The sequence below is a fragment of the Mus caroli genome, chromosome 14, assembly GCF_900094665.2.
Source record: "Mus caroli chromosome 14, CAROLI_EIJ_v1.1, whole genome shotgun sequence".
Taxonomy (NCBI): Eukaryota; Metazoa; Chordata; class Mammalia; order Rodentia; family Muridae; genus Mus; species Mus caroli.
Genome location: NC_034583.1, coordinates 22,894,945 through 22,964,995, shown reverse-complemented (window position 1 = coordinate 22,964,995; position 70,051 = coordinate 22,894,945). Strand labels below are relative to the sequence as shown.

Below are 70,051 nucleotides of genomic sequence, written 5' to 3'. Positions count from 1 at the left end.
ATAAAAATAAACCAACCGACCAAACAAACAAACAAAAGCAAAAGCCAGGACTGGTGTCTCATGCCTATAAGCAGAGGCAGGGCAGATCTGAGTTCAAAGCCAGCCTGGTCTACAAAGTGAGTTACAGGACAGCCAGGGAGGCATAGAGAGATCTTGTCTTTAAAAAAAAGAAGAAGAAGAAGACAAAGATGAAGAAGGAAAGAAGGAAGGAAGAAAAGAATAAACCGATGCTCAGAAAAAAAGTCAATTGATTTGAACTTATTTTTGAGACAAGGTCTAAGTATGTAACCCTATCTAGACTGGAGCTCAGATCGGAACTCACAGAGAACTCAACCTCTTGAGTGTTGAAAGACTTGAGCTACTACACCTAACCCAAGTAACTCTTATCTTAAAAGGGGCCACCTAACCTGAATCTAATTCAGCCCGCTTCTCTCTCCTAACCTCTTTGTGCCTCTCTAGGATAAAGGTGAAGGTGGACTCTGGACCATGTGGACGAACTAGCAAGTGTCATCTGCAAAAGAAAAAAAAAATACAAAGCCAAAAAATAGTCGGTCCAAGGACACACAGCAGATGCAGTTTATTAAGTGCACACTAGGATGCCGGTACTGCGCTAAGTGAGCTTATTCAAAAGATCCCAAACAATCAATGCAAATTGCTTTCTGAATTAGATACTATTACACTCATTTTTTGTCAACAAGGAGCTAAAAGCTCAGGGGCTGAAGTGACTTGTCCTAGGTCACTGAACAAGCAATGCCTGAACCCGGATCCCTGTTCTTAGCTACGCCATATGGGCTCTCTAAACTCAATGAGAATCAGAGTTGAAGAACAGTTTTGAGGATCAAGAGTGGAACACTCCAGAAATGAACCCCTTAAAACATCAGATTAAAGTAGCCTCCGTCTACTGTTTGTTGATAGTTGTTTAAACTGTCTCCTCTCACCACACGGAAACACAAGGCTCAGAAAGAAAATGGCTTGTTTGTAGTCACCAGCCAAGACTGGGACCGCAGTCTCCCAACTCCTAGACCCGGCGCCCCTCCCCGCCTCCGTGGTCCCCCGTGGAACCCTGTGCAGTGCGGGGGACCCAGAGCAGCCTCCCCGGGAGGCTTGGCCGCGGCACCACGCGCTGGAGCGGGCGCAGCAGAGTACCTGCAGCAGAAGACCCGAGGAGGCCAACCGGGCCGCCTGGCCTAGCACCTCCTGGCTGCCCATAGCCCCAGACCCACGGCTCCTAGGAGGAAACCGGGCCCGCGCCCGCTTCGTCGCGGAAAAATGGCGTCACGGACAGGCTCGCTCCTGATTGGGTCTTTGACAGCGGGGGGCGGAGCACAAGAAGCTGTGACTCCAAACAACTTGTGAGGCTGTGTTTCAGTCCCTTCTTGCTTTTCTTGGGGTGTCTTGATTTTTGTTGTTGTTTTGAGAGTGTGTTCAGCGCCGATCCCTATAGATCATGTTGGCCTAGAACTCGCAGTCTCTGGAACACTGGGATAACTGGGGCGCACCCCTAGCCCCAACTGATATCTTTTGGCTTGATTTTTTTTTTTTTTTGAGACAGGGTCTCATGTAGCCTTGGCTATCCTAGAACTCGATATGCAAAGCAGACTTGCCTTGAACTCAGTGATCTGCGGGCTTCAGCTTCTGACTCCCAAGTGCTGCAATTCCAGCTGTTATTTTGAAATAAGGTCTTTCTATGTAGCCAGGGCTGGCCTGGAATTCACTTAAGAGATGTCTCCAGCTCCCAAGTGATGAGAATTAAATATTTATTTATTTTTGCACAGTGTAGTTGTGTGTGTATCAGTGAACTCTCAGGAGTCAGTTCTCTCTTTCCACCTTTACATGGGTTCTGCAATCAAACTCAGATTGGCAGGTTTACACGGTAAGCTCTTAACCTGCTGGGCTAATTTGCAGGCCTGCTAATTATCTTCCCTGTACTCCTGTTCCCTGTTCCCCAGCCTCCCAGTACTGGGGATCGAACCTAGAGCTTCATGCATGCAAGGCAAGTGCTCTACCACACAGAGACATTACAGCCCCAGCTCTCTTCTTGCTTTTATTATTATTTTTTTTAATGAAAGTTGTTTTCTGGGGCTGGAGAGATGGCTCATCGGTTAAGAGCACTGACTGCTCTTCCAGAGGTCCTGAGTTCAATTCCCAACAACCACATAGTGGCTCATAACTATCTATAATGGAATGCCCTCTTCTGGTGTGTCTGACTACAGTGATAGTGTACTCATATAAATAAAATAAATAAATTTTAAAAAAAGTTGTTTCCTTTTATGAATATATCTGTCTTGCAAATAAATCAAGTACTGTGGTATTAGACAGTGGGGTCAGAGGTTGGGTAACACTCAAACTCTAGGTTCAGTCCCAGCACTATATACACCTGTGGATGCCTGAAATCCAACACTCAGCGGTGAAGCATGAAGAATCAGAAGTTTAAGGTTATCTTTAGATGCACAGTGAGTTTGAAGCCAGCCTAGGATGCAGAAGGCCCTGTTTCAAAGCAAATGAAAACAAAACAAGCCAGCAGTGGCTCTGCTGCTCAGCAGAGACTAATCAGTGAGATTCTTGCCATTGGCAATCACACGAATGTAGTTACATAACCCTTCCACCAACTGGGCTGGACAGGTCTTCTCCCAATTTTGCAAGGAAGAACTGAGGAGTGAAGGTCAGACACAGAATTTTCATGTATGTAGTTCTCTGTAGAAACCTTCCCAAGGCCCTGATACTTGGCCTGATTGTCAAGACGAGAAAAGTAAGCCTTGGAGGTGTGAGGTGCCTTGTTCAAATCTGCACATCATGGGCCTGGGCAGAACAGATCAGGGTCAAGGGTCAGACATAGGGACAAGGGTCAAGGGTCAAGTTCCCAACATACATGATCACCATTTTCTTTTTTTTTCTTTTTTTTTTTTTTAAAGATTTATTTATTATATGTAAGTATACTGTAGCTGTCTTCAGACACTCCAGAAGAGGGCGCCAGATCTCGTTGTGGATGGTTGTGAGCCACCATGTGGTTGCTGGGATTTGAACTCTGGACCTTCGGAAGAGCAGTCGGGTGCTCTTACCCACTGAGCCATCTCACCAGCCCGATCACCATTTTCAAAGCTCTTCGGCCTTCCTTGCTCTCTGGTAACTGCCTGTCATCTTATACATCATTACCGTCTTTATCAGTACATTTTAGATGCTCACATTTGGATCCCTTCATCCCAGCACTCAGGAGACAGGTGTATCTCTGAGTTTGAGGCTAGCCTGGTCTATATAGCATACATCCAGACCAGCCAGAAATACATAGTGGAATTCCGTCTCAAAACAAACAAACAAAAAACCCGGCCCCCTTAGTGGTCCTCAAAGAGACCCTGTTGGATGTTTCTTTGTCATGTTCTCTGCCCAAATCTCTTCCTTGACAGTACTCTTCACTTTTTCAGGGCCCCCATCCTGACCCCTAACTACCCACAGTCTGTACTTGCTATGGACTAAATGTGTGTTCTCAGAATTCAAACAGTGACAGTCCTGAATGTGATCATATACATATATAATACAAGGAGAGTACTTGGGAAGTAATTAGGATAAAGATGTAGCCTTTATGGTGGGGCCATTGCCCAGTTATTTGAGGAATGGCTACAGTGAGTCAGTGACCATATTAAGAAGATATTTGAGGGCTGCTATGGTGCATCCAGTGGCCCACAAAGAAGACATTTGAGGGACTGGGTATGGTGGATCAGCGGCCATATAAAGATGATGTCTGAGGGCTGGTGATACATCTTAGAGATGCAGTGTTTGCTTATCATAGTTTTGATGCTTAGTACCTCAAAATATTTGGGTGGGATGACTTCTCGTTCACTGTGAGTAGATTATAGCAAGAAGGTGGTTATTTACAAACCATGAAGAGTCCCCTCACAAGACCCAAACTAGCTGTCACCCTGATCTTGGACTTCTAGGATCCAGGGTTGGAGAAACAAATCTGTTGTTTAAGCATCCCAGTCTATGGTGTTTTGTTACAACAGCTCAAGCTGACTACGATAGTTCCTTAAAGCACTTTGTACTCTTGCATCCTATGTACCGACAGAGAACACTCTTAAGCTCTCAGGAATGCCTCCTGGTGTATCACTGTTGCTAGCACTGCTGAACATGGACTGTATGGCTCAAAGCCTCTGTGTCCTCATCTTAGGCAGAATGAGCTTTGTTGAGTGTTGAGACACAGAATGTGAGGTTTAACCATCAGACAGACTTCTCCTGGAACCGTCCTGCTGCAGCTCACCAACTGGAGGACCCCCTGTGTGCTGTTTGTTTGTTTGTATGTTTAAATTCAAAATATTTTATTGATTATTTGGCAACTTCACCTAATGCACCCCAATAACACTTCCTAGTTCTTCCAGGTCCACCCCCCAAACCTTTGTGACCTTGAAGGAGGAGGAGGAGGAAGAGGAGGAGGAGGAGGAGAAGGAGGAGGAGAAGGAGGAGAAGAAGGAGGAGAAGGAGAAGAAGGAGAAGAAGGAGAAGAAGGAGGAGAAGGAGAAGAAGGAGAAGAAGGAGAAGGATAAAAACCAAGTCTAATTTATGTTGTTCATATACTCACTGGGGCATGGTCAGTGCTGATTGTTTTAAAGAGATATTATACTAGCATTGGGTTTATAGCTCAGTAGTACTGTGACGGCCCAGCTTGTGTGAAGGCCTGGGTTTAAGCCACGGTATCTATGATACTGATCTGGATATGAATATAAACATAAATATAGATATTGTCTGTCCTGTTAAGGTGGGTGTGATAATTTTAGCAGACCAGCTTGGCCCACAAGTAGCTTAAATTCTACTAAGAGATTAAAAACTGAAATCTGAAGAAAAATCATAAAATCCCAAATTGGAATCAATTGTGAAAGAATAAAAAAGACTCCTTGAGAATTCAGAACTATAAATGGTGGTCACTAAACAAGCTGTTTTCCTCAGGGTTCCTTCCTGCTGCTTGCTTCTGTGCCAGGTGACCTCCCTGCCAGGGAAAGCTGATCTGGGAGTCGCATTTCATTACTGTACTATTGGGAGGTGCTTGGGCTGGTGCTGAGCCAGTTAGACTTCCAGGGCAATGGGGCAGGATGGGAGGCTGCCAATGGGTGGAAGGCAGAGTAAAAGCTATGGAAAGTGGAGGCCTGGACTTGGGCTGAGCGGAGGCACCAGGACTGGGCATGTTCCCACACAACAGCCACTAGATGGCATGGCTCGTTGGGCAAGGGCCTTCCCAGACCAAGGCTTTTCGCTGTTTGGAAAACCTTCAACAGGGCCTCTCCTTGAACTAGAACATCAACACTTTGTCCCTCACTTGAAAGTCCCAGGGCATGACAAGGCTGCTGTGGTCACAACAGCCCATGTTGTTGAGTCTACAAAGCTATGTGCTGGGTATTTTCATGATCAAACTGAACTCCGTTAGCAGCCCAACAAGACCACTGTCCCCTCTGCTGTACAGGCCAGGGAACAGACTTGGCAAAGTAGCAGCCCAACAAGACCACTGTCCCCTCTGCTGTACAGGCCAGGGAACAGACTTGGCAAAGTTAGGGGACTTGTTTGAGGGATGGTGGTTGGAAACACCAAAGTGTGAACTGGACTATCCCTTTGGAACGCTGTGCTCCCCCCACCCCCAGCAGTTACGATTCAGGAAGGATTTGGGGTATCTGCATTGGTTTTTGTGGTGTTTGCCTGTTTTGCCTTTGACAACAAGTCTTACTTACCCTGTAGCCCAGGCTGGCCTGGAACTTTATATTAGCCTGATTGGTTATGATGCTCTGGACAAAACTCTGAAAAGTACTCCCTGAGGGTACCTTCAGGCACCTTGGGAAATCTATCTGCCTCAGTGGTCTGAAGCCTCTGTCTGCCCAAAGTGGGTAAAGAAGTGCTGAAAGCTGTTCTGGGCTTGTTCAACTCTCCAATAGGACATGCTACCAGTGGAGTGGTCAGGACATCAGGGCTGGAGACAGTGCCTAAATGAGAGCCTTGGGAACACCTGTGTCAGGAACTGTGCATACAGCACTTCCTGGATCATAGGTCTTTCTATGGAGTGGTGTGAGAAGCTTGGTAGGCAGCCACAAGACCCTGGTTTATCTCTGAGCATTGATTTGTGCAGAGTAGCCTGTAATACCAACAATAACAATGTGGTTCATTCCAGATCCAGAGCTCTGAGCTGGGCATTGGAAGGGGCTTAAGAGAGAATGAACCACTATTACTCCACTCTCAGGCCTCAGGGTCTCTCTTGGGAAGAACCCCAAGTGAGAGCAGACAGACCGAGGTACCAAAAACATGCAAGGGGAACATAGAGATGGGGTAGGTGGAGAGATCTTTCTGGCTGAAGCATCAAAGAAGATCCCCTTCAGTCACAGTCAGTGGAGCCCGGAAGAGGGAACTTGCTGAGCCTGTGGGTGAACCTAGTAGTTGGCCGTGGCTACTCTTGGTGCAGAATTCTTGTACCCAGCAGCCTGTAGCCAGTGTTGAGCCGGCAGTCTTGAGAACAGCAAGTCCGTGAACAGGAGCGTGTGAATGAATACAAATTAAGGGCTTGGTGGAACGCATTTGTAATTTCAGCAGTCAGGAGGATAACGAAGGATTCAGTGTGAGTTTGAAGCAGCCTGAGCTGTAGAGTGAGACCCTGGCCCCAAAAACAACACCAGGGCTCAGTGGTTAAGAACACTCATGGCCCCTCCAAAGGTCCTGAGTTCAATTCCCAGCACCCATATAGCAGTTCACAACTGTCTGAGGCCATATTCTGATGTGAGATGTGCCTGCAAAGTACCCACCACATACATAAAATACGTAAGTAAATAAATCTTTGAGCTGGGTATTGTGGTGGCACATGCCTTTAATCCCAGCACTCTGGAGGCAATGACAGCCTGATCTCTGAGTTCGAGGCCAATCTGGTCTACGGAGTGAGTTCCAGAACATCTAGAACATCCAAGGTTACACAGAGGAACCCTGTATGGGGGTGGGGGGAATCAGTCACATGTGTTCACAAGCGGGTCAGTGTGAATTTGCTCGTTCTGCTTGCCAGAATCTGCTTTGAGATAGTATGTGTAGATACATATGTGCACACATATGAAGCTGGAAAGCATGCAGTATGAGGGAGTTCTTAGATGAGCATGTGTGGACGTGGGGTTGGTCGTGTGTGCCTGCAAACCTGTGAAACACTAGTGTACATCTTCAAATCTCAGCATTCGGGAAGCTGAGACAGGATCTGAGATCAAGCCCAGCCTGGGCTATAGATCAAGACAGAAAAAGAAAACGTGTACAAAATGTGTCCTGGTCTTGGTGTCAGTTTCGCTTCTCTGATTCTGGTTCTTTATCTAGGCCCCAGAATCTGCACTTCACCTCAACAATATCCTATCAGTCTTATAAGGTGGGCTAATGACAAAACATAATTATTCACAGTTCACAGATGGAGAAACGGAGACTCTAAGGGGTGGCAGAGATAAAATTGAATCCTAGCTGCAGGGCATCAAAGGTTCCCTTTACCGTTTCCTTCAAGCCACTTCTCAGGAACTCAAAAAGTCCCTGGTGAGGAAATGTCCCTGGCCCACTCATCACTGACCTGGACCTGACACAGGGTTTCTCATGGGGTGGGTGGAAAGGAACTGTCCCTGGGGCTTGGCTCCAAGGCTACACACATAGAAGGGTCACATGAGGCTGCCCTTGTGTATCCATAACCCCAAAGAATTTGGGTCAGAGCCAGTTGAGGGTTTAGGCCACCCCTCGTCTAAACACATGCTACATTTCCTGTCCCTTAAAACCACAGTCTGGCTGGAAAGTAGCCCCACATGCTCCCAGACCAGCCTTCTAAAAGCTCCTCCCAGGTGCCCAGCGCTCCTGATTCATGCCACGCTGAGCACTGGACCTGTCCCTTCTGTATCCTGGTCAAGCTCTCCACCAACTTAGGTGTATCCTTGGAGACAACTCCAAAACAGACAGCCATAGCAGCAACTTTCATTCCTGTCTTTTGGCTCTTATTGTGGGTGTGAAGGCTACCAGGTCTCATAGAACCATTCTTGTGAAAAGAGACTGATCCAAACTGACCCAAGCGCCAATGCTCCTGGGGCGTCTTTCCGCCTCTCTGTCACTGTTTCATGGTCTATAAAATGGAAGTGATCATGAAACCTTCCATGAGGGTTACTGTAAGAATTACATAAGATAACTTGTATGGAAATGTCTATTTTACCAGGCACATAGAATGAACATGCACTACAAACACGAGCAATTACCATCATTTTGTCACATTTACATCAATAGGGTGGACACTATTTCCTTCCTTGGATGTTGAAAAATATTTAATATTTTTGGACCTCTGTGTTCCATTCCTGTAAAAAAAATTTTTGAGACAGGATCTTAGTATGTAGCCCTGGATGGTGTGGAACTCACTAGGTAAATCAGGCTGGCCTCAGACTCAGAGATCCCCTGCCTCTGCCTTCCAAGTTCCAGGATTAAAGGGGTGTGCCATCAAGCAGAGCCCATAATAATTCTCTTTCATTTTTTCTATCTTTCCTTCATTATTATTCACTTTACATCCCATTCACTGGCCCCCTCCCAGTCACCCCTTCCTACAACCCCTCCCCCATCTAACCTCCCCTTCTCCTCTGAGTGTGTGGGGGTCCCTGGGTATCCGCCCACCCTGGCACATCAAATCTCCATGAGGCTAGGCACATCCTCTCCCACTGAGGCCAGACAAGGCAGCCTAGCTAGAAGAACATATCCCATGTACAGACAACAGCTTCTGGGATAGTCCCACTCCAGTTGTTCGGGACCCGCATGAAGGCCAAGCTGCACATCTGCTACATCTATGCAGGGAGGCCTAGGTTCTGCCTGTGTAGTTGTTTGTTTGGTGGTTTAGTCTCTGAGAGCCCCAAGGTTCCAGGTTAATTGACTCTGTTGGTCTTCCTGTGGAGTTCCTATCCCCTTAGGGACCACAATCCTTCCTCCTTTTCTTCCATAAGAGTTCCCAAGTGTGCCGGGCGGTGGTGGCGCACGCCTTTAATCCCAGCACTCAGGAGGCAGAGGCAGGTGGATTTCTGAGTTCGAGGCCAGCCTGGTCTACAGAGTGAGTTCCAGGACAGCCAGGATACATTTTTGGTAGAAAATTTTGTGGGTGGATTGGTGTCCCTATCTCTCCACTGGGGTCCCTGCCTGGCCACAAGAGGCAGCTTCCCCAGGCTCCATATCCCCAATGCTGTGAGGCACAGCTAATGACATTCCTGTTGATTCTCAGGCTCCTTCCCGATCCCAGATCTCTTAGGGAACTTCTCCATAAAAATTCCTTTAACTAACCTTTGTCTCCTCCCTCCCTCCCTCCCTCCCTCCCTCCCTCTCCCCCTCCCTCCTTCCCCCTTCCTTCTCTTCCTGCCTCTCATTCTTTCTCAAGCTCATTTTGCCGGCATGTGATTGTTGTGTGGCTGTCCCGCATCATAGTTGATGGACAGGTGGGCTGTTTCCACTCTTTTACTGTGATGAATAAAGTTGTGTTATGAATTTCTGTGTATAGGTTTTTTTATGTGGATGTCTGTGTTCACCTCTCTAGAAGTGGGATAGCTGGGTCTTCTGGCAATTCGTGTTAGCATTGAGGTCTGCTGGGCTGTTTGCCACAGTGGCTATCCAGTTCTGAATTGCTAGTCACAATGCACAAGGTCTCCAGTTTTTCTGTAGCCTTGCCAATACTCTGTCTCTGTCTCTGTCCCTGTCCCTGTCCCTGTCCCTGTCTCTGTCTCTGTCTCTGTCTCTGTCTCTGTCTCTGTCTCTGTCTCTCTCTCTCTCTCTCTGTATGTGTGTGTGTGTAGTCATGTGTGTGGATGCACATACAAGTGTTTGAGTGCATGTGGAGGCCTATGGTGGGTTTTTTTCCCTCCTTCCATTGCTCTTCACCTTATGTATTGAGGCGATGTCCCCCATTTCAGACACTGCGACCAGCCCACTTGTTCTGGTGCTTTGCATGTGTGTGTGTGTGTGTGTGTGTGTGTTTAGGGATCCAAATTCTTGAGTGGCAAGTGATTTCCCTGCTGAGTTCTCCCCAGTCCCCTACTTTCCATCTTTGGGTCACAGACATCCTCGTGGGTGTGAAATGGTATTTTATTACGGTTTTGATTTGCATTTCTCTAGTGATGTTGGATAACTTCTTAGGTCCTTAAGGTCATTTGAATATCTTGTTTGGATACATGTATATTTAAATCTTTAGTCCACATTTAAATTCTTCTGATTTTTGTCAACATTTACCCAGTGGATGACTACATCCTAACATGCCAGGCAGGGGGAAGGAAGGAACACACAAAGCCAGGACCCTGTTTGCTGCATGAATGCTTGCCCTGCTCTGCTTTCCTGGGCTCTCACATGGGAAAGGACATTTCTTCAATAGGGAATGATATGCAGGCTGCACAAGGAGCTCAAGTTTCAGAGGCTCTGTCTATGCAATCCACCCTCCCTGAGGTTGGCCGCTCCACACCCAACACTGCTGTGATCAATATCTGGCGTCCAGAAGCTGATCAGGTACAGCAGCTACCCAGGAAAGCAACAGAGCAGGAATCGTCCATTCATTCACCCTTTAGACAGTTTAAATCCACCATCACCAACACAGCCCTTAGCCATCTCCAGGCAGCTATGCGGGGTGAGGACTGGAGACATCATCCATCGTGCTGGAGACTGAGAATAAAAAGACAGAAGGACCCCATACTTCCCTGGCTGGTGCATGTCCCTTGATCTCTCTGAGCCTCAATCTGGGAAACTGGAGAATACTGGTAGGATATATAACCAGCCCATTGGTTATGAGGCTGAAAGGAGAAGGTCCTCATGTATGTTAGGGCAAAGGAAGTGATCATGAAATAGAAAAATAGAACTTGTATTTTAACCCTTTAAAATTTTAGAGGGACCGGAAGATCTACCATGTCTTTTTTTTTTTAAAGATTTTATTTTTATTTATTATATGTAAGTACACTGTAGCTATCTTCAGACACTCCAGAAGAGGGAGTCAGATCTCATTACGGATGGTTGTGAGCCACCATGTGGTTGCTGGGATTTGAACTCCGGACCTTCGGAAGAGCGGTCGGGTGCTCTTACCCACTGAGCCATCTCACCAGCCCAAGATCTACCATGTCTTATTAAAAACAAATAAACAAAAAACAAAAACGGGAACAACCCAGGTCGCATGGAAGCAGCAAAGAGGGAGGGCTATCTCCTTCAGCTATAGTTGCTTCTGTGAGGATGACCTGAGAAGTCATCAGAGGCAGCAGCGCCAGCTGAGGCTGCCAGACCACCCCAGGGAGCCGTCCTGACTTTGGTTCCCTCCTAGCCCACAACATGGCAACTAGGTCTCTCCTCACTGATCTGCCAAGCTCATAGCCAAGGGGAAATATGTTTCCAGATAGGGTGAAAATAGATCCCTCTCCAAATATGCTCATCGTAGCTAAGAAAAACAAAGAGAACCCTGAGGGAAAATCGAGCAGGGGCAAGCTGCCCGTGGGAGGGGCTTGGGCCAAGGCAGTAGCAGAGGACATGCATGTGTGAGAGTGTCTGAGTGTACAATTGTACGTTATGTGCATGTGACTGAGTGAGTTTGTGTGTTTCTGGATGCCTGAGCATATGTGATAATAACTGTGTGTAGGGGTGTATGTGCTTGTGCGTGAAGGTGTATATGTGCCTGCATGACTGCATGAGTAGTATTGTGGGTGTATACGAGCACACGAGTGAACATGTGTGTGGAAGGTGAAAGTGTAGGCATATGCAAGAGTATAAAAGCACTGTACACATATGTGTAGGCATAACTATATGTATAGTGGTCTAGCTGGTGTATGATCACATAGGCATGAAAATGTGTGTGATTATACATGAGAGCACATATGTGGGGTTTTGTGCGTAAGGATATACATGAGTATATGCATGCAGGTATAAGAGCATGTTTTCAGGGTGAGTTTGTGTGTTTGCTCCTGAGTTGGTATGACAATGTGGGCTGTTGGTATCTACGAACATAATGGTCCAAAGGAGTGGAAACATGTGAAAACATGTGTGATTGCATTTCTGTGCTCTTGAGTGTGAACATGTGTGAGGATGCATGAGTGAGCTTTGCATATGGGGAAAATGTATGAGTATCTTTCTGTGAGTGTTCACTTGAGTTGTACGGTATGGATAGATGAACATATGCAAGCAAGTGTACACCAGGACTATAGGAATAACTGTGAATTTGTATGAGCATGTATATGCCTCTGTGTGTGTGTGTGTGTGTGTGTGTGTGTGCATTCCAAGTCATATGCTATAGGAGGCTGCCCCAAGGGAAGAAAGAATTCTCTGGGCTTAGTCATTCATGGCCCAGACACAAACATTCTGAGAAAATAGTTTTAAATAAATATGTTTGTATTTGTCATGGCAACTTCCTGCTTCACAGTGGCCCACAAGGCTTCCTAGAGTTACAGTCTGGCACAGTCTGCCTCCTCAGAGGCACAGAATATTGGGGTCTGGAAGGTCTTGAAACCCATATCCCCAAAGACCTAATGATATCATCGGAGAGGCTAAGACCCCAGGTCCCACAGCTATTGAAGGCAGAGCTGGGCTTGGAATCCTGCTGTCTGCATTCCTACCTGCTCTTCTTGTTTCTCCCTCCAATGTGAACCTTTGCCCCCCCTGTTTATCACGTGTTCATTCAGCAAGCATTTGTTGGTACCCATTAGTGATAAGCACCAAGCCGACTGCTCTAAGATACACCCAAGGACACGGAAGCAAGGGGCTTTCTCCAGGGGCTGGAAGTCAGACAATTAACCAATAACTATAACAAGCCAATACGCTAATTACAGGTTCAGATAAGTGCCCTGAAGTCAAGGGACCCTGTGATGGGATCCGGAGGCCTACTTCAGCTGGGGGCTCAGAGACAGTCTCTGCAGATTGGCAATGGGGCTAAGAAAAGGCAGGAGCCAAAACCACACCACTGGGTGTCCTGACCCATATCCTGATTAACCTAGTGAAGAAAGTGGAACCAGTTGAAAAGGCCAGAGGTCAGGGGGCCCTGGCCACACCCCTAATCCTATTCAGTGATGGAGGAGTTCTCTTCCCTGTGGGCACTGAGGGATTCTTCTTCAGGAAAGCACAAGAGTTGAGGAATAAGGTGCATGAGCTTGCTGGGAGCCAGGAATCACACCAGGGGTTGGTCTCTGGACCAGCCCTCACAAATACCATGGTGACCACAGGAGTTAAATAGGCATACTCCCTATACTCCCTGGCATTTGGTTAGCTTGTCTCGGGTACATACTGGATACTCTGAAAGGTGATTACATTTAATCTCCTCAACACACCTTGCATAGAAGATAGCCATGTGTGCCTGGTCACACTCTTAAGAAGGGGCAGTGTAGTCAGTCACATACACCCCTGAGCCAGTCCTCCAGTCACTACGGCCTGGTCTTCATGTCTCCCTGACACACGTATTCATGGCTGCTGTAGCCCCTTGGAGTCACCCTTCTTGTCCTCCCACCAACTTGGGCTTCAGGACCTGCCAGGAAGTCTTGAGTCATGACTCAATTTTTATGGGCCATGGTCATTACCATTGCCCTTGTGTACCTATGATGCTCCAGGACTATCTAGACTTTTATATGCCAGTCACGGTCCACACCAGAGTCCTTCAAGGTCTGGCTTGGGATCTCCTCTTACAGCTTAAGAGGTAAAACAGTTACTTAAAGTTATGCGACTATAGAAAGGGATCAAGTGGCCTGACCCCAGAGCTTGACTGTCCCCTATGACTCCCAAATGGCCAAGAGCTCACTCAGCCCAGTTCTCTTCATTTAAGCTTCAAAATGTATCACATTTCCATCGCCAGCCTTGACTTGGGCAGGACTCAAATTCTGCTTCAGTGAGGCTAAAACCGAAAATGCCTGATCGTTGAGGTCATTCTTAAACACTTGAAATCATAGATGTTGATATAGGTAATACCAAGGACTCTCTCCATGCCTGTGCCTTAGAGCTATGAGAGAAGAAATATAAAGTTGCTCAGCTCCATCCTATTGTAACTGGACTGTATAGGTAGTGCCTCAAAGTTTCCTATGTACAAAATGGAGTTATTTATATAATAGTATTCACCATATTACAGGATTGGAGTCAAGTAACACTAAGGTAAGAATGCAGTGTCTGGCACTGTAGAGTCTTAGTAAAGACCTGTGGGTCCGTTGGATGGCTGAAGGTTGACCTCAGGACTGCGTGGAGTGGGTTTGGTGGTGCACACTGATGATCCTGTTCTGGAAAGTTGAAGAAGAAGAGCGGTGAGTTCAAAACCAGCCGGGTTATACAGCAGGACCCCCAAAGAAAACAAACAAACAAATAAACACTGAATGGCTGGTGTTGGACTTGAGACATAGGGTAGAGATTTCAATTTCCTGGGATTCGGGGACGGATTTCTTGTCTTCAGCCATACCCTTGAGTTCCTGGTGCTGGAGTTGATCAGACCCTGCTCTCTCCTTGGGCATAACAGGGCAGAGGGGCAGTGACACAGGCCCTAGTTTCTCCAGCAACCCTGCAGGGGAAGCAGTGGGCTTTCCAGCCAGTTGCACCTGCAGAACTGCAGCCAAGGAACGGAAGTGAGCCCTCAATGTGGGAAGTTCCTGCCAAAACTGCTGTTGAGAAACAAGGCAAAAAAAAAAAAAAAAAGAAAAAGAAAAAGAAAAAAAATCCCCTAGGTTGCTATTGCAGGCCTCCAGTGTAACTCCACGCAGTGCCTGCTCCTCCTCTGTTCCTGTCAGCCTGGGTGGCAGTGTCCTTCTGGGCCTTTCCATTTTCTAGAGCATCTCCATTCTTCTGCTGTTTGGACCCTAGGCTCCCTTCCTTCAACAACTCTGTCTGAGATGAATGGCTTCTGTTCTGCTGGCACACGGGTGTAGAGGCTGGGTGCCTCCACCATAAACAAAGCTCAAAGCAGGGGGAGGAGAAGAAAGAGTTGAGGCAAACAGGCTTGGGGTGGGTACATTCCCCTTCTTGGTACCATGCTGGGGAACAGGGCCAGATGATTGCGGTGGGGTCTTCTAACTACAAATCCGTAGATCAAGGACAGTTAGAGCTAGGGGAAAATTCACATGATTTCTGGTCCCAATTCTATCTACATGGCCTTATGATCCCTCTGGTCTCTGGCCTTAGCATTCTCAGTGGAGACACTGATGAGATGGTCCAAGAATGCCCTGGGGGGAAAAATCCCTGGCGTGTGAGCCGACTCCTTGTCTACATCCAGAACAGGAAGCTACTTTCAAGAATCTGCAGACCTCATCATCTCTGCACTCTTCTGCATCCTGCCATCCTATGCTGGATCATATGAGCATCCTATGCTCAAATCTTGGGCTCAGTTTACCCCTGGTCTCATAAGCCTGTGAGCCAAGAGCCTGGGTCCCCACTTCCTGCAATCTTCTATTTCAGGTGTGCCAAACTCCACCATTGCCTGGATTGAAAAGCCCTCTCCTCTCAGAGAACTAAGAGGCACCTCCTGACCTGTGCTGCCCTTTGTACCCTTAGATTCCTGTCTTTCCCTAGTGTACCATGGCTGAGGGCTACTGGTATGTTAGAAGAGCTTAGGATTATCTGAGGGCATGGCCTACTGGTCCAGTGGAATACCACCCCCTCTCCCTCTCATGAGTGACCTGTCGAATGACTTCATGAATAACTCAGGTAAATTGTTTGCTAAGAATCTGATTCTGGGTCCACAGCATCCCTAGGAAAAGCCAGATGCAATTGTAACCCCAGTGTTGGAGGATAGGGGACTTACATGGATCCTGGGATCTCATTGGCTAGATAGTAGAGCCAATAAGATTCAGTGAGCCATTCTGTCTTAAAAACTAAGATGGAAAGCAACTAAGGAAGACACTTAACATCAGTCTCTGACACACACACACACACACACACACACACACACACCCCAAAACAAAACAAAAAAATTACCACACAATTGTTAGCCCTATTTTTACCATGAAGAGAGGTGTCCATCAGGCTGTCTAGGACCACGTGGCCAGGAGGTGCTGGGGTCCCATTCTAGCTTTGCCCTAGAACAGGCTTCTTCCCACAGCCGGACCTTTCTCTGTGTTTACTTTGCACTCTTAGATTCCTGGCTTTCCCTGGAGTCCCTTGGGTGGGGACTTTTGATATGCTGGTACAGAGGTGCTCCCTCTGCCAGTGCCCTGGGTCCCCTCCCATGGGTGAACTGCAGGGCTCACCGCTTACCTGCCAGGAGCCCAAAGGGAGGAAAGCAAACACCATAAATGATCAGGAAGCCATGTAAATATTTTATAGCCAGGGCAGTAAATAATGCAGCTGGCTGGCTACGCCCGACCCAGTTTGTCTGTCCCACATCCAGGACAGTCTGTCTGGGTTCCTGCTTTAGATTGTTTGTTTGTTTGTTTATGTTCTTTGAGACAGGGCATCACTCTGAAGCCAAGGCTGGCCTTAAACTTGTAGCAATCCCTCTGTCTCAGACTCCTGAGTGCAGAGATTATAAATTTGGGCCACTGTGCCAGGCCTGATCTGTAGTTTTTTGTTTGTTTGTTTGTTTGGTTGGTTGGTTTGGTTTGGTTTGGTTTGTTTTAAACAATTGCTGTGCATGGGGCTGAGCTCCTTCATATACACCAGCAGTTTTCAACCTGTGGGTCACATATCAGATATCCTGCATATCAAATATTTACATTACAATTTGTAACAGTAGCAAAATTACAGTTATAAAGTATCAATGAAATAATTGTATGGTTTGGAGGTCACCACAACATAAGGAACTTTATTAGAGGGTTGCAGCGTTAGGAAGGTTGAGAACCACTGATATCCACCACAGTCACAGCCTCCCCTTTGCTCGAGCCTGGACCACACTTTCTCTCCTTTATCTTTTAGGAGCCATTCCCTCAGAAAGCCTTCTTGGATTTCCTGGCTGGGAACACATTGTCTCATGAGCCCTGGGATGCCTCACCTGGGCTCTGCGCACTCTATACAGTCATTTCCTGACTGGAAAGAGGTCATTCCTGATCACTTATCTGCTTTTCTTTTTTCCCTTAAAGATTTATTTATATTATTTATTTATTTGAGTCCACTGTAGCTGTTTTCAGACACACCAGAAGAGGGCATCAGGTCTTATTACAGATGGCTGTGAGCCACCATGTGGTTGCTGGGAATTGAACTCAGGACCTCTGGAAGAACAGTCAGTGCTCTTAACCACGGAACCATCTCTCCAGCCCCCTAGTCTGCTTTTCTTTTGTCAGCTCCAAAAGAGTAGTCACCTCCCTGGGTGCTGAGTGCAAAAGGCAGTGTACAGTAGGTGTTCATCAGCAGTGTAGAGGGTAAAAGAGATTGTCTCATTTAGTTTATAATTTTTTTTTAAATTTTGCATGTGCCAGACAAGCTCTCTTCCACGAGGAGGCAAGTATTACTGCATTTATTTCACAGGTCAGAAACTTAGATCCGAGCAACAGGGCTTGAGCTCAATCAATCTGATCCAAGACTAATTCTTCCTCAAGATTTGTTATGGTGCATACCTATATATATGCCTGGCACTCCAGAGGCTGAGGCAGGAGGGTTGCTATGACTCTGATGTCTACCTGGACTACATAGGGATTTCGAAGCCAGACACAATAAAACAAAACAAACAAAAGAATTTGTTAAAGAACTTGCTTCTTTTCCTTACTGACCTCAGACCCCTTTCTTTGTTTCTTTGTTTCTTTGTTTCTTTGTTTCTTTCTTCCTTTCTTTCTCTCTCTCTCTCTCTCTCTCTCTCTCTCTCTCTCTCTCTTTCTTTCTTCCTTTCTTTCTTATTTATTATATGTAAGTACACAGCCACTCCAGAAGAGGGAGTTAGATCTCCTTTTTTGTTTTTTTGAATCTTTTTTAAAATTTTATTTAATGAGTGCTCTGCTGCATATACATCCTCCTGCCTAAAGAGGTCATCAGATTCCCCCCTATAGATGGTTGTGAGGTACCATGTGGTTGCTGGGAATTGAACTCAGGACCTCTGGAAGAGCAGCCAGTGCTTTTAACCCCTGAGCCATCTCTCCAGCCCCCCCCCCCCGTGGGGGGTGCTTTCAATACCCTCTTCTCCCTGTTTCCCTACCTCCAGGCTCAAGTAAACAGTGAGTTCTGATCCACATGTTTGAATGGCTGAATCAGGCAAGGGAGAAGGCAGCTCTAGTCTTTTCCTGGGAGCGAGCAGAGTGAGCTATAGTGCTCAGGAGGCTGGACCACAACTCTGTAATCTTTAGGCTCCAGAGCAGCTTTGTGAAGACTTACATCAGCTGAGGGCCAGGGCTGAAGACAGGGCCATGAAAGTGTTCTGACACAGTTGTCTAAAGGTACTTACTGTGCCACTCTGGGGCCATGTCCCCAACTAGGCTTCAAAGCCTTACAGGAACCTGAGACAGGAAGATAGATGATCCTGTCCGCCTTTCCCCATCCTGGGTCAGGAAGTGAGAATGAGGACAGAAATCAGGACACGGACACTGTGAGGTGGCACAGGACAAGGACAGCATTACACAAGAAGCCCTGGCTGGAGTCTGGCCTCAATTCTTGGTAGGAGGTGGGGTGCAGAAGGGAGGAGGGTAAATAGGTCCCTACTTTCATGAGAACTCTACCTAGTACCAGTGGCATATGGAGCTATGCAAGAAGGATGCTGAGCTGTATTCCTGAAGGATTGGCATGAAATGCAATGATCAATCAGCATGGTAGCCACCTAGACATTTATACTCCTTTCTCCCTCCCTTCACTCAGCAGCGGTCAGCACATAGTAGGTGCTCAGTAAGAGTTCTGTGTCCCTTGTTTATTAGTAACAAGGTCAGTGCAGAGGTCATTTGGAGATACCACTTAGAGCAGAGAGAAGTATGAACACAGGATCTTTTTACTATAGCATTACTAAGAGCCAGGAAGGGAATCAGGAATAAGAGAATGGAAGTCAAAGTCACACAGCAAGGAGTCAGTTATTAATAGATGCTCATAAGAATTTTCTAGCAGCTTGCACCAACATCCTGAGCCCAGGGACAAGGGCAGTCACTGCTTGGCCCTCACTCGTCAGTGGGGACCAGGAGTATTTCAAGGCAAATTCCAGAGATAAATCATGGCAGAGGTCCAGAGAGTAGGTCCTGTGCCAGAGGAGGTAGGGCCTAAGCCTCTGTACCTATCAGACCCAGGCATCCTATCACAAAAGCATCCTGGATATACACTCTTGCAGGAGACAAACACGCGGGAGCCTCCTGAACCCTGGGCAGTTAAAGAGAGGTGGTATGGCAGAGAGGGCAGGCAATAAGGAAGCAAAACAAGTAGCCACCTCCTGTCACCTCCTCTCTGTCACCTCCTCCAGACACTAATTCACAATACCCCCTCAGGCCATAACCGGAAAGGTGCACTCCTCTAGGGTAAAAATGCCATCTCTCCCCTCAGCTGTGGACACTGTTGGGCCACTCACTGTCTTACTCCATCCTGCACAGTTGCCTGCTCCTGTGGCACAGGGTCAAGCTAGCCTAGTGGCTGTGAACCCTGGCCTGAAACTCAGCACAGGTTGGGATGCGGGGCCCACTCTGACTGCCTCTCAGCTGTGTGACAATGGGTGTGTTATTTAGACTTCCTGGATCTCCGTCTCCCCTATAACGACAGTACTGACAACATAAGGGTTTTGTAGGTCTGTTGTGGGTGAATGACATCTCAATGGCAGGGGTTAGGCTAGAGCTTGTCCTGTAGTGGGCACTCTGTGGAATTACTGTTTTTAATAGGGATTCGAAACTCAAATTCTTCACACCTTCTTCAGAGTCTAGAGTTCCTCCAGACCCCCAGGGGATCCCTGATAAGATCAGGGGGCATATGGACTGATAGAAGGCATCAAAGCTGAGGACTTTGGAGGCTTGAATCCTAAAGGCCTAGAACAGAATGGAACAGGGTGGGGAGAGCTCCATACAGCCCTTGGCCCAGGGCCCAGTAAGTGCTGAACTGTGGGTAGAGCTCACCATCCCAGGGCCTATAATTACCTTTCAGTAGAATTCTGCACTACTGGGCAGGGCCAGCATTTTTCAGGTTTTATTTGGATGCCCCAAGGCAGCCTTATGCCAGTTACTGCTCCCAAATGGGAACAAAGGTTGATTTGGGTGGGGGAGGGAGGGAAATACCCTTCCAAGGAGGCTGACCTCTAAGTGCAGGATTCAAGGCTTACAAAGCCATAATCTGCATAGAGACCTGTTTGCCCTGTTTTTTTTTGTTTGTTTGTTTTGTTTTGTTTTTCAGGGCTAGGGTCCTCTTTGGAGAGCCCAAGGAAGCCTGAAAACCCACTAAGAAGCACTCCAAAACCCGGAGGACTCAACACAAAGCAAGCTGATAGAGCCAGGGAAGAAGGGACAGTGAGTGAGGCTCTCTATCCTGGCTGTCCCCTTTCCTTCTTCCCTCAAATGCACGGGTATTGGCCGACAGGGTCTCACTAGCCCTGGCTGCTCTAATATTTACTATGTAACTCAGGATGATCTTAAGCTGAGGATTCTTTTCCTGCCTCAGCCTCCGGAGCACTAGGATTATAGGTGTGCATGACATCTGGCTGGCACAAGTTTCACTGGAGTGACATGAAGCACCCCAAGGGCATTCCTGGAGGCCATGACCTGGCATGATTGTACCCAGTCTTTCTCTGGCTCTCTCGAATTGCTATCCCCAACTCTCCCTGCCGCTATGAATGCATGAACATGTGCACCCTCTTACCCATCCATTATGCCAAGGAAGAAAGAGACGGTGATTTGTAACCTTACATGCTTCATCCAGAAGCAGTGGGGCAGGAAGGAAGCCCAGGAGTCCGATTCCAGAAGGACAGGTACCCAGTGTGTGTAGCTATGTGGTTTTGGACATTCACAGACCTTAGCACAAACTGGCTTCTTGTTGCTCCCCCAACTGCTTGAGTACTTACCTGTTTGCAGCCTCTGAACCCTTGGCAGAGCTCTGATGTCTCTGGATCGAGGAGGCTGGGGCCTTCCTGCACACCTCGCTGCAGAGAGCCACAGAGATGCAGACTAAACCCATCCATTTTAACTTCCATGGATAAGACGCTCCCTGGTCCTTTCTACACAGACACACAACATGCCGGAGAAACAACAAGCATGTTGACAAATGTTACCGATGCCACCATGGAAAGCTGACAGTCAATCTGGAGAGCTTGCTTGCATTCTCTGCCTATATAGAGTGAGAGATGAGTGGGTGGTAGCAGTGGGGAGTGATCAGGAGAGGACATAGCACTCAGGTGTGGGGTGGGGGCTACAGCTGGGGAGGGAACAGAGGCAACTGCCAGGACATTGGCACCTGGGAACCCAGAGACACACAAGCTCAGTTTTGGAATTGTAGCAGCCTGAAGATATATAGCTCAGTGGTAAAGAGAAGCAGGTAGGGGGAGAAAAGAAAGAATAGAAAATAGAGAGAAAGGACAGACCTGATGGTGAAGGAAAGGAAGGGTCTCCAAGGCAGCCCTGGAATTCCACGCACACTGATACCCTTAACCATGAGTCACCGGTGGGTCTCCTTGGCAGATTCCCAGCTGCTCATCCTTAAGGGCTGAGTCAGCTCAGCTCTCTGAGCAAAGGTCAGAAGGGCAAAGACTGGAAAAGGCTCCTTGGACTCACTCTTGTGTGCTCCTGGAACGGGGTTGTAATCAGCCTCGGCGCTTCCTTGGGCGAGGGCAGTGGGACATATAGGCAGGTGGTGGAGTCGGCTCTGTCTCTAGTCTTCCATGGCACACGGGCTTTGCCTACGGAAGCTGGGCACTCTGGTCCCAGCTCTGGTGGCCTTGGGATCATAAGTTACAGAGGCTGGGCTGACACCACTCCCTCAGTTGAGGGGCCCTTGGGTGTGTGCTCACGAGTGTTGGGCTGGACCTTCCTTCATTCAGCTTCTGCCTGGAAAGCCCCTTTTCTGTAGTTTCATTTCTCAATCTCTTCAATCCATGCCCAGGCCTCTGCATGGTATTCTAAGCCACTGAGGGTGCTCTCATGGGTGACCACAGCGGTGGAGCTCACGCAGAGGCCCTCAATCTACTCCAACCTTCCCCTGCTCTCCAGAGCAGGCCTTTCTACAGCGGCTGCACTGTTCTTGTAACTCAGCCTGGGCTGTTTCTTCCACCTGGAGTGCCTCCTCACCCACCTCTGCCACCAGGGACTCCTTCCAGGTTATCCTGGCTGGTGCCAGGTTATCTTCCACAAAGCCTGCCAGCTATACAAACTATACAAACAGTATATAGAACTATACAAAAGCCCAGTAACAGAGCCCTCAGTGATCGAGGACACATGTACTCTGACGTAGGCACTGGGTTAAACACTTCTCTTGTCTGAGTTCCAGGGTCTTATGGGGGAAGGGACTACTAATAGCCCCCCCCCCCCAACACACACACACACACTACAGATAAGGAAGTTCAAGCCAGAGAGAGAAGGTGACTTGTCCAAGGTCACATAGCTGAGCAGTTAAGCTCCTCAATAGAAGACTAATATCCCACAGTCCTAGGAGATGCCTGGCCTTGACTACTTACTTCCCTTCAATAAAACCTGTAAGGTTGGGGCAGGCATATTGTCTTCCTTCAGGAAGATTAGGCAGTGTGGCATGGGAAGGAATGAGGGATACCCTGGAAAATATTGCATCACGGAGAGAGAGTCCAGCTAAGATGCATACAGACAGAGGAACAGGCCAAGGAATGGAGAGACAAACACAGAAGCTGGACTTTTAGCCTTTGTCCCCTGTAACAACCTGTGTGGCCTGAGGCAAGGATTTACCCAAGTCTTGGTTTCTTCTTCTGTGGGATGAATGGTAATACCTGATGTGCACCAGGGATACGTCATTAATTAGAGAGCAGTTAGGTCTTTTGTCTAGCTATTGGCAGTCCTCTCTGCTCAGGACGCTGTCTGGATCACCCCTGGGGAGCCTGAGAGCCAGGGGCTAAGAAGGCACTGAGAGGGGAGAGAACCTGCAGGCAGCTTCTCAGGCAGAAGAGGGAGGAGAAAGAGAAAGAGAAGGTGAGAGCCCATGAGAGCATCCTCAGAGGCCTCCACACCCTCACTCTCTTGCCTCACAACCACTGGGAGTTGGGCCTCTCATCTTGGAGGAGCTGCCTGCCTCAGTCACACAGTAAGAGGGTGCTAAGCTGGGAGGAAAGGCTATATACAGCTTAGGCTCAACTGTGTCTGAACCCAGCAGGTCTTTGATCTGATAGCTGGGAAGTGTGGCCTTTACAGCCTTGTCAGCTGAACAACCGGCCCTAATATTCACTAGCTACTGCTTATCTAATATCCACCTGACTCCTCCTCTAGACTACCTCGGATTTGTGGCTCGTGGGATGCATCCCCAGGCTCTCTGGGCACTTCCCTCTCCTCCCACCATGTCTTCCAGTGTTCACACTTTCTCAGTAACATGGGATTGAGTAGCAGCGACAGGCTGAGGCTTGGCAGCTGGTCAGGGATGTTGACAGGGACATAAGTAGGAGGCCTTGGACTGTGCTGAGGGATGGACAAACGGACATTTTTCCCTTCTTTAACCCAGAGGAAGTCTCTAAGCCAGCGCCCAGTTAAACCCAGAGAAGGCTTAGCCAAGTGTTATATCACAGGCAAAGCCCAGATATGAGGCATTGTGCGGTCTGTGTAGCCATCTTCCTGGAGTTTGGAGGCTGACAGGGGAGGAAGGAGAAACTAGGTCACATGGCTGATGACTGGTCAGAACTTTGAACCTCTTTATAAGGGGTCCAGGATCAGCCTCAGGACCAAGAAGTGAGCCCTGAAAGCTTTTTAAGACGACCACATAGCTGTCATGAAGATGACAAATTGTCAGGGTCAAGGAAGGCTATGTCTTGCATAGAGGGAACCACACAATGGCCACAGGGCAGGGTGGTAGAATCAAGGAGTGAATGAATGGAGAAGTCAGGTTGGGGATACTGAAGTATGAGGGTGGTAACGATTTGTATAAACTTCCATAGTGAGTGCAGGCTGGCTCGGGGGTGGGGTGGGGGGTGGCATTGTGCTGGTTGAGGTTGAGAATAGGGGCTAGGGCAAACAACTGATCAGTGCAGGCCTATTGCTTCTGGCCAGGGCCTGGGAACTCTTGCCATGGCTGCCATCTGGATTGGAGAAGGCTTCAGACTGCAGGAAGAAATATCATTCTGTATTACTCTGCCAGGCATGTGCGTGTGCATGCATATATACACACACACACAGACACAGAGACACACACACAAACACACACAGAGACACACACAGATACATACACACAGAGACAGACATACAGACAGAGACACACACACATGCACACACACACTTACAGTCACAGACACACACAGAGACACATACACACAGAGACACACAGATATACAGAGAGAGAGAGACAGACAGACAGAGACACACACACATGCACACACACACTTACAGGCACAGACACATATACACAGAGACACACAGATACACAGAGAGAGACAGAGAGAGAGAGAGAGAGAGAGACAGACAGACAGACAGACAGAGACACACACACATGCACACACACACTCACAGGCACAGACACACACAGGGATCATGATTGACACTGGCCTTCTTGAATGTCTGGGGAAGGGAAAAACATTCCTGGGGCTTCTGGAGTGCTCCAGTGTCTGGTGTGGATGGTGTGGAATGGAAGGGTTTGAGACACAAGAAGAAAGGAGGGTGCTCCCGCAATCTCTCTTCCTACAAACCCTCCCATACACAGACCCCTGCTGGCCCCTCAGTACACACACATGAATTCACTCCTAGGTAGCCCTTAGAGGCCAGCACAGACCCTCCGGATGCCTCTATGTTCTCTCAACTTCTGGCCTCAAACAGCACCCTTCCCCCATCCTGGCCAGAAGCAGTCCACACCCTGGGAAACATCCTCCCACTCCACCAAGCCAGCAGGGTTGCTCTGGGAACTGGAGGGAGCTAGGACAGACCTCAGCATGAACTTCCCAAGCATCTAGGTTATAAAACCTGAGGACAAATTTAAAAGACTAACTTTTTTTTTCCCCCAGACTTCTCAACTGGGTCCCAGATCTCTTCTGCACCTGGAAACTCCAGTGGTCCAGGGCCTGGTACCTGTGACTGGGGTCCCATTTCCAAAGCTAACCTTGAGGAAGCCTGGTATGGTGGGGTGTCAGGGGTGTCAGAAACCAACCGAGTCTCTAGCCTACATGTGGCCTACTTGAGAGCTTAGATTCTGTACTCCAGCCCTTGACCCAAATTCTACCCTATATCCAAAAATTATACCCTTCTCCCATTTGCCCTGAGGTCATAGATCCTGAGGTGCTGGCCTGGGTATTGACTGTGGTTTTTTTGTTTGTTTGTTTTGTTTACCTTAAGGGCTTACAATGCCTCCTGTCCAAGCCTGTTCAGCAGCCTGGCTGCCTGCCTAGCCACTGTGGCCAAGATGGCCACAGTCTGTGCCCACAAAAGGCTGTGGGCAGAGGCTGGGCCCAGACCTGTGAAGGCGATGGGTTGAGGCTGGGTGGGCAGCAGCTGGAGGATGGGACTCATTTTGCACTGTGGAGGCTCCTCCCTGCTGACCGACTGCAAGTTGCTAGGATTGGCAGATGGGGAGGTGTGGGACAGAAGGAGGGACAGGCCTACCTGCCTAGTTCTAGTGCTGGACACGGGACTGGGCTCTCTGTTGAGTTAGTCTCAAGGCAGCCCCAGGGGGTGTAGCTCTTACAGCTGAGGAAAATGAGGCTGGAAGAGGGCTGGCATTTGTTCCAGGTTACATAGCCAGTCACTGAGGTGGCTACAGAATGTTTTTTTTTTCTTGCCTGGAGCCTCTGCCCAGGGGCTATGCTTTAGGAGAGGCCCTGGGCAGGCTGTAGTGCAGGTGGGCACATGAGAAGCAAAGGCTTTCTGCAGAAGAGTCATTTGTGGGGCGGGGGTGGGGCTTGTTGGCTACTAAGAGCTGGATGGCAGACATTCCAGGGGCAAAGCACAAACTGAGCTGAGACTAGGGAGTGGAGAGCGAGAGCAGGGTCTTGGTAGAAGTAACCCAGGGCCTCTCAGATCTCTGGAGGACTTGACTTGCTGGGTTGGGCTCTGCTGGTCTAACTGGCCCAACCACTTCTCTTGGGCACTACCCATTGCCACTGCGCAGAGCCCTGCCAGGGGATGCCAGGCAAAATCTGTCAGAAGTCCCAGCTCAACTTCCCAGTCTCAAGGGTAAAGAGGTCCCGAGCTTCAGGCTGCTCTATTCTGTGTGGAGGAGTAGAGGGCAGTCATTTCCTTCTGAGAAGAGGAGTGGGCAGATCAGTCTGTGGAGATCTGTGCAGTTACAAAACACTTCTGCTTTCTTCTGTAAATGCGGCTGTTTCCTTTACTTTAAAGGACTCAAAACGGCCAACAGATCTTTATGTTTTTTTTAGGTTTCTAGGGCTCTCCCTACCCATCTGCCACCTCCAGCTTTGGGTCCTCACCAGCAAGGCAATGCCAGGACAGGTGTCAGTGTCTTGGCAGCCTCTAGGCGGTTACATGACCCAGGTATAGAGCTGGGTCTTTTATAGTCAGGTCAGAATCACTTGGAGGCCTGGCACCTCCCTCTCCCTGCTGGGAAATTCTTCCCTAGGGCAGGCAAGGCTGCAAGCTGTCCACACTAGTGCACAATGACAGTGGCACTAGGGGACTGTCTGCAAGAGTGGTTGTGGTGGTACAGTAGAGGTTGGGTGTGGAAGGGTGAAAGGTGGGGGAGGGGGAAGAGGTAAGGGAATGCTGTTGCCACTGAGGGCTTATGTGGCTTGGGTCCCTGGAGTACCTGTCTATAGCCCTCGGCACCTCCAAGGACCTTGTTTTGTCTCAGGGCCACTTCAATCCCTTTTCTCAGTTTCCAGTAGAAGTTTCAATGAACCGCTGTTGGCAGAGGAACGGAGGCATCCACAGGAGAGCAAGTGAGGAGTCGGTGAGACCATCCCTGCCTCCTTCTCCCGGCCGTCACTCTCTGTGGATAGACACACTAGTCTGAGCCCCAGAAGAGGCACATGGAGTTGTTCTGGGGAAGTCAGTGTTGGACTTTTCCTTCATGTCTCTAGCTGTCTAGCTGTCACTGCTAAGCAGCCTCAGCTCCACTGCCCCCTCCTTGCCACTCCCGGGTTCCAGTGAGGACCTGGGACAGAGGAACCACCCCCCCCCCCCCCCCCCCCCCCCCCCCCCCCCGCTCAGGAGACAGCCTGGCCAGAACTGTGCTAAGGTCAATGCTGGGCTGGGACAGTCCAGGGCTGTGCCCATGAGAGAGCCACAGGAATGCCCTATGCCCTGATGTCCCTAAGAACTTCTGCCCATTTCTCTCCAGGAATTCCTTAAGTTTCACTAAACAAACGGAGGTTAAGAGGAATCTCAGAGAGGATTAGCCCAGCCTTGCTGACTTTGTGTTAACTGGTGGAACCTACCCAGCTTGAGCTGGCTCCTCTGGTCTCAGAAACTCCATCTCAACCACAAGATGTCGTTATTAGCATCTTCACTCCACAGAGGAGGGAGCCTATACATAGTCAGATCACAGGTCCAGGGCAGAATGGGACAATAACCTAGCCCTTTCAGTATCTCCCTGCCACGTGGTACTACCCTTAAAATCTCCTGAGCCTGACTTTGCTTGCCACCTGGTGCCAGAGGCTGAAACCTCTGTGGCAGCCTTCATGACCTGACTTGTAGGAATGCCCCAAGTGCCCTTTCCCACCTCACTGCCCCCAACGAAACCCTGCCAGGCTCAAATATATTACTCCTGCTGCCCGTATTTCCTGTCCCAGAATCGTGAGTCTATTCTCTCTTCACCAGAACAGTGCTCCTCTGGGTGGGGAGGAGATGGCTGCCCTGACAGTTAGAGCTTCAGGGCTAGAACAGTAAGTAGTGAGACAGCCAGAAACAGCAAACAGCACAAGAACTGACTGCTGGCAGAGAGCAAATGGGAGAGCCTGTCCTGTCTTCAGCCGGCGGGCCTCAGGAACAATGGGTGGTCTTTTCGGGCTATCTGAATAGATCTCAAACTTCTCCTTCAGAGGTCTCAGGACCCTGTTTTGCTCACCGCTTTGGATAATACCAGAGTGATAGAAGTCTTCTTGCTCTCCTCTGGAAAATCCTCCAGAAACTCACAGAGGACCAGTCCAGAGTGGTTGCTGCTCGGTTCCACCCACATCTTGTGCTAGGCTTTATGCTAACCTGGAGGAGGAGAAAGAGAAGAGGGGGATCACTTCTGTGTGGATGCTTAAAGCTCAGCCTTGCTAGAGGATCAATACCCTGTGTTATGAGAGACTATCCAGTGCCCTTTCAAAGCTGAGAGCCTGTGACTTAGCATAATGGCCATTCCTGTAATCCTAAACATACAAACATACAGACCAAGTCCTTAGCAGAGGTCCACCCTGGATCAAACTCTGTGTTCTCTCTCTCTCTCTCTCTCCTTCCCCCATGTCTGTCTGTCTGTCTGTCTGTCTGTGTTTGTCTGTGTTTCTCTTTCCTTGTGCAGCCACTTTTACAGGTGAGGACTTAGGCTGGGAGGGGCGTGGTCACGATGATACAGTCAGGGTCATAGAGTCAGCACATGATACAGCCAGTTTCCTTTGAGGCCTCGGAAGGCCCTTATGGGGTTAGTTAGGGACAGCTCAGGCCTACCCAGTGCCTACCCAGTGTTGTACCCAGCTCCATAATGAGTGGTCCTAACCAACCTGGGCCTGAAGTCCCTGACCTCTACCCAAGCCTGTCTTCTCTGAGTTCCTTCTCTCCAGAGACTGGCCCAGCCCAAGGAACTGTATCTTGTGCCTTTGCCAGAACATGGCCATCTTCGCTACTCTACATCTCCTTATATCATAGTTCCCCTTGCTAGTCACCAAAGTTGGGTTTGAAGATCATATGCAGGACACATATCTAGCACCTAAGACAAGGCCCAGTACTGGGTAGACCCCATCCCCAACCACCCAGTCTTCTTCATCTCCTTTTCCCAAGGCAGAAGGCAGCATGTGGGAAGAAAGGTTTAGAGGCTGAATCTAGAGCTCCCCAATGGCTGGCTCTCCTGCTATGGTCCCTGGCACAGGGTAGGTCCTTTGTTGTTGTTGAGGGAGAGGCTAGGTTGGCTGCTGTGGATCTGGAGGAGGAGCCAGATAGGGTGAAACCCAACTCCAGGTGGGCAAAGGTCACTTGACGCTCACCCCGCACACCCTTTCCTTCAGCTCAAGAGTTTAGCTTTCCCAAGTAAGCTAAAGAATAGGGTCCCAAGCCGGGTGTGGTGGTGCAGGCCTTTAATCTCAGCACTCGGGAGGCAGAGGCAGGCGGATTTCTGAGTTCGAGGCCAGCCTGGTCTACAGAGTGAGTTCCAGGACAGCCAGGGCTACACAGAGAAACCCTGCCTCGGAAAACAAAACAAAACAAACAAACAAAAAAGAATAGGGTCCCTTAGCTGATGGAAAGGGCACAGATGGGAAGAGCATCAGGGAGTCACAGATGGGAAGAGACACAGCTGAGACAGGTAGAGGAATGTTAATAGGAAATGACCCAGGAAACAGCATGCTTACAAGCCTGATGTGAGGCAGAAGGAGGCTGTCTTTCCAGAAGGAATCCAATTTGCCCAGTCAACTTTGTGGGAAGAATCCACCGTCATGGGGTCGGGGCAGTTATCAGAACTGGGGACTTAAATACTAATTTTCAAACTGGGTCCTCTTTCTTTCAGGGTAGAGGGAAGCAGCGGCCTTCCTCTTTCTACAGAAGGGACGAGTCACTGTGGTTTCCTTTCTCTAGCTCAATCCCCAATGTACATTTAAAATAAGGTTTGGAACCCCACATCTCTGGCAGGGTCCCCCATCTCTGGAAGTCTCAAGACTCCACGGGTGGGGTGGGGAGGGGTGGGGCGGCACTTCTCTTGATCTCAGTGAGCAAAGAGCTGTCTAGACTTCTATTCCTTCTAGGTAGTTTTCTAGAAGGAGCTTAGGTATCTTGGGCTACTAGAACCCTCTTGTATCCTCCCAGGAAGAGTTCTTATTTGTTTGGTTTTGTTGAGACAAGGTCTCCCATGAACAGGCTGGCGTCTACACTCCCTATTCTCCTGCTTTCTTCCCCTGAGCACTGGAGTATCATTCTGAGCCTCCATCTGTGGTTTACTCTGTGGTGGGGGTCAAACACAGCGCACTCTGCGTGCTAGACACACTATCATCTGCCCAGCCCAGGAAGTCATTTCTTTGGGTAAGTATAATGTAACAGCTTAGTGTTCTGGGCTTTGGGGACAGAAAAATGGAGTCCCTGGCTCCCATTTGGTGCTCAGACTTTGGGCCCAGGGGACCCTTAATGAGTGAATGAGTTACAGCTGACAATCAAATTCCTCTTATGAGCTTGACTGAGCAAGGGGAGCTCTGAACCGTGGGCACAGGAAAGAGAGTGAGAAGATGGGGGCAGAGGCAATTCCCACAACTGTCTGAGGAGCAGTGCTGAGACAGACTGGCTAGAACCTCTCAGGCCCTGGAGACCTCCCAGCTCCTTCTCTCGGGCAGGGCTGGAACCGGCAGGCCTGGCGGCGTGGCTCTGCTCAAGCCAGCAGGAAGAGGAATGAGGCCAGGCGAGGCGGGCCAGCTGGCCAGTGGGGAGTCCCGGGCGTGGGCGCAAGTAGTTGGGGAAGCCCCGTCGGTGCCTCCTGGGCTCCATTGTGTGTGCAGTGCTCCCCCCCCCCCCAACTTGGCCTCGGAGTCCTCTATAAATTAGTCCCCTGAGATGGGATGGCCTGCGTACCACTGGCAGGCGAGGCGCCACAAGAGCCAGAGACGGCTAACAGATCTGGGGACCCAAGGACTTGCAACTCAAAGAGGCTGAGACGCGCTGGACCCCCAGCTCACGTGGGCGGAGCTTCGAAGGGGCGGGCGCCCGTGGGGCGGGTCCTGAGTGGGGGCGGGACCGGGGCCGGCACCTGGGTGAGGTCGCGCAGCCCCGCCCCTTTGCACTTCCGTGTGCCGCGGCGCCAGAGCAGGAGGCGGCGGCCGCGGGGATCCCGCGAGCGGCCCCTGGACATCTACCCTTCGAGCCGGGACCCGGGAGGTCCCCACTGGCCTCCGGGCCCGTCCGGATCAGACTTGTGCCTACCTCCCCGTCCACGCGCATCCGGGAGAGCCGCGCCACGAGACGGACCCCGGCTCGCCGGGACCCCTGGCGCCTGGCCCTGCGTCGGGAGGTGAGTGAGAGCTGGGCCCGGGCGCGGGGTCCGAGTTAACTCGAGGGCGCAGCGGCCTTTCTCCCCCTTTCTCTCGCTCGTAGTCTCCATTCCCCACTTTCTTCTCCGGCTCCCGGTTCTGAAACTGAGAAACTGAGCCAGGAGCAACCAAAGTCCCGCCGAGCACGGAGACCCGCCGGTGCCTCCATACCCTGGTAGGTCTGACCCTCTCTTCGACGGCTGGAGCCCAGGCCCGACTACTCCCAGCATCTCTACGCCCCTACTCCACTCCTGTGTTAAGTCTTTAGCCCCGCCGAGGGTCCGTCCGATCTTCTCAAATCTCTCTGGGGCCTCTGCACGCTCGTCGGTCCCCACCCCCTCTTGCCTGGTCCTCTGCTCCCAGGCCAGGTCTGTTTGTCCCTCACCGTCCGTGTACTCCGTCTCCCCACCCCCACCAGACCCGCCGCCCCCTCGACCCAGTCCTTCCAGAGCCGCACCCCCAGCCCACGCTCGCCTGCCCCTGCCAGTCCAGTCTCCGGTCCTTTTCACCACCGGGCGGAGGCCGGGCTGCTGGTGTCCCTAGCCTCCAGTGCTTGGGTCCCAGGCGGGCGGACTCTCGCGGCGCCGCCTCCTCGCCCTATCTCTTCTTTCAGTCTCGGTGTCTTTCTTGGCTTTCCATCTGTCTCTCAGCTGGGCGTGGCTCCAGCCTCCACCATTCCCCTGTCCTCTCTAATCCCCCGAGCCCCTTCTCCGGGTGGTCTCTGCCTGGTGCTGTCAGTCTCTGTCCCACTGGAGAGACGCCACCCCCTCTGGGGGCCCAGTAAGGTGATGAGGACAGCAGTGACGAGAGTGCCCTGCCCTGCCGGCTGGCAGTGGAGAGGGAGCACCATCACAACTGCTCCCACTTCCCCAACTCCCTCGTACAGGGGAGGGGAGAGAGAGAGCCTCACTCAGCACCCCACTCAAACCTGGAGGACTTAGACCGAGTGGGGGAGATTCCTTTTTCCTTTGGCCCCTACCCTGGGCCCTCGGAGTAGTCTGGCTTCTGTTGCTGTAGTATCTGTGTCTAGACTTGTGGGTATAGTGTGTATCTTGTCTCCTTGTGTATTATTTGTCATAGTGGGACTTCCCCTGTGAATGTGTCCTTTTTCACGTGTGACTTGCATATACTTCATGGCTGTCTGTGTGTTCTGAGGCTTGGTGTGTGCCCCATGCAACTTGGTAATCATGCCTTGTATGTAGAGGCTTCCCCCTGTATATTTTGTGCCTTGGCTTGCTCATGTCTCTGTGTCCCTGTGTGTTCCAAAGGTCTGTGCATTATATCACAACAACCCTCCGGCCATGAGTACATTCATTCCTTTAATTGTGCGAGCCCACACTATCGGTGTGCCGACCCCCTAGGCTTGTGTGTAAGCGTGCATCTAATCATATTCGGTTCTTCTTCCTCTGCTACTGATCTTCTATGACCAAGCTGATCAGGGACAGAGGGAGGGGACTGGGTTTCCTCGTTCCGGCTATGGATTAGGTTGGGGTGTGGTGAACAGGCCAGCAGAGGGCGGCTGCTGCTGCTGCTGCTGCTGTATGTGTGTGTGTGTGTGTTTTGTTTCTCAGTGACAGTATCTTTGTAAGATACTGTAAAGGCTCAGGTATATGACAGGACTGTGTGGAAGGTGACACTGCCATATGGAACTCTGGTGGGAGAGGGTGACTGGTAGGAGACTCACAGTCTGACTGTATGAAACTGCGGGTGTGTATTGAGGAGTGATGGGGCTTGTGGGTAACAGAGAGGTTGAGTGTGGGTAATAGCAACAGGAGGGGTGTGCTAGGAGGTGAGGGAAGGTGAGTGCCCGGCTGCCCATGAGTTTATGGGAGCAGGAGGCACTGGGTGTGTGCTTAGTGTGCACAAGCCCAGCCCTGGCTCCTGGAGAGATGGAGAGAGCTAGGGACAAGTCCTGGGGTTATAATGGTATGATTGACACCTCAGGGTCTGGACCAAAAAGCAATGGAGTCAAATACTTACTATGCCCTTTAAGAGCAGGAGTCCCAAGCCCAGCCTTGCCACGATGTTGAGCTTCCTTTGTGGGATGGAGAAAGTGAGGACTCAGAGGTCGATGGCTCTTCTGCAGTCTTGGCCACACTGCGAGTGGTGTGCAAGTGAAGGCTTATGTGGGGCTGTCCCTGGCTGTGTGTCCCATTCTGGAATCTGGGATGAATGGAAACCCAGAGAGTTCCCAACCATATTTCCCACACGTGGCGTGTAGGTTGCCTCCTTTGTCTCCCTGACTAGGCTGCTTGCAAGGAGGGCTTCTTCTTCACAGTGTCAGGACCTGCCTCTGCTCAGCCCCACCCAAGCGGCCCCCAGTCTCTGTAGCTCCCATGGAGGCCGTAGGGGTGACTCAGAACTGTGACTGCTGCTGGGCTCTCACACTGTTTATCTGGGAACAGCTAATTGGAGTTTACATTTAAACTAGAAATCATTTGAAGAACTGATGGAAAGATAAAGCTGGAGGGAGGCTGCTGCTTCCTCCAGAAAGTAATGATGGAGTCTCTGGCTGGGAGAACTTGCAGAGGGAATGCCAGCACACTATGCTTTTGCCATTCCTCCTGTTGAGGATAGCTCTGGACCTCAGTTTTCTCAGCTGTATAATGGTGCAATAGTAATGTGAGAATCACCTGAGACTACAAAACAAGGACTAAGATGGGTCACTATCTGTTACTCTCTCATCTCTCTGGCTTTTTTGGTGGTACTGAAGATTGAACCCAAGGCCTTTCTTGGAAGTACTGCTAAACTACATCTTAAACTTTTTTTTTTTTTTGGAGACAAAGTCTCATTAAGTTGCCAAGGCTGTCCTCGAACTTTCCATGTAGCCCAGGCTAGCCTTGAACTTTTGCTTTTTATGCCTCGGGCTTCTGAGCAGCTAGGCTTACAGGTGTGTTTCACCATGCCTGGCCATCGCTTACTTCATTGTGACTCTAGCACAGGAGCTGGCAGGACACGTCTTAAAACCTCAGAGCCACCTTGGCAGTGGAGCAGTAACATTTTCCTCAATGTAAAAAAGAGGCTTGGAGCCGGGCTGAGTGACACATGCCTTTAATCCCGGCGCCCAGGAGGCAGAGGAAGGGGATCTCACAGCCAAGGATACACACAGAGACCCAGTCTCAAAAAAAGGCTTACCTGGTTTACATAGTGAATTTGAAGCCAGCTCAAAGGAATTCTCTGAGGGCCTCCTTGACAGAAGGGTCAGACCAAGTATTCTTCACACCCCCGTGTTCCATGGTCTCCTTACCACGCTAGAAATGTTAGCCTAAGGGCAAGGACACAGTGTTCTAGACCCTAACATCGAAGGGACACATAGCTGGTTCCCAAGAGAATTTGGGCCGAATGGCCATTCTCAGAAGAGAAAGTCAAGTCCAGGGAACCTGACTATCTTTCCCCGAGCAGAGCTGAGCTGTGCTGGCTGTGTGGAGGCCGGCTGGTGCTGGTGCTGGGGCCTGCTTGGCTGTGCTTCCCAGCTCAGCTGTTTTCTCCTGTTCCTACAGGTCTGCTGGGAATTAGCCCAGGCAAGGGCGTTGGGCCTACTTACTTCTCGTGGTTAGTGAGTAGCCGCAGCCCAGCAGGAGCCAGGATGAGCAGGAGCTGGGAGGCAGGTGAGATAGGTCATCTCAGGCAGGTGGGCAGTGTGCCAGGATGCCCTTCCTCTTCAAGGCTTGTCGGCTTCCAGTGGGACTGGCTGGATCCCGGTACATTCTGGCTGTGAAGCAGTGTCCAGGGGAGGTGCCCTTTGCTTTTCTGTGCATAAAGGACTTCCTACCTAATACCTGGTTGTGGCTTTGGCCTTGGAACTCAGAGGACTGGAGCCAGCCTGTCCTCATGGGCGAAGGAGCAATGACACTGTTTTTGGTCAGTTGGAGGGAAAGTAGTAAACCAGGGGTTAGGGTGGCGGTGTCAGCTTTCCCATGGTTCCTCAAACTGTCCTCATGTCACAAGGCAACAGGCTCACCTATGCTCCATGTAGGTTGAATGCTGGCTTGGGAATAGAATGGAGTCTCCCAGAAGGACTGAGTGGTCTCCTGGTTCTCTCTCCATCTCCCCAGCTTCCTGATTCAGGGCTAGGCTCAGCTGGGCATTGTCTTTGAGGAAAGCCGCGGGAGGCAAGGAGTCTCTAAAGTTAGCAGTGCCCCCTGTGGGGCCAGCCTTGCTTCTTTGAGACCTGTTGCAATAAAGTGCTGTAGCTCCGTGGTAGTGTGCTTAGTGTGTGTGAAGCCCTGGTAGAAACCCCAGCACCCAAAACAAACAGAAAAAGAAAGATGGAAGAGACAGAAGGGAGGGAGGGAGGGAGGGAGGAAGTAGTTGTGTGTTCGACTAGAGGAGCCCTGGTGAGCAGAGGCACACACATATGCATGTATACGTGTATGGGAGGGATGAGTGTGTGCACTGGAATCTGGGGAGTGTTGAACAGGCTGGCAAGGATGAATCTCCCTTGATCAGCCCCCATTCCTACTCTTCAGGATGTTTGCCACATTTAATGTGGGAGTGTTTGAGGTTTCCTCAGTGTAGGGAGGGAGGAGGTTGGGGTTCTCACTCCAGTGGGGGTTGGGGCAGGGCCAGGATCTTCACTGGGTCTTCGGTCTGGTCACTTACCCCGATCCTGGAGGGGAGGACTTGACCTGCTTGCAGTTCTCATCTGCCTGAAGGCGGGGAAGCCAGCTCTTCCCATCACTTTCCCTCAGTTGCATTAGCCTTGGAGCCTGCCCTTCTGCAAAACTTAAACATCACCTGGCTGCAGGCTGGCAGAGGCATGCACGTGCCCACACAGGTAGACAAAGCCAAGCTATACTAGACATACTCGCCTCAGGCACACACTGCCTACACATAAGCACACACTTATCCGCATGCATCTCCTCAAGGGACACACTCAGACACCGGACAGAGGCTCCCTGCTATGAATGTTCACACATGTCACATCATGCCCATGCTAGGTCAGATGGGGAGCCCTGGTCAGGATCAGTACCCACTCTGGCAACCAGAGTCTGTCACCTGACAGTGAAGTTCCAGGTGTAGATAAGATTACCAGGGCTAGCTGGGTGGTGGTGACCCATGTCTTTCACCCCAGCACTTGGGAGAAAGAGGAAAGATGTATGTGGAGCTCTGTGAGTTCGAGGCCAGCCTGGTCTACAGAGCAAGTTCCAGGATAGCCAGGGCTACACAGAAAAGACTTCCCTTTAAGAAGAAGAAGAAGAAGAAGAAGAAGAAGAAGAAGAAGAAGAAGAAGAAGAAGAAGAAACAAAACAAAACAGAAAGAAAGAAAAAAGATGACCAGGACTGGAGGAAGTTAGGCCACACTGGGAGGGGTATCTGCCCACATGACCCAGGCCCCAAGGCTCACCAGGGTTTGGCGTTGGAGATAGGGGCACACGGGTCCTGTCAGCTGCTGTAAGCTGTGGCTCCTGCCACAGAAGGGGAAGTGAGTGGGCTGTTCGGTCATGTGGCCAAGGTGACCATATGCCAATGGGGACCTACAGCCACCTTGTCCTGACACTATGCTAGGAGAGAGTGGAACTGCTGACCTCTGGAGCCAGTTGGGCATTTTTCTCCTGGGGTCCACTCTTCATGACTTGGGCCCAGAGAAGAGACCCAGTTGGTTCAAGATGTTTCCGGACACTTACTTCCTCTGGGCTGCCCAGGAAGTGGTTTCAGAGTAGGACTGACCAGCTCCGCTCGTGGCTTGCCTCACCCCAACTTTGCCTGTGAGGGGAGTAGGATCTGCTGTGGGTTAGGCCAACTGACCAGGCTTGTCTAGAGCTCTGGTAGGAGACAGGGGCCTAAGAACAATGAGCCTCCTGCAGCCCTGTGACCCCAGCTCCTCTCCTGTCCCAGGACTGTAAGCGGAAGCGCAGGGGCTTCAGTGACAGTAGGCACTGCCCCTTGAGGGTGGCAGTGACTCTCCTGTGTTCCATTAGATAGCACCAAGCCTAAATGGATAAGTCTGTGCAAGTGGTTTCTACGTTCAGGACCTTGGTTTCCCTCTCTGACAAAATCATGTTTATACCTACCTCTATGAATTATTTGGAAAACAAGATGATGTATGCAAAATAGCAGGAACTGGCTGGCAGTGGTTGTACTCGGCTTTAATCCCAGCACTCTGGAAGCAGTGGCAGACAGATCTCTGTGAGACTACAAAGCAGGTTCTAGGACAACCAGGGCTGCACAGAGAAACACTGTCTCGAAAACAACAACATAGCAGGAGCTGAAGGCATGCAGATAACTGTTCAAACCTGATACTGGTAATGTGCAGCTGTTGTTTGATGAGCTAGGACTGGCCTGGAACCCAGCTGAGAAGTCGGATCTCTGACTCCCTCCATTCTGTCAGCTCTGCTCCCACCCCCGTTGGTAGGCACTGGGGAGGGCTGTGCTCATCCCGTGGGTCCCATGTCCTCTTTAGAAGGAGCCCAGGGCAGAAGAGCTAGGCACAGTCGGCTGCACAGCCTGCTCCCTTTCAGAGTGAGGAAGATAGAGCTCACAGCCGTGTTTGAAGAGCTGGGGAAAGGTAGCCCACAGCCAGCTGCTTAGGGCTCCCTTCAGCTCCTCTCTGCTTTGTAAACCCTGTGGGACGTTGGATTTAGAATGAGGAGGTGGGTAGTGAGCATTCTTACCAGGCTGCCTATCCTTGGGACCCCTGAGTCAGCATTTCAGTCAGAGAAGGGTTAGCTATCGGGTTAGGACTGGTTAGGTTGGAGAGTGGAGCATCCATATGCGTCCACGTTGCATCACTAGTCTGTGGCTGGTGGGAGGGGCCTCCATGTCCCAGGAATACAGAGGAGTCAGCTCATCTTTGCCCATTGCTGTTTGGGACCAAGAGGCTGAGAGTCTCTGGTTACAAAGACTGGTAAGGATGGTGGTGTGGCATGCAGGCCCAGGAGGTCAGAGGGCTAGAGATAGATGAAAGGCAGTGCTGAACATCCTGAAGGTGCAGGGCAAGACCTCTGCAACATCAGGCATGCTCTAGTGTAGTGTTCCTGGCTAGGTACCCAAGCCAGAGACTAGGCCGTTCTCAGCCTCTGTTGCCTCATCTGTGAAATAGGCAGAACAGGGGTGCCCATGTGAGTGAGATCTGAATGATGGGAAGGAGCTACTGTCATGGGTAGGGTATAGGAAGACAGGACACTGCCCACAGAGGCTCCTCCTAGAAGGAAGTTTGGTTATCAGAGAAGTGAAAGGGGTCCCTATAGCCAGGGCACAGGAATGAGGACAGGACAACTGCCAAGATCAGGGAGGTCAAGGCTAGAGGTTGATGGATTTGGTGGGAAACACTAGGAGCTGACTCAGGAATGGCAGGGGTTGCTTTGCCGTCTTAAATGTCTTGAAAGCCCAGTTTAGAGCTGGGGCCTAGGGCCTGTGGGAGCCAGAGTATGGGAGGGTAAGCAGTAGGCAGGCAGGGGTTCAGGCCAGGCTGGGCAGTAGGAACCAGGTTGGAGTAGGAGGCAGAGACAGGAGAGGCCTTGATGCTTGCTCCAAAGGCAGGCTTGGGAGTGGGCTGCACTCGGGAAGGCAGGCGAGCAAAAACCAGGCCCCTGGTTTCTGGTCTGATTGTGAGTGTGGGGCACTCCTGGCAGTCAAGGACACATGAAGTGGGACATCAGTAGGATGCTGTGGGCTGATCTGAGCATTTTTTTCTTTTTGACTCATTCATGTGGTGAGGTTGGAGAGCTAGGTGGGCACATAAGTCCACAGTGCAGGGTTCTAGGTCCAAAGTGAGACCTGAGAATCTAAAGCCAGATTGGGATGGAAAGGAGCCCCTTTGGTGGGAACGCCTGAAGGGCCCCACAGGTAAGATAGAACAGCTATCTCTCAAAGGTCCCTGCCTAGGGGCCAGGAGGGCAGGCCTGTGGTCTCTGAGCTGCTGTTTTCACAACAGCCACGGAAGCTTTGGATCACATCTATAGCCATGTTGAGTAAACAGGCCAGTCACTAGGCCAAGGTTGGATCAGATGTCTGTGTGGTGTAGACTGTGGGGCTGTGGGTACAGGGTAGGAGGATCTCTGCAGAGAAAGCTTAGGGGTCTAGATAATCAAGACAAGGGGACTGTTAGACTGTTAGACTGTGAGCAGCTGCTGCTGACCTGGGCTTTGCCCAGGAACTCAACTACACTAGCTTAGGTGGGATCCTAGAGTAGCCAGGAGCCCAGGGCATGCCACAGCTGGATTAACCCTAAGAGAACTGAGGACAACTGGAGATGAGTGGTGAGACAGGTAGGGGAGAGGGCCAGGGATGAGTGTAGCAGGGTTGACAGCTTCTATGTGTATCACTGCCTCATTCCAGGCCCTGTGTTCAGCATGGCATATGGGGAAGTTCAGTGCCATATTGCAGATGGGCACACCAAAGAGCTTGCTGCATTCTGAACTACATCCACCCGACCCATTTAGGCCTGAGCTCACCAGTTTCTTTGTATGTGTTACTTGTGAGGGGATTGGCACACCTTATGGATGTTCCTCTGCCCACTGCCATTTTGAAGGTTATAGATAGCAAAAAACCAAAGTGGCCATTTGCCTTCTCCCAGACATGGAACAGTTTATGGTTATGAATCTGGGCATTCTGGGGACCTTCTTTTTGTTATTTTGTCTTTTTTTTCCCCGAGAGCTGAGGACCGAACCCAGGGCCTCTATCACTGAGCTAAGTCCCCAACTCCTCTGGAGACCTTCATTGAGAAGTGGGGATGAAGAGATGGTGTAAGATATGGGCTTGGGACCAGTATCTGGGGGGCAAAGGAGCTGTGCCCAATGTACAACATGGCCCCTCCCCCTTACAAGTCTGATGGACAGGTCTGAGTCTGGGCTGGAGTCTTTTTCCCTCCCCTTCCTGTGCCCCCACCCCTTCTGGCTTTGTGGCTTTGGTTTAATTGCTCAACCTCTTGGTCATCTTGTGCAGTGTAAGCCTGGGGCTCACGGAGGTCATCTGTGGGCTGCCCCCACCACAGCACTTAAAATCCTCCCCTCATTTGCCAGGCTTGTGACTGGCACCTGTGAGCTCCAGCTTCAGCCTCGGCTCACTTCCCCTCAGGGGCCTGCAGGTGAGGAGGCCTGCTAAGGCCTGTCCTAGGATGTGCCTGACCAGCCTGTCCCTTCTCTTCCACATCTTGGACTTCTCATTGAACCTCCTGAAGAGGCAAGCTCATCCCGACCTGGTTCCCTGCTATCCTTCCCAGGCCCTTCTTTTCTCCCCAGCCATGTGCCCAAGCGTACTGTGATAGGAAAAGCTATATTTGGTGCCAGAACCTAATCAGGTATACAAGGTCCTTCCAGGCCTCTGTGTTCATCTCTTTGTCTACAGTGTGTCTGTTGCCCATCTGTCTATTATGCTTATCACACCATGTGGGGTGTGTGTGTTTGTGTGTGTGTGTGCGCCTGCACACACACCTGGCTCTGTGTTGACATGTGACAGCAATGGGTGAATGGGAGGTGTTCCTCTGTGTATGCACTATGTCATCTTAAGGCTGTGCATGTTTCTCTGTGTGTCTACCTTTGACGGAAACTCCCCACGCCCGACTATATTTAGGTTAGTCAGTTTGCACGTGTGTGGCTGCTCTTCGGAGAGTCCTGGATACCCCTTCTCCCTTCTGGTTCCTCAGAGCAAACATCTCGGGCCATGAAAGGCCTTTGATTCTTCCTCACGGGTTCCTGCAACTCTCCCTCTGGTTGAGTTGCCTCCCTCGATCTGGGGGGCAGCTAGATGACCACAGCTCTGTGCCTGATGCTGGCTGTGCCCTTAAGGAGTCCCTATTCCATGTGTGTGCTGGCCGTCGGCTTGTGAGCCCACTGACACCCAAGAACCCGTCCAGCTGTGATATCACTCAGGCTAAAGATGCTCCTGACACCCCAGCCAGTAGACCTTTGTAGCCCTGCTTCTACCTCAGCCCTTTCGCTCCCCATCCCTGCTTTCATCCTACTCAGTACCTTAGCCCTCCTCCAGGCTGTGTGCTCCATCAGCCTTCTCATCTGTACCACTCACTGGCTAGGCGATCTGGAGTAACCTGGGGCTGAGGCAGTCTTTTGTGGCCCAGCCCCCACCCTGTTCTGTGCAGACTCATGTACAGAAAAATAAGCATGCATATTTTCTTGAGTGAAGACCCCAGCTTTCACTTGATTCTTAGGACTCAGCTCTTGTGTGTTGAAAAGGTACAAATATGCCACCCAGTGTCCACTTCCTATTTCCAGGGACTGTGTTTGGAATTTTTTTTGGTTTTGAGGCAGGTTCCTACTATAGCCCAGGCAGGCCTGGAATTCCCAATCCTGCTTAGTGTTGGGATTGCAGACAGACAGGGCCCACCACACTTGCATACAATTAATCCGGATTTTCATGTTTTGTGTATGGTGTGTGTGTGTGTGTGTTGTTTCTGTGTTTGTTTTTGTGCTAAGGATTGAATCCAGGGCCTATGATACCAGGCAAGTATTCTACCACTGAGCTCTGCTGCCAGCTTTCAGTAGTGGGATTGCTGAGTGGACTTCATGCAGCCAGGACTGAGATGACTAAGCTGGAGACACTGCCCTACCTACAACAAACCCAAGTTCTCAGATACCAAAGACAGAGGCACGGGCTACTTATCAATAGGGAAGCAGTTGCCTTCCTCAGGAGTGGGAAAAGATTCCCAGGGCTGGCTTTTGAACTGTCTAGATAGATACATGAGAAGAAAGCCATTATGACTAAGGGGACATGTCCAGGTTCACAGGGGCTGGCAAGTGAGGTGCCAAGCAGCCAGAGGCATTTGAGATGGAGAACAGGATGGGGCCAGGGTGTGGGGAGCCTTAAATGCTAGACTGAGGCCTCTTGCTTCTGAGAACACTGATAGCTGAGAAGGTGCCATGCTGTGGGCAGAGGCCCGGCTGGGAGAGCATCCTGGGCTGGGAGAATAGTGTTGAAGAGTGGGGGAGGAGAGGGCATGGGTGGGTGCTGGTCCTGTGGAGAGAGGGAGGGGTGGAAGGAGGAGCCCCAGCAAGGACGTGAGGCCAGTCCCACAGAGACGTTCCTGTGCTGGGACCTGGCTATGACTTGAGACCATGGGCTCTAGTATAGGCTTTCTCTCCCCCTTCCCTGCAGTTCCTGCTAGGCCTAGCTCCTGAGTTGTGGAAGCCCACAGTCTCCTTGACTTGGTTCTGTCAGGAAATTCTGTCATGGAGGTCAGCCTCCCAGCCAGTCATGTCCTGCCTGTTCACAGGACCCGCCTGGTTGCTCTTCATACCTCCCCTTGTTCTTTACAGCTGTGGAGCCAGCTTTCACCCACCTGCGAGCATATCACTTCCCCCTGTCTCATGACAGCCCTACATTGGTTCTTCTCTCCTTCCTTCTGCCCTCCCAGACCTACACACCAGGTAGGGCAGCAGCCCCAGGAGGGCACCATTTTGCCAACATCTGCATCTAGTTTTGGCAGTAGATGAAACTTTCCATGGCAGGCAGTGGGTGCCAGTCTGAGGTTAGGCAGGTGTGGGTAGTAGAGGGCTGTGTGAGGAAAGACCAGGGCTCCGTGGAAGAAGTCAGACGATCCCACTTTGCCATAGAGGTCTGATCTAGGCCCCTCTTCACCATCCTCAGCCCAAGCTGTTCTCTCTGTGCAATGGGTATGACCCTGTGGCCTGCAAGGCAGAATCTTGCCAGGGTAGAGGAAACCCTGTCAGAGTTGGGACCTTTCATGTGAACTTTGCCCTCAGTTTCCCCTCTGTGCGGTAAAGAGATGGACGCATCCCTCTCTGCTCTTTCTCACCACACTCGCAGCCACCCACTGTGAATGGCAACAGTGCCTCCCTACTAGCCTTGAGGCTCGTCTCTCTCAGAGCCTTGGGCTGGCTGGACACAGGTTTCTGTTTGTTCTGGAGGTGACCTGCCTGCTGTGGCTTGGCCATTGCCTTCCTCGCCTCAAGGCTTCTGGTCTCTGGCAAGGATAGGGATCTGGACCAGTTTCCCAGGTCTTCAAAAATGGAGGAAAGACAGTTCAGGGCTCGGTGCCACCATGCTGTGTAAAAGGAGAGTGGTGCCCTTTAGGGCAGGTCTCGGCCTTGCCCAGGACTAAGGGTGACTATAGGTGAATAGACTGGTCAAGCTCAGGGCTTTGCATTCTTACCTTGCTTTTCTGTCCTCATAAGTGTTTGTGTGGTTCCTGCCATATTTGTCTCCCTTTCTGCCCTCGCCTCTCTTCATCTTTCCTTAGCATAAAACAGGCCCACCTTCAAATCTTTCCACCACTTACTCATACTTACAAGTTGTGTGACCTTAAGTCACTTACTGTCTTTGAACCTTGATTTCTTCATCCAGAAAACACTTCCCGGGGCTACACTGGGACAAAGTGAGCTAATATAATTACAAGGCTATGCAGTGTGTTGACATCTTGGACAGGACAGTCTTTCTCAGAAGTGTGTGAGCTCAGATTGACAGCTTCTGTTTGACTCTCTTCCTCATAGACAGATTGGAGGAACAGGACAGAGAGACTGAGAGCCCCCAACAGTGCTCCCTGTGGAGTGCTGAGAGGATATCTCCTGCTTATCCTCTGGGCCAGCAAAGCCTGGGGCTGAGCCGTTGTTCTTCCTTTGGGGCCTGTGGACCTGGGCCTATTTGCATGGGGTTTATAAATGGAGAACACACCTTGCGTTTGTGCTTTTCACAGCTGCTCAGGCACAGCAAGGTTGTGGGGCAGCCTGACTTCACTGTGCAGATGGACACTTGCCCAGAGCCTCTCTCAGGGTCACACTGAGATGGACGCAGATGTTAGCTAGCTCATGTGTCTTGTTTCCTTTCTGGGGTCCGAGTACTCCAGAGGAGAGCCACATGGGTATTAGCAGGGCCTTTGCCCTCATTTTTGTCCCAGGAATGTGGGGCAAAGTGATTTGACCCCTGAACAAACTGTTGGGTAGTCCCATGGCAGCCCACAAAGACCATGGCTCCCCTGTGCTGGTAGCACTGTGGCCTGGCTGCAGGTTTAGGGCTGGGGCCCAGACCTGTTGTGGTTGTGGTTTTCCCTCCAGTGGTTTGTAACAGTAAGCTGCTATGAGTGTGAGCTTCAGGGGCAGCCAATGGGTCAGGTCCTGAGCCCTGCATCACACTCCTGTGGCTGCTCTGACCCCTGTCTCTTCCACACAACTCTCTGAGCCCAGGGGAAGCAAAGAGCAAGGAAAGCCATGGGCCTGCAGGCAGACTGAACTCGACACCAGGGGGCGCTGTGGAGAGAGGCTGACCACGGGGTGGAGTGCCTTCCAGGCCAGGATGAGTTGCCACACGTTCCTGCAGACATGATTTTCCTGTCTCAGAATCGGGGACAGTTTCCCAGCTCTCCCTGACTGGTGGGCAGGTAGAAGAGGCACAGTGAGGGATGAGTGGACTCAGAGAGGGTTATATTGTATGTAGGGCATGGGAATGACATTAGCCAGCGGGTACATCCTAGGCTTGTCAGGTTGATGTTGGTTGGCCCTTACCCTTTTGGGCTTCTCATTAGCATGACAGCCTAGAGACCAGGGACACGTCCTCATCTGGAATATGAGGCTTCAGAGACTTAGAGCCCAGGAGGCCTGCAAAGCTACATAGCCAAGACAGCAGTGGTGCCAAGGACCTGTGTCCTGCCTTACCATTTTGCCACCTGGATGGCTCTTCTTTCTTGTCTCTGAGGAGGAGCCTAGGTCCTATCTACTTTTTCTCTGCCTGTTCAACTTTACCCTGTGAGGTACTAGAAGCTGCTCACTACCTATCTTATCTCATTGAGAGGCAGAGGCAGAGCTATGCCCGTTGTGATTTGGCCTTTGATATCTGGACACAGGCTCATGGCAAGTGTGTACTGTGGGGGGCAGGGGGCGCTCTGCTTAGTCCTTCAGACCCTGGAAGCCCTCTCTGAGGCCCTTGATGCCTTGGACTCTGAGGTCAGTAGGAGGTCCAAGATGTCTTTTTCCCTTGGACATTTGGAACATCTGTCCAAGCCTCCTGCAGTTTCCAATGCCAGGTCTCATCCTACCATTTACTGGCCTCTTATCATGGCACGTACCCACACACCCTCACCTCACTGTACACACACTTCCGTGACCAGATGAATCCTTGTGTTGGTTAGGGGTTTTTGTGAACTTAACACAATCTGGAGTCATCTGAGAAGAGAGACTCTCAATTGAGAAAATGTCTTCTATAGGCAAGTCTGTAGGGCATTTTCTTGATTGGTGTGGGGGGCTCCATTCACCGTAGACACTGTGGACAGTGCCACTCCTGGGCAGGTAGTCCGGGGAGGTGTAAGAGAGGACGCCGGCAGCTGCAAAATAAGCCAGTAAGCAACTCGGTCTCTGGTCAGGTCCTGCAACCGGGTTCCTGTAAGCTACGAGATGAAATAAATCCGTTCCCTCATCATGGTCTGTTCATGGGGTTTCTCACAGCCACAGAGAGCAAACAGGACAGTCTTATTCTTGCAGATGTGTTGCCCCCGTGCCCAGCACCACACAGGCTCCAGGCCAGGAGGAGCCCACAGCTTCTCCTTTTGTACCCTGCAGATTGTCGTGGGCACTGGGCTGGTGGTCAGCATTGGCTCACCTGCTGGTTTCAGGCCTGAGATGTGGGCACAGGCCAGCCTCACACACCTACCTGCTCTCACTTTTACTGAGTCCGAGCCAGACCAGGGTAGGAGTCAGTGGGACCGGCCTCTCTAGTTTGTCTGCTCTGGTCTGGTGTGGGCCCTGAGCTCTGGCTGGACACTCTGGGCTGGACCGCAGGCTGAAGTCAGTGTTTCCTGTGAGCTCATCTGGACTGGAAGCTCCAGGCAGACCTGGCTGCTGTTCTGGTTGCCCTGCTGAGGAGCTGGAGGGAGCTGCTTCAGACTGGATGGCTGTTTTATTGGTGGTGGTGGTGGTGGTGAGGGTGGTGGACAGCAGCTGTGGGGTGTGTGTGTGTGTGTGTGTTTGTGAGGGTGCCCTGAATCCAGCTTTGTATATTACACTCAACATTAAAATACTTTTATATTTAGAGAAGAATAAGAAACTGCATCACCTTCTCACATCCTCTCTCTCCCTGCGTTAACCACTGCTTCCATTCTCAGTTTGAAAGGGCAGGAAATCTAAAGAGGCAGGAGGCATGTGACCCTGAGGGGCTCTTGGTCAGAAGTGTGGGTATGTTGACAAGTTGGGGCAGAGTTATATAACTCTAGCTTTCAGTTCTGGCTCCGTCTGAGCCTCAGTTTCCCCATCTACAGGATGGGGACCTTTAGCTGATAAAACAGGACTCAGTTTGGCCGTGCCTCTCTGCCTGGGTGTGTATCAGCAAAATCAACAAAGATTCAAGAGGTGCTTCATGAGCCTAGTGAGACGAGAGGGCAGCTGCTAACACTGAGTGCAAAGCCCAACACATTCGAGGTCCCTGGCATGTACAGCTGTTCTGTAATTGCCTAAGGATCACAGGCTCAAATGCTTCCAGGGCCCCATTCAGGAATGGGGACAGTGGCCTGGCCTGGTAGACTGACAGAAAAGCAGCTACCATGTTGCTCTATTGCCTTGGCTTCATGCTCACTGTACAATCTCACTCCAGGCTCCATCATGGCACCCTTCCTGCGCATCTCCTTCAATTCCTATGAGCTGGGCTCCCTGCAAGTTGAGGACGAAGCAAGCCAGCCTTTCTGTGCTGTGAAGATGAAGGAGGCACTCAGCACAGGTAGGGTTGGAAGGGTCCCTAGAGGGGCATGGGGGTGAAGGGAGGCTTCCCTTCTTCTCTAGATCCTTCTTGCCTTCCTGAACGACCCAGCTGAGGATGCAGGAAGACAGAAGCACCCAGTTCCTGACACTCCACAGGGGTTACATTGAACCTCCCACATCTTGAGTTTCACCCTACTGTGATTTCCATGTCTGCCTGGGCCTGGCCCTGTGCTGGACACTAAGGCTATTGTAGTGCTCCAGGACTGACTCGGCCTTCTCCTCACCCCTAGAAGGACTGGGCAGGTCACAGGAGATGAGTCCTAGGGAGCCTAGAGAAGACCCTGTCCCAGCCTAGGGTCAGGGTTGCTTCCTGGAGGAGGAACCCTTTGCTGTCTTCTCACCTGATGACTTCTGCCTACACACCTGTTAGGTTCTGACTAAGCTGCCCACTCCTCCAGGAAGTCTTCTCTCAATCTTAGGGTCAGGCCACTTGATGGCTGGAAGGTTCAGAGCCACTGTCTTTGTCCTCTTCCATCCCATCACAGCTGTTACTTAGTGGCTACCTGAGGAGTGCAGGGGTTCATGTCTCTGTCTGGGACTTGACTTGGCCATGTTCCTTGTCATCAGGTCGTGGCTAACCTGTGGCAGCTCTTCCATGTGATCACTGGGTGAATGCAGACAGAAAGGGAAGTTGTACTGGAGCTGGAGCAGGGACGTTATAGGAACGGGAACAGCAAGGCCAAAGGACTTAGGTGGGACCTGCCAGAGTGCCCGAAAGGCACTAGAGGCTGCTGGAGAGCCGTAGCACATCCTTGGGGCTGGAGAGAAAGAAGACTGTGTGGCACTGAGGGATAAGGAGGTCCAGGGAAGCAGGGACTAGTCCCAGTCTGACTTTTCTGTCCGGCCCTGTCGCAGAGCGAGGGAAGACACTGGTACAGAAGAAGCCCACCATGTATCCTGAGTGGAAGACAACGTTCGACGCCCACATCTATGAAGGCCGTGTTATCCAGATTGTGCTGATGCGGGCAGCTGAAGACCCCGTGTCTGAGGTCACGGTGGGAGTGTCAGTACTGGCTGAGCGCTGCAAGAAGAACAACGGCAAGGCTGAGTTCTGGGTGAGAGGCCTGTGAGCATGGTCTTGCATGTGCTTGTGTGCTAGTGGGCTGGGACTTGGCGAGTGAGTGAGCCCAACTCTGTAGCTGCTGTGACTGAGCTTGAATCCCGGACTGCTTTACCAGGTCCTTGGCCCCTCTGAGCTCTCTTTCTACATCCATAAGAAGGAGTAAAAATATCTACTCCAAGGAACCCATCAGATAAAATGAGCATCAATGCTCAGTGCTTATTGCCAGCCAATTGTGGTGCCCTGGGTTTCTAATCCTGTGTCCTTGGGACTCTCAAGCAGCAAGGTTACAAGTTCAGGACCTGCTGGGTAACTTAATGAGATTCTGCCTCAAATTTTAAAAATGTAAAGTTAGAGTTGGGGATGCAGCTCAGTGATAGTTTGTCTAGTATCTCTCCAGCACCACAAAGTATGGAGACACCACAGTCTGATACCTCGTCAGTCCCGAAGGAAGTTATCTGACTATTGCAGCTAACTCTCTCCACCGATTAATGTTGAAAAGGCAGGGTATGCATCCTAAAGTGCTGTGCTCCTACCCCAGCCCCAGGCTCCTTCCCTCTTAGAGGCCCCTGTTGTTCCTATTTGGGGGAGCGTGTTGAGGATATTACAGGTCTAGCCAGACATGGACCGAACATCATGTTATTTAGCAGAAAAGAGGTAAGAGAAGGAAGCTGGCAGTCTGCCCACTCACCTGCAGAAACTAGGACTGCACATGCCTGGGACCACGTGCATCTGTGGTGATATTCTTGGCGGCACATGCCTGGGGCCAGGTGCATCTGTGGTAGTGTTCTTGTTGGCAGCAGAATGCCAGAGCCAATACAGTCCTGTGGTCTTTTGAAGCCAAAATGCCTTTCTAAAAAGACGCAGTGACCATTGGAAGCACTGGTCAGCCTTAATGAGGAGTGAAGGAGCCGAGATAGAAGAGGGGACCACATAGGACTGCTCCAACTCTTAGCCAGTTAGGCAGGGGCACGGGAGCCTCCTGGCCAGTGCTCTCCCTGAGGAAATATCACTGGGTCTAGGTCCTGATAGAGGCTTAGGCCTTTCCCTCTCGAGACTGTAGTGAAGGACCTGTCTCTGTGAGCACAGTGTTCTGTGTCTGTCAGGTGTAGTGGTGTGGTGTCTGCATGTGCAGATGGGGAGGGGGGAGTTCCCCTGTACACTGCTCCTGGACCATGTGACCTAGCAGGGTGTGGGCTGGATCCTTTCACTTCCCCAAATGTAATAATACCCTGGGTGCAAAGTGGGGCGGGGCTTGGGCGGGGCCCTGCCCACTCTGGACAGGCTGGAGTCTGAACAGGCTCTAGGGCCCCCCCCTTGGCCTTGAGGGAGACCAATGGGGCAGGTTCTGAGTCTCACCTGGGCCAGGCTGGCCCTCACTGATTTGACATCCCCCTCCCACCCCTGCAGCTGGATCTGCAGCCTCAGGCCAAGGTGCTGATGTGTGTGCAGTATTTCCTGGAGGATGGGGGTAAGACCCCCACCTGGGCAGGGGCAAGCTCTTTTGCCAGGTCAGAGGCAGAGCTGGAAACAACTCCCATGGGGCTATGTTGGGACCATCTTGGGAGGGCCTGAAGGGGATGCTGACCTTAATGGACTTGGGGCTGACTTCACTGTATGGCTCATAGATTGCAAACAGTCCATGCGTAGTGAGGAGGAGGCAAAGTTTCCAACCATGAACCGCCGTGGAGCCATTAAACAGGCCAAGATCCACTACATCAAGAACCACGAGTTTATCGCCACCTTCTTCGGGCAGCCCACCTTCTGTTCTGTGTGCAAAGAGTTTGTCTGGTGAGAGCTGGTGAGCCCTGCTGCAGGTGGCGCAGGGAGGGAGGGACTGAACTGGAGCATCCTCACTCATTCTGCTGGGGCTTTGCCTTTCAGGGGCCTCAACAAGCAAGGCTACAAATGCAGGCGTAAGTCTTCCCTGTTTGCTGTGTGCACCGGTGTGTGCTGACGCCTGCCACTGTTTGTGTCCCTGGGTCTGGAGAGCAAGTCTGGACCAGAGCCCAGTGTCCATGAATATGTGTGCTCAAGTCAGTTAGTGCCAGACTGGCTTGTTGCAGCTGGTCAGAGCCAGTTCTGTGCGTTCCTTCCCAACTCTGTGCAGGTTGTCAGGTAGTTACCCCCAATTGGCTGTTGTAGACCAGCCACAGACTAGGCACAGACACACACAAGATCGCCACCCCGGGGTGGGTGTGAGCTGTTCACTAACCCTCCCCTGCCTTCGTGTGCTTGTCATGGATGCGAGTGTGTGATGCATAGGTGTGAGCGTGAGCACGCCTTTCACAGTGAGCAAGCCCAGGCTGCTCTGCGCCTCTGCAGCCTTGGTCACATTTCTCAGCACTGGGCAGGTGCCTCTGCTTCCTTGCCCGTACACGATAGATAACAGATTCAAGTGTGAAGACCTACTAGATGCCATGTAAGCTATCAGGTGGTGAGTGTTCCTTAAAAGAAGTCTGTCAGTCACTACGCAGGCTCTGTGTGGATGGACAGGTGTCTTTGTATGGGGTGTGGCACGTGTACCTGTGAAAGAGAGCTCAGCAACTGTTTGCTGACCTGAAAGAGGTGCTGTGCTCTCTTTCCTGCCCCTATACAGCATCACTTCTACACCCCCCCCCCCACACACACACACACGTGCACACATGCCTCACTACTGAGAACCCTTGAGCCTTGAGCCTTCTCTAATTTTTACAACCCTTTAGATTGGCCCATCTCTCTTTTTTTTTTATTTTTATTTTATTTATTTATTTTTGGTTTTTCGAGACAGGGTTTCTCTGTGTAGTCCTGGCTGTCCTGGAACTCACTCTGTAGACCAGGCTGGCCTTGAACTCAGAAATCCACCTGTCTCTACCTCCCAAGTCCTGGGATTAAAGGCGTGAGCCACCACAGCCTGGCTGATTGGCCCATCTCTTGCCCATGCTTTTCAGGCTGCTCTGGAAAGGCTAGCGGGAGGGGTGGGGTGGGATAAAGCCCCGGGCCAAGCCTATATAGTGTGAGGGTGTAGGCGGCTAGTGAGAAGGCTGGCTTTGTGCAGAGGGCTGTAGTTGGCAAGCAGTGCCAGCTCAGAGTCTGCCTCTCTTGGTGCCTCCCCCGCTCCGTCCTGGGCCTGTGCCCCTTCAAGAATGCAACGCTGCCATCCACAAGAAATGCATTGACAAGATTATCGGCCGCTGCACTGGCACTGCCACCAATAGCCGGGACACCATCGTGAGCTGGGCCCAGGGCGCGGGGGTCTGGGGATTGTCAGATGGGAGGGGAGGACCATGGGTACCCTAGACTCTGTGAGGGTCACCCTCTTTTCTCACTTTGTTTTGCCTTTCCTTGCTTCTTGCCTGGGCTCCTTGGGCCTTTGAGTTTCCCAGACCTTGGTGGAGCCCTGTTAGGCATCTGACAACCCACAGTTTGGGAGAACTGGCATGTGACCCCTTACCTGTGATACGCTTCCCCTCCAGTTCCAGAAAGAACGCTTCAACATCGACATGCCTCACCGATTCAAGGTTTATAACTACATGAGCCCCACCTTCTGTGACCACTGTGGCAGTTTGCTCTGGGGACTGGTGAAGCAGGGATTAAAGTGTGAAGGTGTGTGCTACCCAGATTCTAGACCTAAGCCCCAGTACCCACCACCATGCCTGATAGGTTTTTTGTTTTGTTTTGGTTTGGTTTGGTTTTAAGACAGGGTTTCTCTGTGTAGCCCTGGCTGTCCTGGAACTCACTCTGTAGACCAGGCTGGCCTCAAACTCAGAAATCCGCCTGCCTCTGCCTCCCGAGTGCTGGGATTAAAGGCGTGCGCCACCACGCCTGGCTCTGATAGTTCTTACACTAAGTCAGAGGACCCTTATCTGTCTACTCTTCATTTGGGGGGGACCCTCCTACACATACACACACACACACACACACACACCGGTACACAGCTCACATCACTGAGGAGCAAGTGACTGGAAGTGCTTTACCAAGGCTTGCTGTGCACTAGCGGCCCTGCCTGCTGGCCTGCCTTCCTCCCCAACCCAACCCCCCCAGCCCAACCTGACCAGAGTCAGGAGACTCTGAAGGCCCTGAGGAAAGCTGCCTTTCTCACTTGTCCCAGATGTTAAAGAGGTTATAATTAGCTACCCCCCTCCTTCTTCCTCCCCCTTTCTCTCCCTCTCCCTTTCTCTCCCTCTCCCTTGCTCTCTTTCTCTCTCTCTCTCCCCCTCCTCTTTCTCTTCTTCCCCCTCTCCCTTTCCCTCCTCTCTCTCCTTCCCATCCTCCCTCTTTTTTCCCCTCTTTCTTTATCCTTCTCCCTCTCTCCCTCCCTTCTTCCCCTTCCTCCCACCATATCTCTCCCCCCCTTTATTTATTTATTTATTTTTTTGTTTTTGTTTTGTTTTTGAGACAGGGTTTCTCTGTGTATCCCTGGCTGTTCTGGGACTCACTTTGTAGACCAGGCTGGCCTCGAACTCAGAAATTCGCCTGCCTCTGCCTCTGGAGTGCTGGGATTAAAGGTGTGCACCACCACACCTCTCCCTCTCTTTCCATCTCTTTCTTTGACAGGGTATCACACAGTAGCCAGGCTGGCCTTGAATTCAGAGCAGTCCTCTTGCCTCAGCCTCCTAGTTGCTGGGATTATAGGTGTGACTTAATCCATCCAGCTATTTTCTTTTTTTATTTAAATATCATGGTTTCAAATGTCCTCATCTCCAGAAGCTCAACAAGCCAAAAAGTCCCCCTGTCTCCTCCCCTTCCTCCATCCCTGTTCATTTCTGAGACCTAACATGGCTGGACCCTCCTCTGACTCTTGCAGATTGTGGCATGAATGTGCACCACAAATGCCGGGAGAAGGTGGCCAACCTGTGTGGTATCAACCAAAAGCTCTTGGCTGAGGCCTTAAACCAAGTAACCCAGGTAGGCAAGGCCCGTGGGAGGGACCTGGACATAGGGCAGTGGGAACAGAGGTATCAGGGTTCACAGGATGCCTGGGGAGTGACTTCTGGAAGATAGTTGATGAATTTAGGCAGCAGAGAGAGGTGGCCTTGTTATCTTTGGAAATTTTATCATTCAGGCAGTCTGTTACCTGAGGGGAGGCAGGGACTGCAGAGTTGAATGTTGGGACATTTTGAACAGGGACTGGGTCTATGTAATGTGTGTGCCATGTATGATATGTATAGTGTAAGTGTTGTGTGTGACATATGTATGCATGTGTGATATTTATTTGGTATGTAGTGTGTGTTCCCAGAGTATAGTAGCTAGGTGTGTGTGTGGTATATAGAATGTGTACTGTATGCATATGTATGCTATATGTACATAGTGTATATGGTATGTTTACATAGTGTGAGTGTTGTGTGTATGCAGTGTGTGGTATGTAGGGGGTGGTATGTAGTATGTGAAGTGGGTGTATTGTATGTACATAATAATCGCTATGCTATGCATAAGTGTGGTAGTGTGTGAATGTACAGTATATGGAGTGTGTTGGGTGTATGAGAAAGGGGTTCTCATGGTATGTGTATATTTATATGTGATTGGAACTTAAGGGATAACACAAACTTTAGAGTGAAAATCTAGAGCCAGATATGAAGTTAGTGGCCAGCAAGATGTTTCAGTGGGTAAAAGCATTTTTCCACACAGCCTAACAGCATGAGTTCCCTCCATAGAACACACAAAATAGGAGAGAAACAAGTCTAACAAGTTGTCCTCTGGTCTCATGGGTGTCCTGTGCCATATGCATGTGTGCACATGTATCTGTTCACATATGCACACATAAATGTAAAATAATTCTTAAAAATGATACTAGATAATTTATTAAACGCTTAGGAAGGTATGGCTCAGTTTAATAAACTTCTGCCTATGATCTGTGCCTTTCAGATCTCAGGGCCAGTGGGAGGGAGGAATGAGACCTGGGAGACCCGGGTTCTGCCCTCTGACGCCATTGAAATTGAGGAGGATATTGCAGTTGGGGTCTTCTTCGTCTGAGAGTTCTGACAATGGTCTTCCATTCTTATGTCCTTTCCCTAGAGATCTTCCCGGAGGCTGGACACAACAGAGTCTGTCGGAATATACCAGGGATTTGAGAAGAAGCCAGAAGTCTCTGAGAGTGACAGCCTAGGTGAAGCTGGGTCACATATCCCTTTAAAGCTATCATTCCCCAACAGGGCAAAGGAAAAGGACAGTAGTGAGACCTGCGGTAAGGTCCTGAGCTTCTTTCTCTCCAAGGCCCCTTCCTTCCCCAGCCCACCCTTGGGACTCCAGTGAGTCCTCTCTGTCTAGTAAGTCCTGGAAAGAGGTACCACCTGTTACCAATCAGCTCTTTTTCTCCTCTCCAAGGCCCCTTGCCTAGCCCACTCCTGTTCCCTGGGAAAGGGAGTCATGTAGACTGAGACCTTAATCTCTCTCTCTCTCTCTCTCTTAGCAGACAACAACGGGACCTATGGCAAGATCTGGGAGGGGAGCACCCGGTGCACCCTTGAGAACTTCACCTTCCAAAAAGTACTGGGCAAAGGCAGCTTTGGCAAGGTGAGGGCGGCCTGAAGACCAGGGCTCAGGGGTTTCCTGTTAAGCACGAAGGCTGGAGGCTGATAACCCCCAGGGCCTTTGCTCAGCATCCCTCCCATTGGTAGGTGCTGCTGGCAGAGCTGAAGGGCAAAGACAAGTACTTTGCAGTCAAGTGTCTGAAGAAGGACGTGGTGCTGATTGACGACGATGTAGAGTGTACCATGGTGGAGAAGCGGGTGCTGGCGCTCGCCTGGGAGAATCCCTTCCTCACCCACCTCATCTGTACCTTCCAGACCAAGGTTCCTGACTTTCCCCTGTCATCCTCCCTGCAGTGGGGACTGTGTCTGTTCTAGTCACTCCTCCCAAATTGTCACCCTCAGCCCAAGTCCTGTGCTCTCTGCTTCCAGTTGGGCTCCATGGTCTTTTGCTAGGGTATCTCCTACTTACCCTTTACCTCTGCTTACTTCCTGCCCCACCCAGGAGCACCTGTTCTTCGTGATGGAGTTTCTCAATGGTGGGGATCTGATGTTCCACATTCAGGACAAAGGCCGCTTCGAACTCTACCGGGCTACGTATGTGAGGGCTCTATGTGAGGAGAGGGGCTTTGGCTCTCATTCTTTTGCTCCCCATCCTTACCCCCCAGAAAAGCTTGAGTCAGGATAGAGCTAGCACTGGGGAGACTGGGGACATCATGTGGGCAACAAGGTCTGGTTATGGGACCAGGACACGTACTCTAGGTCCTGTCCTCTCTTCAGCCTCAGCCAGAACAGCAGAATGGACCTGCATAGCATTGGACCCTGGTGTGTGGCCCCTAGGCCACAGTAGTAATGCTGTCAAGCATTTGCCTAAATTAATGGCATGTGTTTGCACATTTATACCAACAGAAATCTCTCCTACAACAGAGCATTGGCTTATTAAGCTTTCAGTTCAAACTTTACTGCCTGGGCTTCCAGCCCCCACTTACCTGATTTACAGATGAGCCCTGATTTACAGATGTGCTTGGTTAGGGCCCTGGTGTTGATGGAGTTACTTTTAGTGTTTCCTGTCCTGGGATGGGTCGATGGGACTGGTGGGCAAAATCCTGGAATAGCATCTCTTGTTCAGGTTTTATGCAGCTGAGATCATCTGCGGACTGCAGTTTCTACACAGCAAAGGCATTATTTACAGGTATTGCTGGTGCCGGGGCCATGGGGAGGGACTTCTGGGAAGGCGGATGCTTAGCCTGACCCACAGGCCCAGCACGGCTGAGGCTGGTGCAGCTCCTGGGACAGGAAACTCACTGTCCTTACTCAGTGCTGTTGGAAAGGGGGCAGCGTGAGCAGGTACAGTGCCTCCATACGTGATGTTCATCTTTCTCACTCCAAAGACCCCAACTGAGCAATCTGAGATTTCACCACTAGGCACTGGTTCCTTAAGTCTTTATCCAGTACCTTAGGCTCCACCCTATGGCGGATGCCACACACTCACCAGAAGGGTTGAGGCTGTACTCTGTGTCATAGGATATCTGCATCTGGGTATGTGAGATGATACTAAACTATCAGGCAGAAACTACCCTGTGGAGCCAAGTTGTGGCTTTACACCTCTGTAATCCCAGCACTTGGGAGGCCGAGGCAGACAGATCTCTGAGTTAGAGGTTAGCCTGGGCTACATAGGACAGCCAGGGCTGCATATTGAGACCCCGTGTTCCAGTTTTCTGAGGTGGGAGTGGGGCGCTAGAGAGATGGCTTAGGAGTCCAGAGCGCCTGCTGTTTGCAGGATTGGGTTCTTCACATTCATGTCCAGTGGCTCACAATTGCTTGTAGCTCTACCTCCAGGGAACTGCCACTCTCTTCTGGCCTCTGTGGGCACTTACCCTCATGTGCACTTACCCACACACAGACACACATACCTATCTATAAATTAAAACTAAAAATAAATTTAAAAGTAGGCAAGAGTCAAGCGTGGTGGCACATGCCTTTAGTCCCAGCACTCTGAAAGGGAGAAGCAGGCAGGTCTCTTTGGAGGCCAGCCTGGTCTACATAGTGCGCTCCAGTACAGCCAAGGCTATGGAGAGACCCTGTCTCAAAAAAAAAAAAAAGAGGTGGGTATGCCGTCCATATTCTACTTTGCTTGCTTGTCTGTGCCTAGCGTTGCTAAAGGCGGCCTGGTGGTTGAAGTTGGTAGAGATGAGCCTCATACTGTTTGTACATATTGTTACTTGTTCCTGTGCCTGTAAGTTATCTACTCAAATGACTAATGATGGAAACCAACATGGTTCCTGCCCTTGTTGAGTCAGACAGACCTGAGTTGGGTAGAAGGCAGTGGTATATATATCTGCCAGCCAGTTAGGTTACAAGGGACAGTGACGTCGTTGCTCTGAACTGCACTCAGGAATTCAGGGAGTAAGGTGCTGTTTGTCACATTTAGCACAGTGGGTGGCTACCAGAAGGCACCTGCTTACTCCCCCCCCCCCAGACCCCCTTTCTCCTCTGTGTTCTCTCATGCTCTGAGAAAAAGGTGTGGACTTGCAGGGCTAAAATCCAGCGTGTGGCAGCATCGCTAGGGGAGGTTAGAACTTGTGCCCAGGGATGTTCTGTCCTGTCCTCTCGTCAGGGACCTCAAGCTGGACAATGTGATGCTAGACAGGGACGGCCACATCAAGATTGCTGACTTTGGGATGTGCAAAGAGAATATATTTGGGGAGGGCCGGGCCAGCACATTCTGCGGCACTCCTGACTACATCGCCCCTGAGGTAAGAGGTCTCTCTCTTAGCTCTGCGTTTGGCTTTGAGTGGGTAGAGCCAGAAAGGCTCCCTGTAGAAGGCTGGCCCCCTGTTCTGACCCCTGTTGCCCCAGATCCTGCAGGGCCTGAAGTACTCCTTCTCCGTGGACTGGTGGTCTTTCGGGGTCCTCCTGTATGAAATGCTCATCGGCCAGTCCCCCTTCCACGGCGATGATGAGGACGAGCTCTTCGAGTCCATCCGGGTGGACACACCACACTATCCCCGTTGGATCACCAAGGAATCCAAGGACATCATGGAGAAGGTGAGTCTGGCTGATGCATACCTTGGGGCTTTCAGGAGGGCCTGTCTCTGGAATAGGGGCTCCCTGAGGCTCCATGCCTGACATATCCCAAGCCTTGCTATGTCCCTGTCCTTTTGAGTCCCCTGCCTGGAATCGGCAGGGTGTGGTGACTAAGGACTCAGGTCAGGAGACAGACAGACCTGAGGGCAAGTCCTGGCTCTGTCTGTAACTAGCTGGTGACTGTGGGTGGGTCACTTAACCTCTCTCTCCTTATCTTCACACTGTCTCAGAATTGCTAGAAGCACATAGAAACCCCTAACACTCAGCACCTGGGCAGATAGTATCAGTAAAACATAGAGCAGTACCCTCAGCCCCAGAGTTCCCTGGGCTGAGCCTGTCTAGTCTTGGAGCCACTGGGCTGCCAGTGGTTTGCAGAGCTCTGGTTTCCCATGGCCATGAGTCCTGACCAAGACCCCTGTGGATTGCAGCTATTCGAGAGGGACCCTGACAAGAGGCTGGGAGTAACAGGAAACATCAGGATTCACCCCTTTTTCAAGACTATCAACTGGTCCCTCCTGGAGAAGCGGAAGGTGGAGCCGCCCTTTAAGCCCAAAGTGGTATGTCACCCCGCCCTGCTCCAGGCCTGGCCTTCCCTTGCTCTGCCCCTTGCCCTGCAGCATCCCCACATGCCCCACTTTCCTTCCAGCAAGCCTGCTTCCTGACCCCTCCTGGCATGCTGTGTACCACAGCCTCCACTCTTGCATCCTCATAATGTCAGCCCGGCACTCGTTCAGGAGACATTTGGAACTGCAGATTTAGGGTCTTGAGCTGGGGAACATAGCTCGGAGGCAGAGCACTTAGCCTAGCATCTACAGGGCCCTAGGTTTGAATCTCAGCACCACCAAATAAAAACAGCAGAAACAGAAACGGGTGCAGGCATGATGGAGCACACCAGTAACCCATAGTACTTGGGAGGCAGAAGCCGAAAAGTAGCCACAAGTTCAAAGCCAGCCTAGTGAGTCCTCAGCTACATAGTGGGGACCCTGTTTCAAAGCAACAACCACAAGTGGCATGTGCCTGTAATCCCAGGAGTGCTGGCAGCGAGGCACCTGATGCTGAGGTAAGAGGATATTGTAAGTCTAGGTCAGCCAGGGCTATATAGCAAGATTTTGTCTCAGACAGACAGACAGACAGACAGGACCTTGCTGTATTTCTCAGACTGGCTCAGAACTCTTGGACTTGTTATCCCCCCTACAGGCACACACCGCCATGCCTGCTAGCAGCCATTCCTCGTAATTAAGTTCTTCAGAACCTTGTGTTCCCAGAGCTGTATTTTGGCCACCAGAGTTAAGGCTTTACTTCCATCTGTCTATTCATCAATCATAAATCGTGGACACGCTGAGTCCTTGTTGGGAACAGAGCACAGTGCTAGGCTTTGGCAGGCTGAGAAAAAGTCCTAAACCCCGAGGAGCCCAGACCAGATGCCTAGACACTGGTGACACTCTGATAGAAGGCAGCAGTGTGGGATGTCACAGGACACACATTACAGGCTGCTTCCCAGAGGGAGGGACTAGCAGTAGGAACCAGAAATGCAGGGAGCAGAGTGGTCTGTGAGGATGCTTTGGAAGAACTGGTTTATGGGAGTAGGGCTCAGCTGTCAGACTGGGAGAGGGTATCCCAGGTAGTGAGCTGATCTGTATCGCAGCCTCAGCAGCAGCAGCAGCAGCCACTGGCACTGGCTGAGATAAGTAGATCATGACACTGGGAAGCTGGAACCTGCTGGGTGTGTACATCAGTGTACTGTAGTCCTAATGCTCAGAGGGATACAGGAGCTTCCTAACCTCAAACCCACTTCCCAGCATGATCCTGTCTTTAAAAAAAGAAGAAGTTAGGGCACAGTGTCCCTTTTGTGGTCATAGCTCCTTCCCTGGCTACCTTTTCTCTCACTTGTCTTCTGCCGGGACATACTGTTCCCACTGGGCAGTCTCTGTGGCCTGCCCCACATTTGTGCCCCCCGCCCCATGGAAGTCATAGTCAGAGGCTCCCTGACCAGGGTGACAAGCTGGCTCAGCTATAAGGGCAGTATATGGATGGCTCTTGCTCCCCAGTTATTCCTCCACTCAGTGGACATGTGAGCAGCCTTTGCCTCTGGGGGCTGAGCAGGACAGTGGGCTTTCAGGCCTAAGAGTGGGGCCTCACAGGAAGTGGGCCCAGGGGCTCTGGTGTACCTATAGCTCATGGCAGAGTACTCCCCCAGCAGGTCAGCGTCCTCCCCAAGTAAAGGTCAAAATGAAAGACCAAAACCAGACATGGTAGGTAGGACATAGCTGTAATCCCAGCCCTTGGGAGGTAGAGGCAGGAAGAGCAGGGGTTCAGGGCCAGCCTCAGTTGCATGAGACTGTCTTGAAAAAGAAAAAACAAGAACAAAAACCAGATTCCGATCTTCTACCTGTCAAATCTCTGGCCAGAGTGAGAGCTGATATCTCTGAGCCTGTTTTACTGCGGATACAGTAGTCGCCGTTGTCTCTGGGACTGTGGTGTACAGTAAGAAGAGAGAAGGGTGTGCTAACCTGTTACCATCTTACCCAGTCCTCAGGGGCAGTGAATTAGGAACTTTTCTTATAAACATCCTGAGAAGAAATACTTGCGTTTTGCAGCCCTGTGCTCAGTGCAGCCGTGTTCCTTGTTCTGCAGATGGGTGTGGTTGTGTAGTCATAAAACTTGATTTGTGGGCACAGCTATTTGCATTTGACTTCATTTTCATATACCATTGGATAGTCTTTTTTTTTTCCTCCCAACCATTTAAAATCATAGAGGCTAGAGCTGTAAGTGGTGGTGCGTAGCGGTTCTAGTGTTTGGGAGGCTGAGGCAGGAGGATCATGATTTTGTAGACAGCCTGGGCTACATAATGAGACTTTTGTTTCAAAAATACCAAAACTAAAACCAACTATCCAAAAATAGCAAAAGCTATTCTTAACTTATAGACCTCCATTAAGAGCAGAGCAGGAGATCTGAGGCCCACAGGCGGTAGTTGACTGGCCCTGCTCTGCAGGATGTCCCAGGATATCCCCTGTCCTAACTTCCCCGTGCGGTGCTCCCTGCCTGCCATCCTCACCTCTGAGGCGCAGCACCCCTGTGATGGCGCTGTCCTTGGGTTACCAGTGACATCCTCTTTCCCAACTGAGCTGACTGCCCTGGCTTGCCCCGACAAGGGCCCCAGAAGCCTGGGCGCCTTGCCATGTCTTTGAAGGCAGACCTTGGAGACACCCTTTCAGTCACGCTTACCTGCCATTGCGTTTGCCCACAGAAATCCCCGTCAGACTACAGCAACTTCGACCCGGAGTTCCTCAATGAGAAGCCTCAGCTTTCCTTCAGTGACAAGAACCTCATCGACTCTATGGACCAGGCAGCCTTCCACGGCTTCTCCTTTGTGAATCCCAAGTTTGAGCAATACCTGGACATTTGAGCTCCCAGACCTGCTTTAAACGCCCTGGCAGAGTAGGCCCGTCCGCCCTGGTTTGCACCCGCATTGCCCGTGGAGAATAGTGGGTGACTGGCTGATTTCTGCTGCCACCCCCTCCTCCTTGGAGAGTCCGGCTCCTGCTGGCTGGGCTCACAGTACTTCCTCTGTGAACTGTTTGTGAATTTGCCTTCCCTTTGCCATCAGAGGGAAACTGTAAATCCTGTGTTTCATTACTTGAATGTAGTTATTGAAATATATATTATATATATGCACATATATATAATAGGCTGTATATATTGCTCAGTATAGAAAGCATGTAGGAGACTGGTGATGTGTTGACCTTTTTTTTAAAAAAAAAAACATATGTATATGTGTGTATATATATATACATATACACACATATACATATATATGTGTATGTATGTACGTATGTATATATATATATGACCAAAAGAAAAGAAGAGCACAAGCTGTCTGAACCACAGGTTCTTTTATGTGTGTCTAAATAAACACTGAATGGTACCAACCTGGCTGTGGGGACATTTATGTCCCAGGAAGTTGGTAGCAGGTGCTCCTGCCACCGTTGGCTGCAGTGGCAGAACCCTGGGTCTTCATGCAAATGTGTTTGTGTTTAGGGGTTTCCTTTTGCCCCAGGGCCCTGGCACTGCAGGAACCACAAATGTCTCTTTGGGGTTATGGTAGGAGGTGAGATGGGCTGTAATCTGTGACTGGGTAGAGAGGGCCAGCCCAGAAGTTCAGAGAGACAGAAGGCCAGACCGGAAAGGAGGATCAGAGGCACAAAGCTGGAGGTGTGTCTCAGTACTCGAGTTTGCTTAAGTGCTTCATGTTTGAGACAGGGTCTCTCTGTGTAGTCTTGGCTGATCTCCAGCTTGCTCTGTAGTTCAGGCTGGCCCCACAGAGGTCCTTCTGCCTCTGCCTCCTGAGTGTCACCACACCTGCCCAAAACTACACATCTTTTTACTGTTTATCTTCATTCTTGGGACAGGGGTCGGCATCTATGTTCTAAAATTATCCCACAGGAGTCCTTGCCTGGCTGGAGAAGAGAGGGGCAGGGTGGGAGAGAAAATGCCTAGTGCCTGGATGGGATGTTCCAGTATGCTGACCAAACTGCACAGTCAAGGAGGCCAGCTCTAAGACACAGCAGTACCTGGCAGCTGCCTGCGAGCCAGCATGGCCATGGTATGCAGGAGCTCCCTGACTGGGCTCTCTTCACCGCTTCCATGCCTCCCATTCTGTAAGCTTCTAGTTTGTCCCTTCCCCCCGCTCCGACTGCTCCTGCCTGCAGCCTGGGGCACCGTTCTCAAACAGGGCCCTCCCTTGGGCCCCTCTGGTCCAGCCCCTGGGACCCAGCTGGCTCTTTGTCCTGGAGGTGGATGAGGCGGTCCTAGCTCCTGATTGGCTGGTCCAGTAGCTGTGCTACTGACTGCCAGCAGTTCATTCTTTTGGGCTGAGGTACAAATTTCCACAGCTTGAGAAGGCAAGATGGACTGAAACTGCCCAAGGAAGAGGGTTATGGGGATGGGAGTGTAGTTCTGTCCTCTCAGGAAGACACGCTGCCTCTCACTGTACCTGTGATGGGCCAACCTGGACACTGGAAGCAGTGACATTGGTCCTCACAATATGACATGGTGACACTGGAATAAGGAAGGGAGGTGCCTAGGGTCCCCCATGTCCTGCTTCTGCTACAACATGCAAAGGTCTCCAGCACTTCCATGAACCAGGGCAATAGTGAGAGCACAGAAGTTGTCCTAGTGCTCACATTTGGGGGCTCCCACCATCTTGCCGCTCTAAGCAGGGCCTGCCTGGCACACAGCTTTACATGCGAAGATGGGTCTCCTCCCCCTGCGGAAGGGAGGGAGAGTTAGGTGGTTTCTCAGCTTCAGGCAGTGAGGAGGGGTGAGAACACAGAATCTAGAAAAGTAGCCGAAGGTTTGAGTTTCACTATGCTGCCACACACTGGCTGAGTTCCTTGTCAGTCTGTCTCCTCGCTGGTAGAAGGAAGCACTAATCGTGCTGCCTTGTGAATGGCTGGTTTGGGAAGGCTTCACACAGGGCTTCACAGTGGCTGGTGCCTGTGGGACCTGCCTCAGGAAGCCCTCACTTGTTGTGGGAAGCAGCTCTCAGGGACACTGCCTCTGCCTGGATGCCTGGAAGGCCACATGTCTTGTCTGTAGACCTGTTCCCAGCTCTTGAGTAGGTGCCAGGCCTGGCCCATTGGCCAGGAAATGCCTCTCGTGCTAGGCTCAAAGCCACTTTTCCTAGCATCTAAGGGTCTGGAAGCAGGCAGAATGCCCTTGCCAAGTGGATATACACACAGCAGGAAGCCCAGCCGTCGTCGTAAAGGACAGAGCAAGCAGCCCGCTCAGTACAGGTCAGGGCACTGCAGATGCTCAGGAGCCTGGGAGCAGAAGCACAGGTCTGCAGTCAGAATGCCCTGGTTTTAAATGCTGTGTGTCCTAGTGACCTCAGCAAGTGACTCAGTCTCCCAGGACCCCAGTTTCACTTCCTCATTGAAGGATGGGGCTCACCATGATATTGCTGTTGGCTATGATGACACAATTGTGTTTATATGTATTCCATACAGAGTAGCCACTGTGACCCTGCCCCTCAGGGGAGGAGACACCTTCTACCCCACACTGGATGACTGCAGGTAGACAGTTAATAGGTATCTACCTAGTCACTCAGTGTTCCCCCTTCAGACAGGTACTCAAGACCCTCATGCCCAGACTTGCCGGAATGCCTGCTTCTGCCCATGGTAACTGAAGGAGACAGGAAGTGAGCAAAAGCCTGGGCATTTGAGGAGCTGCTCAAGGATTCTCCCAACAGGTGCAGGGCCAAGAGTTCTGCAAAGAGAGCAGAAGGGAACCAGTGGCTCGGTGGGATTCCACCTTCTTCCTTCCACGTGCCTGCTGTACAGTGTGTTTGTGTGTGTGTGTGTGTGTGTGTGTGTGTGTGTGTGTGCATGCATGCACATGTAAGAACAGGTGGCCCTCAGACCAGAGGAATCAGATCCCTGGAATCACAGGGAATTGTTAGCTATAAATGTAATTCTGGGAGTTTTCTTCTATGTGACTCCTTGTCCCCACGTAAATGTCACAGAGACCTTATATTTATTAATAATCTGCAAGCACTAAGCTGGGCAGATTCTGAGCTATCCTAGCCCGGCTGTGCTGGCCTGGATTACTTCCCAAACACATGCCAATTACTTGCCATCTGAGTCTTGCCCCCCTGGCTCACTCTGGTCCATGTGTGTCCTCATGGCTGCTCTCTCATGGGGACCTCGTAGTGAATCCTCCTGGTCCACCTCTTTCTCCCTCTCTGTCTCTCTCCATCTCTCTGTCTCTCTGTCTGTCTGTCTCTCTTCCTACTTGGGACTTGCTGACTGGGATTGGAAGTCCTGTCCTATTCTCTTCTCCTGTCCAGCTACTGGCTGATGGACATTTTGTTAGAAAACAATCTTTACACATCATTGAGACAGGAGATGCTCAAATAATCGTGACAGTGCCAACGTCTGAACTACAACCAGGTCCCTGGGCAGAGAAATCAGCATCTGAAATACAGTACACAAAACCAACCCCTAATAAGAGCCACTTTGGATGATGGTAGCCAAATTCAGGTCCTCAGAAAGAGCAATACATACTCTTAACCATTGAGCTACTTCTCAAAGCCCAAATGTGCTCGCTTCTGAGGGTACTGGCAGCTGGGGGTACAGAGCAGAGCTACAGAAAAGAAATGCATGAGTGAGTGGATGGATATGTAGACAGATGGATGGATAGAAGGACCAGCTAGACTTTAGGTGTATGTTAGGCTGCCTGGAATTCAGCAGTGCATACTGATAAAAACTGAGTCCTGGAACCCAGTTCCCAGGTTAGCCACGTCTAATTACACTGTCATCTTGGAGGAGGCCCAGGCATCATATTTTGAAAGCTCTCCTGATATGTATGTGCATCAGGACAGAGAGCAAGTTAGGCGAGGTAGGAATCTGCATATTGCCCAGTGAAGCTAGGAAAAGCTGCCCAGAAAGCCACACCTTGGAAATCAAGTCACCTGTCAGCACTGCCAGACCAGCCCATTGTGTGGAGGAGGACTGGCTTCTGAGCCCGTGGAGCACTGCTACGTGTCTAAGACAACAGACAGAAAAACTGAGGGGTCTGTGAGATGGCCACTTGGCAGGGCAACATCGCCCACTGCCTGGCTGGGCTACATCGCCCCCTGGTGGATGCCATCTTGCAGGCACTGCAGAGACTGCCTGCCATCAGTCTTCATGCCAGGGACAGTGCTGAACACTTTAAACACTCTCTGGCTGCTGGGGACCCAGAGAAACATAGGCAATAATATCTCTTCTTACATAAACAATTATCTGTTTTGTCTCAGAGGATAGTGTCCATCCTAACATGGTGCCCATAGTTCCCAACAGGTCCCCATTAATGTATGTACAACTGATGTGAGTCGGAGGTCCACATTTTCTAATGGAGAGGTTCTAATAGAGGAAATGAGGCTACATTCAGATTTGCCAGTGCGGGGAGGGATCCAGGACTTCCCATGGCTGCCCTTGGCCTGACTTTACCAGGACTTAACTTTCAGCTCTCTCCAACACCTGCTTCCACTTTGGAACCATCAAAGCTGGATGGGGCTTCTGTACCCCTCCTGACCCCCGACTGTGTCTCCATAGCAAATGACCTTGGATGACGACTGCTTGTGGGAGACCAGAGGCTGGGCCACCTTGTTTGCTCTTCTGAATCCTAACCGCCCGGCCAGGGCCCTTTTATCCCCTTAGGAGGGAAGACAGCACACACAAGATCTGAAAACAAAGAAGGGGACCAAGGACAGAGAAAGGCTCCCAAAGTGAGGAGCCTGGCCCAAGTTACCATGACTCAGATGGCGTTAGGCTCCTGATGTCCTGAGGTCACAGGCATTCTCTGAGTCTCATCAGCTGATCTACTTCTGCTCTCCACAGTTATATCCTCTGTGATTTCAGTCTTTGAACCTTAATATCTGTTCCTAAATCGGGCTCTTTAAGTAGGGCTTAGAAGACGCACAGTTTTCTCCCTCTGCCTGTGTTAAATACATACTCAGGAAGCCCTGACATTTGCTTCTCAGCCCACGTTAAGTGCTACACAAAGGCCAAGGCCTGTGGGGAAGTACTTTCTTCCGAAAGGCCTGTTGGGAGTCGATCTTACTGATTTCACTTGGGATGGAGGACACATGGACTGTGGGTGGTGTTGGTGTGAGTGCTATGTGCCTAAGTTCTTATGGTCCTTGGCAGGAGCAGGTGCCTGCTGTGGGCCAGGAGCTTAAGGGGTATCACTTGGGCCATCATGTGACAGAAACGAATAAGCGTGCCTGGCATGCACTGTGTGTGGCCCACAAGTTCAGGACAATGACACTATGTCAAGTACCATTCTTACTGCTTCCCTGCATTGTGGCCTGTAATTAATCTTCACAACAGCCCCTAAGGAAATGGCTGCTGCTGGCTGTCAAACTCCACACTTCTCCAGTGAGTCAGCAGAGGGTCTGAAGAGTGGAGGATTTTCCCCATAGCTCTGGGAGGCTCCTTGGAGTCTGTGAGTCTTTGTCGTGCTTTCTTTGGCAATGAGCACAATTGCTCACAGGCTTGCTCAATACAAGCCAGGAGGAGAATGAGAAGATGACCTTCCCTGGTCTGCAGAGGCTCTGAGAAGAGAGACAGGAGCAGGAGCTGCGAAGGACAGCTAGGAGGGGAACAGTTTGGTTGGCCCTGGAAAGCCCTTGGAGATCACAGACACCCGGTGGGTGTCTTTGCGGAGTCACCATTTTGTAACTTGAACCAGAGGGGAAAGGGGTGGGAGTGGGCCAGGTTTGCATGAGGAAGCAGTCCTAGAGACATGGGGGAATCTTCAGAAAGGACAGTCAGCGTTGTACCCAACATTGCACTTCCTCCTGTAGGCCTGGCTCCTTCCTTTCTGCCTTCTGCAGGTCCATAGACAGCACAGTGAGCTTACATCACAGCCAGAGGTCAGGAAATGTGCCCAGATGGGTTTGGGTGAGTGAGAGCCCAGGATGTGGCAATAGAGAGCTCCCTTCACCTGGGCATGGCCCTGGTCTCTCACCCTGCTCTCTGCCCTTATTGTGCCAGAAGGAGGCAGGTGGCAGCAGAGATTACCTCTGGTCCTGCCTGGGACATGAACTGTGATGGGTGAGTCAGGTCCAGGCCCCTCAGTAGGCAATGCCCTCCAGCTGGTGTGGTAGAGGTTCACTGCCCCCACCAAGGGTTGGGAACAGGCTCAGGGACTGCAGCATATTAGATATCTGCTGTCAACAACAACACAGCAAGGTTTCTAGAAGCCACTTTCTGGACTTGAAAATCATGGGTTCAAAAGTAAGCCAATCAAACACACTCTGTCTCAGTAGAGAGTCAAAAATAACACAGTTCATAAAATTGGTTCTGTTAGCTTAATCGTTCTTGAGTGTCCTGTTTGGAAACAAGGGTTTTATGTTTCGAAAAATGTAAGAGCCATTTTAAAGCACTGTCTCAGGTATACCAATAGCTCAGCAGTAAAGGCTCTGTGATAATGGAGCCATACTCAGCCTTCACCTGGCGTGTCCAGGAATTAGCATTGCTGATGGTCAAACTTAGAGCAGAGTCTGGGTCTACCCCTGCCCGCTCCATTCTGAGTGTAAGGTCCTCGCTTCTAGGTTCTAGCAGGTTCCTTGGTGCTATTGTTTGGATCTTAACTAATTTCCAAAGGCTCCTGTGGGGTTTTGTTTGTTTCTTTTAAAAATTATGGCCGGGCAGTGGTGGCACACGCCTTTAATTCCAGTACTTGGGAGGCAGAAGCAGGCGGATTTCTGAGTTCGAGGCCAGCCTGGTCTACAAAGTGAGTTCCAGGACAGCCAGGGCTATACAGAGAAACCCTGTCTTGAAAAAAACCAAAAAAAGAAAAAAAAATGTTTATTTTTTAATTGTGTGCACATGTGTGTGCACATACACAGGTAAACATGTCATGTGGACATCAGAGTACAACTTAAGGGGGGTTTTCTCTCTTTCCACCATGTGGGCTCTGGGGATAGAACTTGGATCATCAGTCCTTGTAGCAAGTACCTTTATCTACTGATCTTGCAGGCCCTATTTCTTTCTTTTTAAAATATATCCCCTCATGTACGTGTGTGTGTGCGCGTGTGCGTGTGTGTGTGTGTGTGTGTATGCACACATGTGTGCAGGTGCCTGTGGAGGCCAGAAGTATAGTATTGGATCCTCTCAAGCTGCAGTTACTGGCAGCGGTGAGCTGTCTGATGTGGGTGTGGGGAAATGAACTCAGGTCCTCTACCAGAGTACCAAGCACTCTTAACCTCTGAGGTATCTCTCCAGCTTCTCTCCTCCTCCTCCTCCTCCTCTGAGACAGTCTTGCCTAGACTGGCCTCCAACTTATAATCCTCTTGACCCGTCCCCCCAAATGTTGGGATAACACATATATGTACCACCATGCCTAGTTCCCCAGTACTCAAGGCTTGGTTCCAGACTGTGGAGTTATAGGGATCTTTAAGAGGTAGTCTTTGGGGCTGGAGAGATGGCTCAGTGGTTAAGAGTGCTGACTGCTCTTCTGAAGGTCCTGCGTTCAAATCCCACCAACCACATGGTGGTTCACAACCACCCGTAATGAGATCTGATGCCCTCTCTGGTCTGTCTGAAGACAGCAACAGTGTACTTATCTATAATAATAAATAAATCTTTAAAAAAAGAGGTAGTCTTTTTTTGGGGGGGGGTGTTTTTTGGTGTTTTTGAGACAGGGTTTCTCTGTATAGCCCTGGCTGCCCTGGAACTCACTTTGTAGACCAGGCTGGTCTCGAACTCAGAAATCCGCCTGCCTCTGCCTCTGCACCACCACGCCCGGCTGAGATAGTCTTTGTAAAGTGAGGTCACTGAACATGGACACCACCCCTCCTCTGTTTTCAGCCATCATGAAGTGAACAGATCTCCTATACCAAATGCTCCTGTCATGTGGCACAATGACACTAAGACCCAGAGCAAAAAGGCCAAGTGTCTATGGACTGGGTCTCTTGGATGCTCAGTATCCTTGTCTTTAGCATGTACACAGTAGCGCCCACTGCATGTGGGTACTGCTAGACATTACAGAAAAATCCCCCTGCTGCTTCAGACCCAGTCCAGGTTCTGCAAATGTTAGACAGGTCTTATGCTCAGCTCTGTGAGCAATGCAGGTGTCTTCAAGTGTGTTTCCAGCTAAACCTGCATAAGTAGAAGATATGGCTGCAGTTAATAGTGCCTGGGAATACTGCCAAATGGGGAAGAGCCCTTTCCAGGCACAGGAGCAGGGAGGGTAAAGAGCCCCGGACTGGGACTGTGCTCCCCATTCCCTGTGGACTTGGGGCCATCAGCCAGCCCAACGGTAGGAAAATAAGTGCCTGAGGCTGAGAGAAACAGCAAGCAGATCCCATGTGGCTTTCAATAATGAGAAAGAGAATTTGAATGTCAAATGTCCCAGTTCTTGGCACAATCTAAAAGAAAGTGATATGAAGGGTAGCAATTGCCATTGCCACCAAACTCCACTGCAAGTGGCAGCAGTGAGAGAGCCAGCGATGCCTGTGGTGTGGCCCTGTCTGCTCTGGTTTCAGAGCAACCACCTGGGGCAGCCTGGAGGCCTCCAGATGCCTGGTTAGTAGGCAGCAGCCAAGGCCTGGGGGTGTCTGAGGACTGTGCAGGATGCAGGGGGATGGCCCGGGAGGTCTGCTGGGAAGGTCGGTGTGTAAGCAGAGGGTTACAGCGCATGAGAGTCGTGGGTGTGCAGGAGAGATGCTAGTTTCTCTTGGGTAGGGAAAGCAACCAGGGGCGGTGCCCTGGCAAAGGGTACAGCTAACTCCCAGTACCCTCCAAAATGAGCAAGTTCCACAGTGAGACACGTGTTAAGTCTGATAACACCAAGTGCTCCTGGGATGCGAAGCCTCCGGTCCCTGCTGGCCACAGTGGGAGAAGAAATCGACCTCCTTTCCTACTGAAAGCAATTTGGTCCCTGGAGCTCCCCAGTGACTCCATTTAGAGACAGCCTGGTGGTGGCCCGGAGCCTCTCACAGGCAACGATGGTTGTGGCGAAGTGTTTGTAAGGAAAGAATTAGAAATGACGGGAATGTCCTCAGCCCTAGATCAAGAAGTGGGCTGCATTCCCTGAACAATACTGGATCATTCCAATGTGAGATCTAAGGGCCAAGGAAGCCCCCTGCTTCAGTTCCACTCACATCCCCAACCTCTCTGTCAAAGGGATGGTTCGGACCTGTAAT

At 50.8% G+C, this 70,051-nt stretch overlaps 2 protein-coding genes across 6 annotated transcripts in view; one reads left to right on the top strand and one right to left on the bottom strand.

Annotated features, from left to right (window-relative positions):
* Nucleotides 1-1,252, bottom strand: part of Rft1 (RFT1 homolog) — a 38,623-nt gene extending 37,371 nt beyond the window's left edge. For all 3 annotated transcript variants that reach the window (XM_021182012.2, XM_021182013.2, XM_029469220.1), the window contains exon 1: nucleotides 1,147-1,252. In XM_021182012.2, coding sequence (XP_021037671.1) covers nucleotides 1,147-1,209 — 63 coding nt within the window. In that variant the 5' untranslated portion in view covers nucleotides 1,210-1,252. The remainder of the gene's footprint in view (nucleotides 1-1,146) is intronic.
* A 29,612-nt stretch (nucleotides 1,253-30,864) lies between these two features.
* On the top strand, nucleotides 30,865-61,286 carry Prkcd (protein kinase C delta). 3 transcript variants are annotated; one of them, XM_021181613.1, is made up of 18 exons: nucleotides 30,865-31,089; nucleotides 46,601-46,723; nucleotides 47,620-47,819; nucleotides 49,235-49,295; nucleotides 49,453-49,615; nucleotides 49,709-49,740; nucleotides 50,949-51,034; nucleotides 51,280-51,409; nucleotides 52,611-52,711; nucleotides 53,819-53,909; nucleotides 54,216-54,316; nucleotides 54,421-54,594; nucleotides 54,776-54,867; nucleotides 55,400-55,462; nucleotides 56,888-57,026; nucleotides 57,130-57,318; nucleotides 57,786-57,914; nucleotides 60,605-61,286. In XM_021181613.1, the coding sequence occupies exons 2-18, from the start codon at nucleotides 46,609-46,611 to the stop codon at nucleotides 60,761-60,763; spliced, it is 2,025 nt and encodes a 674-aa protein (XP_021037272.1). In that variant the 5' UTR covers nucleotides 30,865-31,089; nucleotides 46,601-46,608; the 3' UTR covers nucleotides 60,764-61,286. The 3 variants fall into 3 exon arrangements, with proteins under 3 accessions (XP_021037272.1, XP_021037271.1, XP_021037270.1); XM_021181612.2 differs by having other exon boundaries at nucleotides 30,877-31,089; nucleotides 54,213-54,316; XM_021181611.2 differs by having other exon boundaries at nucleotides 30,877-31,089; nucleotides 53,819-53,987.
* The last annotated feature ends 8,765 nt before the right edge of the window (nucleotides 61,287-70,051 follow it).

Coding starts and splice junctions, on each gene's coding strand:
- Prkcd (XM_021181611.2), top strand. CDS start 46,609: ATGGCACCCTTCCTGCGCATCTCCTTCAATTCCTATGAGCTGGGCTCC. Junction 49,741..50,948: donor GCAAGGCTACAAATGCAGGC/GTAAGTCTTCCC, acceptor TGCCCCTTCAAG/AATGCAACGCTGCCATCCAC. Junction 53,988..54,215: donor GGACAGTAGTGAGACCTGCG/GTAAGGTCCTGA, acceptor CTCTCTTAGCAG/ACAACAACGGGACCTATGGC.